Raw genomic sequence first — 72,089 nt, 5'->3', positions numbered from 1 at the left:
AAGAGGAAGAAGAAGAAGAAAAAAACAGAGATTCATGATTTCAGATTCAATCTCAGATTTCCAGGTTCCATCTGTGCCGGCTTTCCCAAACCAAGACACATCTCGGTCAATCTGCCGCCTCCATGGCCACTGATAAACCTCTGTCGGGTGTTGCCATGGTAACCTTTTTGGGGAAGTTAAGCCGGCCTGCCGCTGTGTCTGCCATGAGAGAGATAGAGAAGCGCCGCAGATAGCAGACAACAAAATGGCGGCAAGATTAAACAGCCGATTCTCGGCTAAGCTACATTTATCAGGCCAGACAACAAAGGACACTGGGAATGCTCCAAGAGTTGCACCGCTTTTCTCACATGCACATGTGCATGGATGCACACACACTCACACACACTCGGAGCCGCTAATCCCATCCAGTAACCAGAAAGAAGTGGTTCACGGTCAGTAATCTGCAAAAATCCCAGTTTTAGAAACTGTGTGGCATCCACCGAGAAAGTAGAACAAACTGGGTAGCAGCCGTGCGCCCAACATCTGAAAAAGTCAAATCAGTGCGCTCCCCACCCCCATTACACAGCCTCTTAATTGATGGCTTTAATTATCGGAGGAGATGGAATCAATCATTCACTCACAGCCTTGAAATAAGTTCTTTTGGGAAAGTGGCACACAGATAATACATAAATATAGTTTGTATGTTTTAGATGGTTTTTAAATGATTAAAATAACCACTAAGATAACCATTGGGGGGGCATCATGGTGGCCAAGCGGTTAGTCCTCTTGTTTTAACAGTGGGAGGGTCCTGGTTCGAACCCACCCTTGCTCATTCTCCATGAAATGTGGAGTTGTGTCTGGAAGGGCATCCGGCAAAAACTTTGTGCCAAATCACATGCAGATTTGCTGTAGTGACCCAGAGTTTAAAAAAAGGGAGAAACCGCTGGATTGACAAACAAGTGGTTATGTAGGGAGTCTCCGATGAGGAGGATCACTTGAATTGTTAGACAGCATCAGATTCAACATTTTGGCTGAGAAGGTGAAGAACACACCCACATTTCACCCAGCTGCAACAGATAGATGGCTGTGTTAGAGATGTGGGGATGGACCGGTTGTCCACCAGGGTGGTTCCCATCCAGGAACCATTGCAGTTTCATTGCGTCATGATTGCACTGAAGCACAGCACCAGCACCTGCATACAGACTGCACTTTGTGTCCCATGATGCTAAAATGTCATGTTTGGCTCATTTGCTTCTGGAGAGCTTTCTGCAAGTCTTCAGATGATGTAGGCATCTTGTTGCAAAACAAGAAATGTAAAATAATGCCAACAGTTTTTCCAGGATGTCAGATTTAAGCCTTTAAACTCTAGTTGATGATGAAAACATTAAAACTGGTTTGAAGTTTAACTTGAATATGTGCATATTTAAATGAAGTGTTTTCATCTCACACAGCTGCCTGCAGTCTCTGTGTCTTTGTCACTTTCAGTTTGGAGTGCAGTTAACCTTTTAGGAATGCACAAATGAACCTCTTTGACCTTGCACTCGGTGACGACTTCAGTCCATCAAAACCACCTGAACCGAGGAGGTGTTCAGTGTCCTTTTACATCAAAAAGCTCATATTTCCTCAGTAAATAAATGCTGACATTCATCTCATAGCCTCTCCCTCCACCAAAGACCAGTGATCCCCCCCCACCGGCACACCAAATCATTCAGTCTACCCCTGCACTAGTTGCTATGGCAACATAGTGGATGTTTGAATGTGTGAGCGCGGCACTGTTGGAGGATTGGTTGCTGGGGGCGAGATTTCTTTCCAATCAAACCCGTTACTGTGGTGTGGACCCCCCCCCCCCCCCTGTAAAAACACAGAGAGAGTGGAGGAGGTCTCTGCTGCCTGTTGGGGGTCGTTTGTGATGTCCATGTGGTGGTGATGTTTGGACAGCTTGGTGCACCGTATGAGAGCAAATAACCACATCACACAACCAAACAATGACCGACAACAATCAATCAGAAAAACATGCAAACTGATTGATGAGTCCTGGGCTGCAAGAAAGAGTTCATCACATAAAATTAACTTAAGACAGTCCAGCAAATTCAGGTAGTAACAGTTTTGGCATTGTGCCACAAAATGGGAGAACCGTGGGTGAGTGTTAGCCCATTCCAGCCACCTTTGTAGAAGCAAAAACTATAAATGTTTGTATCTTGTCTGTCACCAAATTAAAAGTGCACATAATAAGGATGAAGTGATCAGACTGTAATTAACTTTAATGCACCAGATCTGCGAAAAAAGCAACTTTGTTTTACTGATGTAACATCCCCAAGACAAGTCTGCCACCTGCTGGATGGAGCTGATGCACAGAATGAAGTTTGTTGATCCAGTTTATAAAACAAACTGGGTACATCCTGTGGTCATCAATGTGCTCCACCCACTGTGCCTTTGCCTTCTCATCAGTGTCAGGCAAAGAAGGATTTAATCTCTCAACCACAAGAAGAAACACGATGTTGCGTAACGGGCAAAAACAACAAAGTATACAACAGTTGATTCAAACCAGAATTAAAGAAAAGACAGAACGGACAGCGGAGGATACCTCCAAATTTTGTCTGTACTGCAAATTACACTAATAATAATAATAATCCTGGATCTGAGTTTTGATCCAGGGTGGATGCAAAACCAGACAGTCCTCGCTGAGCTTCTCAAATGCTGCAACCAGGACATCCGGTGATTCCACAGAGATCACAACATCATTTGTAAAGTCAAAGTCAGTGAACCTTTCCTCACCAACAAAAGCACCAACATCCAGACCACGCAAACACTGAACACACAGCGTGGGCCAGAACACATCACCGACAACCTCCACAATTCACCATCAGCACCTACTGTACGTATTCACCGGCAGTGATGTCCACCAACTTCCTGCGCATCAGGTTGATGGTTGACTTCTTGAGGGTGAAAGCAGCCACTGTTATCAGCGTGAGCAGCCAGCAGTGGGCTCCGAATCCTAAATGACCTTTGCAGCTCCTCCACACAGACCACACTGTAAGACCACTGGTTATTCCAGTCCAAGTGGTCACCTTCACCTCTCCACAGAGTGCAACAAGTCCAGAGTGGAATAATAACAGAAATCAAAATCCATCAGGTGGATGAACTCGAATGTTTGTCTCCTCTGAGTGTGTGTGTGGACTTTTTAAACTGAGTTTACGTTTATGTTGAAACAAAGTCCTGCATGAGGTCTGTGGCTTTCTGGGCAGGATGTCTTTTCCTAATACTAACCATGCTGAACCATTCCAGGATCCGGTATCTTCCTTAAGTATACAAGGACACACAAACCAGGAACATTCAGGAATCTGATCCCTGGCCTTCTGGTAAAAGTCCAATATGTTGATAAATTATCTCCTACACATCTGAGGAACTGTACAGTGAAAACGTTGCTGTGCTTTTGGTTGCTTTTTCTTCATGGGCTGTCATTTATATTTTATCATAGTGGTCTTTTTTTGAATTCTTATTTGGAAACAGACAAATGTCAAACAAACGCACACGCGCGTTGTTTCACTGGCACTGTACAGTACAACTCTGACTGCTTCATCTCCCTCGATGATGGTGATGCTGGTCTTGAACAGATGTGCGCTAGCTCCTCTGGGATGCAGCCGAGAACCTGCTCTCCAGCAGCTCCTGTTCTCCAGCTGTCAGAGTCACGCAGAGCGACGCCACGGTGCCTGGAATTTTCAGCGGGACTTTGTGTTTCACGGACCGGCGGGAGGAGAACCAGAGTGAGCTGCTCCACACTTTACCAGATGAGGCATGATGCTTTTCCAGTGAGGCTACAGGTTTCAAAACCAAATCTGCTGAAAAAAACCTGAAAGTCACCAACACCAACCCAGCAGGTACGTCAGATTCAGCCAAACATCCAGATCATCCCTATGTTCACTTCCTGTTACAGAACGGCAGCTGCTGAAGGTAGGAGGCAGCACCAGACCCAGACTTTAAAGACTCAATACCACAAAACAAGGCACTCAGCCAGAAAAGATTTCCACTTAATATTCTGGGCTATAAAATCTTTGCTGTCTGTTTTACAAGAGCCATGATGATCTTGGAAAAACAAATAAATAAATAAACATTCTCATGCTGGCAACTTTTAACATTTTAGTACTCTGAGCATGTTCGGGAATGGACAGGAAATGTTGCCATCTGTGAGCATCTGAAATCAGAATTTGGTTTGCTTTTTGAGGAAAAAAACCTCAAGCAGACCAGACTCAGACAGGTGACCACCTGCTTTGTCTAAGCTGACAATAACAATAACTCAAAAAAAGGACAACAAAGAATTTTTCCTAACGGAGGCACCCAGAATGCATTGTGTCTTGTTTTTATAGGTCAATGCAATTCCGGTAGCACTGATGATTTTCATTTTGTAGCGCCTGTCTAATATGGTTTATTTTGTAATTAGTTAGAATTTTAATGTTTCTTTACTGTTACTTTCACATGCATTATCTACAAGTCTGTCGTCATGGAGGAGTATGAAAATGTCAGGAATATGTCAGTCCCACAGCTGGAAAAAAGTAAAAAAAAAGTCTCGCTGTAAGGGGTGTTCCATGCAGCGGAAAACTACGCCAGGAGCTGGTGAGTTTCACAGAGAAAATCACACGTTTATCAGATTTTGGAGAAGTGTGACCGCAAAGAGTGATGACGGTGGATGGCTGTGTTCATCTCAACTGGAGAGCTGTGATATGGACACGGGACTTGAAATGACTGTGTGTGAACACAGGAGAAGTAAAATCAGCGGGATGCAGTCGTGTATTTATTGCTACTTTATTTGTGGTTATCCAAATTTTTTAGATCTATTTCATGTTTTTTTTGGAGGGGGGGGGGGGGTCCCCCTGAATACACAGCAGGATAGAAAAGACCCAGAACTGCGTTGGTTGGCTAACCTCGGAAAACTCCGACAAAAACAAATAGTGCGCCCCCTATGGCAGTATGCAAGTACCTACAGTATATGTGGAAAGGAGAATTATCCAACATGCAAAATAGAGATGATGGAGCTAAGCATCTGGGTAATTAGCGTCCAGCAGGCATCGTGACCCACAGTCCATCACAATGATAAAGGTTACTGACCTTTGGACTTGGGTCCTTATAGACGACCAGCAATGCTTTCACGTGTCCACTGCATGGATTATTACCAGCATGGATGTCATTCTTGGAATTGTCTGATATACATTTCTTACACACATGGACTTAACAATAGCACAGGTAACAGCAAAATCCCAAAACAATGCAGTGAAACAAAGAAGACATCAGTGCAAAAACTGGAATCTTCAATAATCAAATAAGTAGAAAAATCAAAGCTTGAGAAACGGCAAATAATTGCCAACTGTGACTTTTGTTGTCCACCACATGATACAGCTGCCAAAACATCCTTGTTTTCACGAATACAAACTGATGGGGCGATCAAGGGTGGGTGAGAGAGAGAGAGAGAGAGACTGAACAAATCCAACTGAAGTGAAAGATGAGGACGACCTGGTCTGGTCCAGAGAGGATGAACCAGCGAGACTGAGTGAAAGAGAGTGAGTACTCTGAGGGGGAGAATGGCTTTGTTTACAAAAAATAAAGTGGGCGTGTCTTTTACTTAACCTAGTGCCCGTCTGATAGTACCCTATAAATCAGGGTTCTTCAGCCCTGATCCTGGAGGTCACCTGTCCTGCATGTTCTCCATGTCTGCCTGCTGAACTTACTTACAGCTGATAAGTCAAGTTCACTGATTCCTCACTCTTGATTGGCTGAGCACACCCAAGTTAGTCAATTAGCAGTGGGCGGAGCAGGTAGAGTTGGAAAACATGCAGGACAGGTCATCTCCAGGAGCATGATCAGTGACTCTTAATGAACCTGTCACAATGAGCTGCTAGTGTCTTGCTCAAAGACACTTCTAATCAGGGGAAGGTTTATTGGAAGCTTGTTTCAGGACAAACAGCATTCCAGCGACTCCTGATCATATTTTGTAGTCTTTATACTTCCAAAGTACTGATGACAAAATTAACCTGGTGGTGATGCACATGGTGTCCAAACATCTGAAGGACCCTCAAGGAGAATGCAGTATTATGTTGTCTGACTAACAGAGTCTTTAAGATGGAGAGGAATCGAGTGGCTATGGTGTAGCCTCGTCCCCGGTGGCCAATAACAGCTACATTTATCGATGTGTGTGTCCTGTGCCGTCTTTGTGTCCCTCTTTCTTCTTTATCTGATCCACTCCTGCTTACTATACAGGAACTTCTCCTGCCATCAATCTCCCTCCATCTCTGTTACTGTCTTTGTCTTTCACTCTCTGCTTGCTCTCTCATCTCTTTTCTTTGTCTCTCAGGCCTTCAAACGCCGTATCGTCTCTTAATCTATCGCTGAATTACAGCGTGGCCACACTCCCACAGGAGCGCTTTAGATTGTTCTGCAGAGCAGAATGGGATAAAGCGAGAGAATGAGACTCAGAGAGAGAAGCGAAACCAGAGACATCTTAATGAGATGATTTATGTCATACACAAAGTACGAAAATGGCTCAATTGTTCTTCATAGCAAAAAGAGAAATATGCCTGTTATTATGAAAGAGTATGAGAGAGACACAAGCAGATGACTCGAGAGTGATAGATTTGGGAAGAAAATGGGAAGTTTGTCAAGGCAGAACACCCAACCTACATAATATTTCTATTTATTAGAAAACCAGACTTATTAAGAAAAGCACACACACACACACACACAGGCCAGGCATCAGATCACTTCACACGTCCTTCTCCTCTGTGCACTTAAAGTGCGAAATGACACTAAATATCACGACACTAGCCAACACCTCAAAACATCCCCTTTGACAGTATGGTCACTGGGCCATCACACCCTGTTTAATGTAAACTTGGGTCCATAAGTATTTGGACATCACCTTGTCTCACTCTGCTTATTAGGTGAAAGCTTTCCAAGCAACCAATGCTTTGTCTTTGATTAAAGTTATCAGTAGCATCAAAGACAGAAATGAGTCACATTAAAGCCATCTTTCATGCATCCATTTACTCGAACCTCAGTCTATATAGCAGGATAACCGGAGGGCCGTGGGGTCAATCCTCAATCGCAACTAAATGTCAAAATGTTCTTCAGCAAGACATGACCCTGACACCACTCAGCCTTGTAGCATATTATTTACCTTTGACTCCCCTCAAAAGTGGGATAAAACAGGGAAAAAAAATCAAGTTGCAAGTTTTGATAAAGGAACTGGTTAGTGGGGTGTGCAGTGGCGTAGTGGGCCTCCCTAATCCAGATCTGTACTTAACTTCACGTATTTTCTTCCACCGACAAACAAGAGGACAACAACAAAATGGAAAATGCATCACAAAGTTGAGAAAATTTGACCAGTAATTGACCAGTTTTGAGAGTTGTCCCGCTCTGGAAACAGGATGACATCAGAAGTAAACAGTTTGTGGAAGATTTTCCAAAACGGCTCCACAGTGGTCATCAGAACACAGAACAAACTACAACGGTAAGTTCATCTTGACTGCTCTGTATGGTGATAAACTTCACTGTTCACTGTCCCCTCAAATGTCTTTTTTTTTAAAGTGATGGCCACAGTTGCAAACCAGCACATCAACTTATCTGCACCCTTGGATGTAAGACAAGAGCCGGTTCACATCCAGTCCTTTCAGTAAGGTCCAAACTTGTCTGTCCTAAATGTTTGGACAGCTTCATTTTGTGAGCGCTGGAGCTGATTGCCAGTAAAAACAAGCGTGAAGCCAGAGCAAAGCTCCTGCACATCGCTATCATTTCCCCCTCAGACTCAGGTCAGAGGTCAAATGTCTGTTCAATACGCGAGAGAGAAGCAAAGCTAAACCGGAGACGATACTTTTCACAATAGCACATGCACACAAACAACGGTGGACGCAGGATTCAGCTATGAGAATGTGGCAACAATAAGCATCACTGGGAGGTGACGTATTGATGAGCATCAATCAAAGTGACAGGCAGAGAAAGTGGTGACTCAGATGTAAAAATGCCGCTCCTGCTTTTCAAACTGATGTTTTTCCATCACTCAAGTTGTTGTGAGGCCACTAAAGCAACTCTGCGTGTGAGTCCACATGCTGTGATTCATTCCTGGCTCCAAGCCGTCCAGCTGCGGCTGTGCCATATGGCGCTCCGTTCTGATCCACCAAGTCAACCAACACCAATTTAATTCCATGCACTGGAGGATTAAATCACCACCCCCCACCCCCAATCACACAAAACCAGGGGTCTCCAAACCTTTGTTGAGTTTAGAAAAGTGATGCTGCTACTGAAGGGACGGAAATGAGCTCCGCTGAATGTCAGATTTTGCTTTAGGATGGACTCACACTGTGCACTCTGGACCACACCCGAGCACCCCAATCATGTCTGGCTGCAGGAGGCACCTTGCACACTCATGCTCTCCCACAATGGGAAATATCACCATGGAATCACATCCCGATTGCCTAAGTAGCGTTCAGGTTAGTTACAAGCCAATTCCTTGAAAAAGCTCTGTGGCAGAGTGAGCTCATTACGCCCCCAAAGTCCAGGTTGTTTGATGAGTGATGAGTGATGTGCTAATCTCCGGAGTTCCATAGTGTCAAGTGGACAAGAGTCCGTGATTCCCCCTGGACGGGACACCAATCAGTCCTCAAGAACTGAGTGACCATGCAAGAAGGAGACAAGTGAGGGAAGCCACCAAACACCCAAATAATTCTGCAGGAGTTACAGGCTTCTTTTAAGTGTGACTGGGGAGCGAGATCATCCATTCTATAGCTTGAATGTGGAATGACACAGATTTATTTAAAATGTGAAATGTCAGCTCATTTGCTCACAGGGGGTCGTTCTGACCGTTGGGGTTTTTCCGTAATTATTGTATGGCCTTGCCTCACAATATAAAGTGCCTTGGGGCAACTGTTTGTTGTGATTTGGTGCTATATAAATAAAATTGATTTGATTTGATTTGCCAGAAGGCACATGGGAGAGTCACAGCTAGATTTGATCCCTTTTCTTATAACAAAGACTTTCTCTGTTCCACTCTGCACATCAGCTCAACAGGTTTTGGCATGATGCATAGAAATGTAACTTTACTGATTTACAGCTTGTAATTAATGTGTTGTGGGGCTTTGACAAATCTGTCACTTTGAATTTAAGGCTACTGAGTGTCGGCTTTTGCCACATAAAAATCTTTTGGCTTAATGGAAGCAGGACTCACAGGATCCAAGTACAGAAACAAAGTCAAAGCAAACACAGAGCGATTTGAAAAACAGAACAGTAGAAGACGGAGCACAAAGTGAGCAGACAAGCAAGATCAGGTGACCAGAAAAAAACATCCACAGGACAGGTGTATAAAAAGCAGGTTCTTGGTTTTAGGGAGCCCTGACTTGGCAGTCATGCAAAGCAAACCATGCCCCTGATTATTCATAACGTCATAGCTTAAATAAAAAAATGATGTGTTATCTAATAATAATAATAATAACTACCCATCATACTGTTGTCACAAAGAGGGAAACTAGCTAAGAATGCCAAAACCATTCCCCTACCCCCCTTGTAAATTTGGCCATTTTAATATAGGCATCTATGGGTAGTAACTCACTTTTGGAGCTAGCCTCAAGTGGCCATTCAAGGAACTGCAAGATTTGACACTTCCCAGTTGACTGTATTTTAACAACCGGAAGTTGAGGCTTGGTCATACTTGTCTGAAAATAAAATTATCATGGATATCTCCACAACAACTAGGGCTAGAGACACGAAGCAAAGCTAATATCGATCAGCTAATCATTTGTCATTACGTGGTAAAAGTGATGTCAAGATGATGTCACTAAAATCTTGTGAAATGACATTATTATTGTCTAAAAAGCACATTTTCTGTACATCTTCAAAAAACACGGCTTGATTCACGTTAACACTCTTTCCTGTAACTCAAAGTTACAATTACAGCTCTGTATTATTGCACGCAGGATGTGAATCATCTGACGGCAGATTTGCGCCGCCTTCCACAAAAAATACAATTAGAACATTACTACGAGGAACTAAAGAGGTAAGTTGTTGTTGTGTCAGACTGAGTGATGAGGTCGTCATCAGAGGGTTGATTTATCGATGTCGTTGCAACAGAACACCTCCAGGCATTAACATGCAAAACAAACGGGGCCTGCACGGCTGATACTCCAGAACCTGTTAGACCGCTCCCCATATCACACAACTTTACCCTCAAGCACAAACAAGCCATCTACAAACAAGGCAGAGTGCAAACGGGAGGGTCCGAATTGTTCAGGGTCTGAGTGCTGTCAGAGCAACACAATGACAACACATTAAATTCTGGTTCTTACCAGTTCCTTGATGTTTCACCGATGGTGGCAGCAGGTGTCGGGCTTTTAATTCAAAACCACACAAGGCCGTTTGAAATCAACAAAGTACATATCTGCTTAGATAAGAGTTTCTGAAAAGGGATCAGTTTATTTGGTCTGTCGTACTTCATATCTACAGTCCGACGGAGAATAACAGCTCAAGCGTTGTATCTGTCTTCATATACAAGGTTAGTAAGAGGTTTCCGGAGCTAATCTCCGCTGTTCCTTTACAACCTTAAAAGGTATTAGGGTTTAAAATTTGCCTGATTAGACGTACAGCTTTTTTGAGTCTCATTTTGCTAAGATGTTGTGTGTTGTGTGCTGCTATGTTATTTACTGCCATTTATCATAGTGTTTCCTTGTCCACACATCAGAGCCACTCCAGAATCCTGGGCCCTATATTGACGGATATTATCATCGTCTAACGCGCACAGCGCAAATTATTCGAGGTGTGTCCACCTCTGCTTTTTCACTTACGCAGAACGTAATCTGAGTGCAAAGTAAGGCACAAGGTGCAAAGGGGTTTATTTAGTCTATTAATTAATCACGGGTGTGTTTTGGGCTTTACATGAATGAAACTAATCAGAATGTCTCTGCTGTCATTATCTGTCAGACTCAGGTGCACTGTAACCGTGCTGCTCTTTAGATGGTGAGTCAGGTCAGAGGTTATCTAGTGAGCAAACAGATCTGTGAGCAAGTGTCAAATCTTGCAAGTACATCATTTAAAGCGGTGATTCCCAACCAGGGATTCATGGGAACAGCCACCCAAGTTCCCTGAGGTGAAGCAGCTGGGAGAAATTTTGTATCTCTATCAGCTCTGGTGGCCATGGCGACGGCGCTCCATGACAGGCTTGTGGACATTAGACCTTGGATTTGCAGCCTGTGTCCTATGTGGCAGCCAGAGCAGAGGGCGCTCTGCAGAAGGTGCAGATGGTGTTTCTTCTCCCTTGGCAGACACCACAGGCCAGAAATGTAATAAGGAGCTCTCAGAGAACTGGCCCCGAGCACGCCCACCAGCCAATCAGTGTAATCCAAGCCAGTGAACAGCGATAATCAACTTGTTTTTCAGTGCAGGGTGTAATTACTCCTCACTTCCTCAAACACTTTGGAGAGTGGGGTCGAGGCAGCTGCGGACGGGGAGGAACCGACAGATTCATATGTGATGAGGTTTAGGGGAGCGTTGGTGAGAGGCCAGTGTTTGGAGATTTGGGACGGTGAAGGATGAGAGATGTCGGGTTGATCTGTGGAGGGGAGTCTTCCTGTGTGGATTACTCACCACTCGAGTCCCTCCTGGCGTCTCTGCGGAGCGTCCCACCCACTCATCTCAACCAGCAGCGGGCCGAGGAGCACTGAGCCTTTGAGAATACAGTCAGTGTGAGATGTGTCTGTGTTCTACTGAACTATTTGAAAAAAGAGAATAAAGTCCTATAATGTGTACAGTACAACTTATTTTGTGTGCATTTGTTTGTTTCCTCTCTGCTGCCGCCTTCCAAACTCAGGCAATGTGTTTTTTCATTTGGGATCATCCTTGAACAGTTTGCTCTTCCTATTTTAATTTTTTCAAGGTGTATTTCACTTTGCAGCGTCTTTCCTGGTCACAGTGCTGTGCAGAGTTTCCAAAGAAAGCAGCTCTTACACTTTGCTGAGTTTGGCACAGAATTTTTCTGAGTAGCACCTCACGATGGTTCGTGTGCACCTCACATGACAGCTACCGGTTCAAAATTTTCTGGAGCTTTGTGGGACTCCTGGCTGCCTCACATTCAGTTCGGCACAGGCTCACCTCATGTTGGTTTCGAATTTTCACACATAGCACAGAAAGAATCCCTCGGAAATAACAGGGTTCCTGGGAAATTTACTGAGCTCCAGAAAAGAAAAAGACTTTGCAACTTTTTACCAATGGTGTGGGGAAAAAGTACGACTTGGTGGCGTACGTGTAATCTGCTGCTCTGAGGCAATCACAGGAGGTGTGCCGAGTTGTAGCTCCGCCCGTTACAGCACACAATGGAGCCCAGCTTGGCCAGGTGAAAGAGCAGCTTTACTCTGCATCCATCAGGTTGAGCACTAAAATAAACAGTACAAGCTGTTGGATTGATCATTTTCACTGAGGTCCAGAGACAGACGAGGTGGGTTTCCAGCAGCCTCCAAATTATTATTTTTATTACAGCAATTTCAAATGGCAAAAATTAACCTAATAGAAACGTACATTTAGAAGAAGAAGAAGAAGAAAAAAAAAACACTCAAATATCCCAGAAAGGTTTTCATGCTCACACGATATGGTTTTTCAGGCAATTTGAAAAAGCCCTCTTTCATAAAACTGTAATGGAAAGACCTTTTCTGCTATTAAAGGTCACAGGATGTGCAGAAAGAGTCACATGACACTAAAATACATGGTGTGGACATATAAGAGATAATGTTAAGGCAATTTTGTATTAACTAAAAATAAATCAATAAAATAAAACAAAATGGCACTATTTAGCGACACTTACCGTTCCATCACCATGACTCCTGGAATGACAGTTACCATGAGAGACAAAACCCAGTGGTCACATTCCACCAATGATCACGCTGTCATTTGGCAAGTGTTTTTTTCCCCCACAAATGCAACGGAAACTAGCGACATAGAGATCAGAGCAAGTGAAAGAACAGAAAATAACCACGTGCAGAGAAACACAAAAGAAATACATAAAGACAAAAATAAATAAAGTGTGACCAGACGGCGAGCCTCATCCCACATACCTACATAATAAAAACAATAAACATGAATAAATGCATGAATAAATTCATGAGATAACAGTTTCTGTGGTGTCAAGACCTGGAAATATGTAATTTTTGTGTCATTTTAAACTGATGTAAAAGTAAACATGCTCCTCAGTTTGTTCCTCAAAAGGGACAGAACTTTTCAAAAGTGTCAGAGATTTCCGTACCATCAGCTGAAACTGCAGGTGTTGACTTGAGCGACATCTCAGACCTCTGTGCCTCATGACCGTCACTGTACGATTAACAGTCGCCATCGTTTTAAACCTCCATACGTGTTCAATGCAAACAGCAAGCCAAGTGGAGATTTGCAGCAGGACGCTTGCAGAGACGAGTCTGTCCCGAGAGATGAAGCCATAGCGAGGAGACAACAAACACAAAAAGACAAGGTGCGCTTTTGTAAGAACTACATGACACCTTTTGGGCATTTTGTCAGTTTAGTAAAACTCTAAAAGCCAGAGTACTTTCAGGACATTGACTACGTCCAGAAGACATCATACTGCATGTTGATGGAAGTTGCACAATTCAAGATATATCACCTCAGTGATGAGGTCATGGAGATTCCCGATGAAGAATGCCATGTTTAGTCAAGACTGAGAAGACACAGGGTGAATGCACTCGAGCTGCAGAGACACATTCACAGTGAAGAAAACTAGAAACATGCACTTGCACAGCAGCTGGCTAATGTAACTGCAGCAGATCTGCCAAAGTGGCTGCAGGCCTGGACTCCTCGGAAACCAGAGGATTTTATGTCCGCTATGGAAAGATAGCGCAGATAAGTCCAGTATCACTTCTCACACCCCATTAAATACAGCAGAGACCGTTTTCCTTCAGACACCAGGACGCAGGTGGAGATCACAGCAGAACTCCTCCCTCTGTCATCTGTGGCTGTGAGGAGTGACTGATACACAGAGAAAGGCAGATACATTCCTCAGGTATGTCATCACTTGGTCATGGATGAACACATGCAGGTGAAAGTGGAAATGGGAAGACAGGAATCGAGGGTTTTAATGCTGAACACATGTAAGTGGAGGGATACGGTCAGGGGGGACCTTCATGGTTCCAAGCCCATCATTCCATCATCTCAGGGTGTAAAAAGAGTCTCAGCCTGTTCCACGTTGGGACCTGTAGCCTCGAGTGGACCCCAAACTTCTCCATGTAAACACTTCCATATGTATGTAGAGTGTGTTAACAAGTGGACCAGAGAAATAATGTAACAGCAACCACAACTCTCTGGTGTGTGTGGACATCCAGCAAAACATCTGCAATGATTCATAATCCCGCTGTCTTTAAGCAAGCAGCTCGGCACACATGGGGACGGATAGTTTCTAAATGAGAAAGACAGAAAGAGAGGTGCAGGGAAGGGGGGAAAGTGCTGGAATGAAAAGTGTCTTGTCGACAAAAGCTAAATATCTGAGGCTTGGCCAAGAACCAGATTTCAGGGTTGGGAAGTTTGTTGTGATTTCCTGCTCTGGAGCGCGTTCCTCCGGAGTGTGAAGTGGTCAGGAATGTGGGGCTCCAGCGGCTAATGATTATGCGGACGAGAGTTTCTCAATTCGATAGTTTTGTCAGACTGGACATTTTTTGGAGCGGAGTGGATAGTGCGGTTTTGATGTTGTGATGCAAATTTACCCACATTCCACCTCTGATGGGGGAAAAAAGTCACAGCCTAGTGATTCTGACGATGTGCGAGCAGTCATAAGGACCTGTGGGAGGGTGTAGTCGTCTGTTACTCAAAGAGCCTTTCCACAACTGTACTTAAATTCATAATCACCATCAATTAAAATTTCACCTCAATTCTGGTACTTTTGTTGGTAATGTTGCACAGACCTGTCCTGAAAGATAGATAGATCAGCGGTGTGTCCAAGATGTACCTCGCCTTCTCAGGAAATGAAGGAACTCTAACTGCGCCAAATCATTTTAGTCCTTCTCCATGCACTCCCTGCTTCACCCAAGTTGTGAAGCAATAATAGCTGAACTTGTGGTCCATCTGGTCTCTGAATTCTTGTCAGCTCACTTTGGAGTGAAACAGACTTTAACCTGAATGCCCTCGTTTGTCTGCCTGACAGTATCCTTCATTGATGGTGTCCAGGCTGTTTTCAGCAGAGGTAAACTAATAACATCAACTGAGGACATTGAACAGTGAAAAGAACACTTTCAATCATTAATTAAATCATATTTCAAGCATGAGAATGAGACATTCTGAAAATTCATGGAAGTCAGCCAGGGGTCTGGGATCGCTGAGCTCCTGAGTTTTAGGCAAAATTAGAGCCATTTTAAGCTTCAGTTTAGCAGACAGTTGGGGAAAAAAAAAGTCAGGAATACCTCGCCCAGATTGTCCTAAAAATTCCAAAATTCAGGAAAAATCCTGAACATTCTCATCCCTGATTGTTGCATCCCTTTGGCATGTTATTTTTTTTTTGAGGAAAAAACATCCACATCCAAAACCTGGACAGGCCTAACACACTCTTAAACAGTGAGAGTCACTTTTCTGCTTCATTTTATACATATCGATGTGAATTAACAGCTTGTCAAACACACAAATTAAAAGTTCATCAATCATCTTGCAGGCGTGTACACCTCAAAAATGTGAAAGTTGGCATATTTTGTGATTGATTGCTTGTGTTTTTGTGTAGCTGACCGTGAGTGTGTGTGTGTGAGTGTGGTGATTTTGTTAGTGAGTGTGTGGAGGAGCGTTCACACGCCCCTGGCTCACATCACTCTTATTCTTTCCAACTTTATCTGAATCCAATGAAATCTCATCAGTTTGAGAAGACCGAGGACAGATTCCAGCCTTGTCAGTGAAATACAGCGCAGAGATACAGCCATTAACATGTACATCTGGGGCACATTCCACTCCCCCGACTACACCTAACTTATGACTGCTCACCCCATCTGGGATGTAATGTGGTTTCACTTAGAGGACAAGCCTCCCACCAACTTTCAGATCCCCTTCTCCCTCTGTGGTCTCCACCCTACAAAAGCAAAGACTCATCTGAGCATAAAACAAAACATACCACAAAACCTGTATTTGTTTTGGGCGCCATCCTTCCTGCCATGGTGGAAACGTGACACTGACACCAAATCAAACTTCAGGGGGCTGAAAGGGGGAAGAGAATGACAGGAAAATGCAAAAAGAAAGGTCACGTTTCATGGTGTCATCCATCATCTGTGGCATTCAGGTCACACGTTTTGGTGTTCTGCATGTTTTGGCCGAGTGGTGTAGGTGGCGTGTCGCAGTGTGCATTCTTAAGATAAACTGGCCTGATGAAAGCAGAGCTCACGGCCTTGCAGAGATCCCAGTCGTCCATCTGATGTGATGTCACCAGCGAGCGTGTGCGTCTGTGTGCTTCTACATATGCCTGCATGTTGAATTTCAGTCTGTTAAATGAGGCCCAAAGTTAAAACGGTGGATATGAGCCGTCAGGTGAAATGATGATGGCGCTCAGCCTTCCTCACCTCCTAAAGAGAGTGTGTGAACGGACGCTTTCACGTGCACGTCGAGAGAAAGACAGCATTGTTGGTTTAGGACCGACCTCGCCCACGGTCAGTTGGAACTTTAAACCTCTCAGATGAGGTAGGAGGAAAGGAAGAGAAAATAAGAAAAATGTGGAGGAGCCGTTCAGGGGCCTGGGGTGCCAGAGGTATCATTACCTTTCCATTTCACTTAATGAAACCCATTTGCCGGGTTTAGTTTCACACTCTCAGTGGAGCGCCGAGGTGAGTGCAGACTCCAATCAGGATTAGTTGGCGGCACACAAACAACGGTAACAACAGCGATTTCTGCAGCCTAATGAAGGCGGGGCTTCCCGCTTGGCAGGTGACAGACGTTTATGTATGTGAGAGCGTGTTAATGAACAAAAGTGTGTCTGCGCAGAGCCAGCCAAACTGCCAGTCTGAATGAGAGTGAAGGACGATGATTGGACCTGCCAAATTAAAAGGGATATTAAATCTAGGAAGCAAAACCACTTTCTAATGAGTTTTTGTAATATGGCGAGCGCGGTGTACGACTGCATTTGGATGAATTTTGATGCGTGTTAATGTTTGTGTTCACACCTGTGTGTGCCGTCTTCTTTTGCTCCTAATTATCTGCAGCATAAATCAAACGGTGGTTGCGTTGCCATGGCAGCCAGCAGTAGGCCGGTTTCTGGTTATGGTAGCGGGAGGGCGCCAGAGCTATTTCATTAACCTTTAAAGGACTTGGTATTTATTTTAGTAGCAGCTCTATGAATATAAATTTGTCATTTTGAAAATGGAAATGACCAGGTAATAAAATGTCTGAACCCCTGCTTAGAACCCCCCCCACCTGTGTGTGTGTGTTTGTGTGTGTTACAGTTACTTTACGAATATGCGGTATATGAATGTATGCACTGAGACACTGAGACGTGGCTCGAGATGAGTCACATCGTTCAGCTTTTTCAGAGCCTGTTGCTGATGCTACGTGCACGTGGAAGACATCCTGCCATTATGATTTGGGCTTTCCTGTCAGCAGAAATACTTGCTGAACATTAGCGAGTGCAACCTCCAGCCTGCTAAACGAAGTAGCAAGTATTGCAGTTTTTGGATTGGCCACTTGAGGCTGGCTCCAAATGTGAGTCACTCCCTCCAGACCCTCCTGTTAAAATCCCAAACGTTAGAGCAGAGATAAACATGTTTACACACTGATTACAAAAAAGGTTTCTATGTTTCTGTAGCTAGTTTACCCCTTCATGACAACCGTACTCAAGCTGTGCCCAGAGCCGCGGTAGCACAGACTGCTAGCTGCTGTGGACTCAACCATGTCTGTCCTTAGCATATTAGTACAAATATCTGGAATAACATAACTGCCCATTTAAGCAGCCTGAGCTCCAGTGATTCTCTTAAGTGAAATCTTCATGTCACCCAATTTGTATGTTGGCATCGTTATCACCATGTTAACAGGTACCGGTAGCTTGGTGATGGTACTTCACAGTTACTCTTTTAGAGTCTAAATGAGTCCACCCTCTCTAGATTGTCAACATGACAAAACAATAAATGCTATAATCTAGAAACTCACTAAATTAAAAGAGCATATAATCAAATCAAGCCTTGTCATATCTGATGGAATGCACCACATCCATTAAAAAAGAAGACAACTTTGATTTGCCAATATAATATCGCATACACATTTTCCACCTGTTGGATGGTTAGTTGATGGATTAGAAGCAGATGTGGTTGTGAGAGGCAGACTGTTTCTGCACAGAAATCAACATCTTCACGTAAGTTCGATACACACTGAATGGGGTCTGTGAGGGAGAGAGAGAGACTGTTTCCCACAGAAATGTACAAAATCAGAGAACTAATGAGTTACTTTGACTGCACTGCAGAGGTTACACTCTAAAACTCAAGCAACAGTCAAACGTCTGCACAAAGCTGTGGAAAGGATTTTGTATTAACGTAGCCAAACCAGACACTTCTTCCTTCTCTCTTGGTCTCTCTCAACATGGGTGTAAATGGACTGCATTTATAAAGCGCTTTTCCATCTGCATTAGACGCTCAAAGCGCTTTACACATCAATGCCTCACATTCACCACGGTGTGAGGGTGCTGCCATACAAGCGCTCACTACACACCTGTAGCAACTAGGGGATTAAGGACCTTGCCCCAGGGCCCTTAGTGATTTTCTGGTCAGGCTTGGATTTGAACAGAAGATCCTCTGGTCCCAACGTTTTAACCACTAGACCATCACCTCCCCTGTGTAGTTTTGAAGTTTGCTTGAAATAAGCTTGTTCATTTCTTTCGTTTCCTAAGTCGAGGTATGTCAGTGTGTCTTTGCTCCAAGGCCCATCCAAGCCAACAAGAGTACTGATCGCAGCACACTGCCCCAAAGGAGACTGAATGATACTGGGACATCTGCTTGGATAAGACAGGAAGTCCGAAGTTGCCACTTTATCTTTTGAGAAAACTTGAGATTCATATTTTGGCATGTTCAGACTTTTTAATGATGTCCTGATCACATGAATGATAAGATACACCTACAGGGATTAGTTCATTGAGTCTTTACTGATGTGATCTTAGATAGACTCAAACGTGTATCGGTAGTCTTTACATTTGATTTCTTTAGTCCAACATCTGCAATGTTATGGTTAAACACCAAACAAGTATGAACCTCAAAGTGTGGAAGTCATCATATTTGTGGCATACTGTGTCTCTGATTGACAGAATTCTTTCAAGCTGGACTGGATCCTGTGTGAATATAGTAACCAGAAACAGACAAAATTCCAGCATTTGCAGTACAGCGGAGAAAGGAGAAAGGTCTCAGTGTGCTGTAATAATGGACATTCTGGCATTCTGAACAATTTCCAGATGCCTCAGCAGTAAGCAGAGTCTTTGTCATGCCGCTAATTCAATTGTCCCACATGATTTCTTGGTGAGTGATTCACAAATAGGCGCTCAGGAAAAACAGCTTGGCATCCAGACCGAGTGACCCTGGAGGTATCAGGAACGAGTGGAGGGTGAGCAGAGGACATGGAGTGGGCAAATGTAATGGAGCGGAGAAGAAACAAAGAAACATAGCATAGAGTTGGACAACTGGGGAAAAAGTATATATAACATGATTAAAGGAGTGAGAATGAAAGAAAGAAAATTTTTGTTGTGCATTCTGGCAGAATGGATGGGGCTGGAAACTTGGCGACTTCTCAAGGTCCAGGCTGGTGATCACAACAAACTGGTCGCTTTACAAAATTGGTTCTTTACGATCTGTTCCCTTAAAAGACTCATTCATTTGGCTCTTCATTTATTCTCTGAACAGCATGGGGCTTAAAAAGGAAAAGGAAAAGCAGGTTTGTCCATTCCAGCCAGTCCCGTGGAAAATAACTAAAAAAAAAAAAAAAAAAGAAGAATGTGATCTTGTAATTCACCTAAATAAATAAAAACACAGAACGAGGACAATTAGGTGGTGGTTAACTTTAATGCACCTGGTGGATGCCAAAAGTAACTGTTTTGCCTGTCTAATATCTCATAGACGTGTCCGCCACCTGCTGAAAGGTTCATGGATACTGTCCGCCTTTATGTGAGCATCCGCTAACAAGTTAGCAACCACAGGAAGAACAACGTCTGCTATGCAAAAAAAAAAAAAAAAAACATACTTCCTTGATTCACTGCGAGTGGTACCTTAAAATCCTAAAGCCTGAGTTATGCTTCTACAACTCTAACATCGTCGTCACGCAATGACGTTGACATGAGCATGACCCTTTTGAAGTTCTCCGTCATGTCGGTGGGTGTCGTGATGCAATTTACTGCAGGAACAGTGGCTTTTTCTGGACCAATCTGTCCCTCAACAAGCTCCACTTCCTTACACAATCATCAACCTCCAAACCAACATCAGGGTACGTGCAATTTCCCTCTATGAATTGGGGGGTCATTTTAGTGTCTTCGTAGTTTTTCCAACTCCGTGTTGTAAAGTTGGTCATATTTGTGGACTTTTCTGCCAAACGTTCCTCTATTGGATTCATCATCGAAATGTAATCGGCATGCCGATGGTTTTATCCCGATTCTTATCATAATACGGTCCCTTATAAACTACAAAATCAAGCTATTTCTCAGATTAAATTTATTCAAAATCACGGTGAAAAATAGGCCTGGATTCTGAAGGACTTCTCTCTTGCAGGAAATCCATTCGTTCAGAACCCCAAACAAAAGGACTGAAACAGTTTTTATAAAAACACAATATGGCGTGACAAAAGGCGGGCCTTATTTCGCAAATCCTTTCCTTATTGGTCCCCCGTGGGCATCGAGGGAGGTCCAAAACCCCGTCCAAGACCTGCACAATAATGGGACATATTTAATTTATTTTGTAACTTGAATCGCTTTGTTCTAAGTAGTAAAACTGTTTCAAACCAGTTCCTTGTGCACATTTGTCGAGATAAGAAACAAAAAATATAACCATTTAAGTAATTATATAATATCAAAATAAATAGCATGCACACTGCAAAAACCTTTAACATATAATTGGAGAGGAAGGAGTGAAACCGGAAAAGTGACCAATCACAACAACTTGCAGTCTGCGTCATTTGGCAGGTGCACGTCAGGCTCCGGAGAGGTTTCACACTGACGCCGAGGGCTCTGATCTAAAGCGGCCGTCTTTGGTTCGCCACACGCACTAATATGTGTGAAACCTGCAGGGCTGGGGATGATAACAAAACTTTTTGTCTGTATTTTTATAATCATGATCCAAGGTTTTCAAAACCTTAATCCGGAGTTCATAGCAAGCAAGTTGTCATATGTTTTGGTAAAAGGGGCTGCACATCCGCAGAAATATTTCAGTTGATTTGCGCCCTCTGGTGTTGAACAAGTGACAAAAACAGCATCACAGTGTGACATCGTCGTTCACATGTCCACGTTAATTAAGCGCTATTCATGTCAGCCTGTGTACGGCTACTGTCTGATGGAATGAAAACATAGCAGCTCATTTGGCTCACTTTTTTTCTTATTTTAAGAGTTCCTCAACAAAAACCCAACCAAACCAAATACTGCATTCAGTCTACATGCATTCAGTGAAGTTGGAAGATGGAACTTCAAATTCCGTCTTTTTGGAGCTCCACACATTCAATGTACAATGTGTGGAAAAACCAAAAAAATTCTTTGGGTTTTTTTTTGTTGTTATTGGTTAGCTTTTATAAGACTAAACTGGAAAACTGAAGTACCAACATGGCAGCAAAGACGTTTATTTTTATGGCAGCTTCCACATCTTCCAGTCAGTTCACGAAACACTTCCCAGATAACTAAAAAACATAAAACAAATTAAAGCCATGCACACAGATGCTCCGAGTGTTATGGCTGTGTGGAGCAGGATTCTTTCAGACCAGCTGAAGAAAAACCTTTCTGAGGCAGCCAAGAGACAACACCCCCTCCCTGCAGGACACATTCAGAGCCCGATGAGGACTCTCATTCATACGACACACAGAAGACGTCCCAGGATGTGAGAAACACAAACGGCTCCACCAGTCCCATGCAAAATGGTTGATTCGTCCTTCACAGGTGCTGCTGTGGACGGCAAATCATTTTTTTCCCAGCTTATCCGAAAAGCCCACTTCACCGGGCCATCGTGAATGAAGGAGCGACAGAAGTTATGAGCCGTCATAATAACTGTGCCAAATATTTTGTCATTTCAAAGCAATCGCTCCAGGGATGACGGCAAAATTCAACAAGGTGGGTGTTTGCTAATTTCGACCCGCTCTTACATGAAAATGTGCAATTCCAAATGGCCGAGAGGAGAGAAGGAAAGTCAGTTTCCATAGTAACCATTTTCAGACTAAGTGGTTGTCTTCACCGGTTCTGGTTTCTGTTGATTTTCTCTTTCGCAAGTTTGTTTCCAGTTACCTTTTTTCCCCGAACAACAAACGGAGTACGAAATGCTTTAAAAATTAAAGCGGTACCAGGAAATAGATGCAAACATATACATCTAATTACTAACAAAGAGGAAAACGATGCAGAAGACAGAGGAGCATCATGACGGCTGCATCTACACCAAACTATTTGTGCCCTATATTTCATATTTAATCTGCTGTGCTGCAGTATTTCTTGGCCTGGTGCACTGGGTAATCTTGTCTCAGGACAGATGGCTCTCTCACAGTCAATCAGATCCCGTGTTTGGGACTGTGGAGGAAGCGGGTTCTCCAGAGGTTACCGGCCGATGTGCCAGGATCAGCAGGTCTGGCTCGCCAGCATAGAAGCAGACAGAAGATTTTCCGTGCTAAGCCCAGATCCAGAAATAACTTCTCCAGAGGGCTGGTGTTGGATACAAGTCCAGAGGAGCACAGAACCTCATGTAACAAGTGTATTTTTTTTGTCACCTCCATCTTACAAAACAAATACACACAAATCAAAGAACCTCCTGTTCTTTTGTTGCATTTACACATCTTTAATTGCATAAAGCATCGAGGAACAAATGCAGTTTCCACCACCACCAGAACAGCAGCAGATATATGGATGACCACCTGCCAGCCTTTATGCACTAACATTACAAGTTTAGGTACAAAAACCTAAACCTGTTACCGTACACCTGGCACAAATGAGATCCACTCATTCCATAGCTCACCGCATGATTCACATCGGTAATGCTTTTTTAAAATCAACTCTAATCATTAAACTATTGTCACGAGTTAAGACTGCATGCTGTATGAACCTTTGTCACCTGCTTTGTTTGCAGGAAATCCTCATTTAAAATTAAATGAATGAGAGTGGATAGGCTAACGTGTACGAGATACAAAAACCTACTATACATATTTGCAATGAAATATCAGCAACCTGTTCCACAATTGTTGGCCAGTCTCAAGTGTACCCTCTGGAATTTACATATAGCTCAGACTCAATCACTATATGTTATAATGACAACAGCTCGTTATACAAGTGTTCCACCGAGAATTTTTTTCAGGTCCAGACCCAGTGGTACTCAACAAAACGAGATCACCCTAAGAACCACTACATAACATTCACAAATAAAATAGAAAAACTATATTTTTAGGAGTTCTTGTGCTCCTGTTCTCCTCCTGTGACTGCTACATTGTGACTATTTTTTTTTACATGTGCATAAAGCAACTCCTGTTGTTTCACCCAAAAATCTATTTCAACAATGCAGCCATGTTATTTTCTCTGCCCAGACTGCATCAAGAGGGATTTACAAAGAGAGCAGCAGAATCACACCACGTTACACAATGCGCTTCCATCTACCTCCTTTCTCCTCTTCAAATCAGACTGCACGACACGGGCTGCCGATTAACACACATTACAACACCTTGTTATGTTTGTTTCTGGCCATCAAAAACAGCAACAAAAAAAAAAGAAGCTATTTTAAAATCTCCATAGAATATGTTGATGATCTTACATCAGCAAGCAAAACGTTACACCTAACATGATGAAGTGAGTAAATAAGTGAGTGATGACCAGTCTGCAGCATGTATGACACTACTGTAATCTTATCTGCCCCCCGCAATGTGTTTTTATAGGCATCATTCTCAAATAAAAGCAGTTTCTTTTTTCTACAAATATGTCTTGAAAAACGTCTTGAAGGAGTGGCCGTGTTGTATCGAGGACTGAATTATATGTGGGCCGGCATGGTATATGGACCATATGTGGTTAAAGGCTTTCTTAACTTCTTGGAATGCAGGTAAGTACGCCAATAATGCCGCACCCGTACCCTCGATCAGTGTATTAAAACTTTTGAAAATTGGAAACAGACAGAACATATGTATCAAATTTAACTGTATTCGTATGAAATCAAACGTATATAGTTTTCTTCATTCACTGTTAGTTTGGGGAAAATCTACAAAAGAAAAATGTTTATTATAAATGTTTTATATAAAGGGAGCAGTCCGAGGAAGGTGGTTTACCAGAAACACTGACAAAACAAAGATCACAAACGCTTCAGTCCTAACAAAGGCAAACACATGCCTCCCGATCGAGGCCTGCATGTGCATTCCATCGATGCGTGTTTATCGTTGTGCACAGTGTGCAGAGGATTCCCCACAAAGATTGCTTTTTTCATTGTCTCGCTGGGGTATTTCCCATGGAATTCCTTGTAATGACGTAGGCAGGAAGTTCCTCTTTGACCTCGTTTTTGTCCGGTTCAATTCTGCCGTTTCTTTCATGTACGAGTACTTCGTTTGTGGTGAAAATTTTGCTCAACTTTACCAAGCGTAAAAACCACGATCGCCTTTACACCACTCATTCAAAGGTAAGTAGCCCTAAAATATAATATTTTGTCGACATAATGATGAAGTTTCATGTCAATCCGATATTGAAGACGTGGTTTATGAGAATGCGAAAATGACCGTGCCGATAGGAAAAAATATATGGATTTTTGTAGACTAAAATTACCATAACCTCCTTATTTCTTAACCAATCATGGTGTCAATTTCTTAGTTTTCATGGTCTATCAATTGCAACTGTAAAAAGAATAATTTATGGACTTTCATTTTTTTTTGTCTTATCCCTAACATGAATGACAGCACGAATGTTTTACTTAATGTGTGGCTTTGGAGAGCTTCTTAATTCATCTATATTACATTATTTTCAACCCTAATACTAAGAGAACTTGAACATGTGATCAGGCAACAAACCGCATTCAGCATAACGTGTCAAACGCACCTCTGGTCACTGGGAAGGGGGGCGGAGCTTCATAAGGTTAGGTGGACAACAGCTGGAGAGAAACAATTTGGATACTTTAGTAAAAATGTCTAGTTTAGTGATTTTATTTTTTATGGCATAAGTGGTCTGGTCAGTATCCAGAGTATGAAAAACACACAGAAATGTAAATATTAAATTACTACTAGGAAGTTGCTTGTACTTATCTACAAAATTCATTTGTTTTTAAATTGGCACCAATAAAAAATTTTTAAACAAAAATAACAATAATTCAACCTGCTAACAGCATTTAGCTGCTCACCAATTATCTTTGAATTTGTAGCCAGTTTTTCTTCCTGTTAAACTTCTACAGCTGCTTCACCATCACCAGCTGACGAGCCTGTTTTAATCACTTTCTACAATTAAGCAAAAGAGTAAAAAAAAAAAAAAAAAGTGTCGAAAAAAATCAACAATCTGCTTTAAACAGGCCGCCAACTCAAACTACTTTTTAAAAAAACAAAACAAAAAAAAAACTCTACTTCACGCTGTGAAAGTTACGTTAGTGTGTGTTAGTGCGCCTCTAGTGGCCTGGGTTTTAATTACAGTTTTAACACAAAAAACAGTGATAAGAATGATCCTAAAGAGAGGACTACACGACCATACAGGAGTTCATTTATAGTTATATTAAAATGTACATTAATATTAATTAATATAATAATTATTTTATTAATATAAATATTTTATTAATATTTATATTAAAAGTGAGGGTAATTACACACCTGTTAGTCAAATGGAAGACAGGTGCAGATTCCATTTCATTTTCACATATATTTGCAAATATGAAATTACAGTTCAGGGAAGAATGCAGGCTGCCAGGTGGTTTGTGTACATGCTTTCAAAACAGAAAGTTGCAGGTTCAAGATGGTTTGTTCCCATTCACCATGTAATGTGGAGTTGCACCAGGACGGGGGATCCAGTGAAACCTGTGCCAAAGCCCCATGTGGATCTGTGCTGGATTCTCTGTAGTGACTCTGAGAAACATGGAGCAGCCAAAACTACAGCAACATCTTCCTTTAAAGTGTTAATGTGTTTGACTGGCGGGTTGTCTTACCTGTAACTCTTAACTGGACAGAAAATGACTGGATTGATCTTCCTTTAATTGTGCAGCAGATAATAGAATATCTACAGAGGAATCCTGCAAATGGTGATAGAAGCACCAAATTTGGCACAAATACACCTTAGACATTACTCTTTTGAAAAATACAATGGGCCATTTGAATTTTCAGTAAGCAGCCAGGTAGGGGTCAATTTGAAAAATTACACGGGTCAAAATTAAAAGACACTCCAATCATATTGAAAACTATACCACATTATTTGTCTGATCACAAAGATTCCAAAAAGGTATAGTTTGGACAGTCTGTGACTGAATGTTATGGAGTTATGGAGTAAAAACAGCAAGAATGGTGAAAAAGGTCAATTTCAGTTTGTACAGAGGTCAGAAGTTAAAGTTACTCAAATTTTGGTAAAACGTGATGCAAATTATTGGTTGAGTTAATAGGGTTTTATAAAGGAATAGTTAGTTGTCATATTATAGGGTAACATGTCACGTCATAGAATCCAGTGGACGTTGACATTGTTTGACCTTAACCTTGCAGACCAAACATTTAACACAGTCAAAACTATTCCATTTATTAATCCTATTAGCTCAACCAATAATTTGCACCATGTTTTACCAAAATTGGAGCAACTTTAACTTTCAACCCCTGTACAAACTGAAATTGACCTTTGTCGCCATTTTTTGCTGTTTTTAACCACATAACTCTATAACATTCAATCACAAATAGTCCAAACTATACCTATTTGGAATGTTTATGCTCAGACAAATAATGTGGTGTACTTTTCAGTACTATTGGAGCATCTTTTAATTTTGACCCCTGTAATTCTTCATTTGTCCCCTACCTGCCTATTGAAAATTCAAATGGACAATTGTTTTGTTTTGTTTTTTCAAAAGAATGATGTCTAAGGAGTATTTGTCCTGAATCTGTTGCTTCTATCACTATTTGCAGGATTGTTTCAGTTATCTGCTGCACTATAAGGACCACCGACAACAATGATGTGCATGTAACACACACACACACACACACACACACACACACACACACACACACACACACACACACACACACACACACACACACACACACACACACACACACACACACACACACACACACACACAGCAGAAGGTTTTTGTTCTAATTTACATCAAACTTTACCATCATTTCTCATCAATCTACCACAGATAAGAACACAAATACAGATGTGGGTATGTCAAGAAATAAGAAGTCCGTTGTGTTTGCATCAACTGCAGTATTTTCAGTTGACTGTAAATGAAATAAGACAGTCAACGTGGAGTCATTAGTTTCCAAATGAGTATAAAACAACCTGTTGCATTGATCACTTAGTTTATCCATCTATCATTAAAAAATAATAAATGTCTGACTTAACAAATCTCAGTGTGGTACTAAACCACTTATTAATCATCTACAAATGAATTGTGGCTCATCAACTGCAGGTTTATGAATGACTTTAGTGTTAATGCAGTGTAATATTTTGTATTGGGTGAGTGACGAGTGTTCGCCTGTGTGCAGAATGACGCTGCTGAGGTTTTGACAGCTTAATTTGCACGGCTGCCACCCAATCTCACCTTCAGTGCAGACAGACGAGCCCTCCGATTCAACCCACAGGAACACATCTGCTGGTGTCCGTGAAAGGACCAGAGTCAGAATAAATGAATGAAAGAGTGAAAGGGGCAGTAATGAAAAGAGGAGGGAAGGCAACAGGGACATTCAGAGGAGGAGCTGAAACCATCAGAAAAAAAATCCACTAAACTAATAATAACGAAGTATAAAACACACTAAGCTGTTAACAGAAAATTAAAGCTGTGTCTGTTATTTGTTAAAGCAACGAAACCTCATGATGCTCAAAACATGATACGATTGAAAAAGTTTAATCAGGCCTGACTGCAGATTCATGAAATAATGTTCAGATTTGTCCATATGGGAGCTGAAAATCAGATTTGAATGGTAAAACTGTGTCGTGTACAGTTTTAACTGAGAGACATAGTTCATGCTAATTCTACATGCATGAACCGTGAATTTTTTGGGGAAAAAATGTGACCTTTTTTGTGACTTCCTTGCTATTCCATCATGACCCCACTTATATCAATCAATCAATCACTGATATTTTGCTGATCTATATAATCTTCAGATAGTCCCTCTAGCCCTTATGGTTGTGGAGATCTGGCAGAAAGTATATTTCGCACCATGTTTTTGGTGACCTTGACCTTTGTCTGATCCTCTTCAAAAGTCAATCATTTCAAAATATCCACTTAAGTAATATTCCTACCAATTTTGGTAAAAATCCCTCCACCTATTTTTGATTAATCTTGTTCGTAAGACAGAAACACACACAAGACCAGTTACAAAACCCCGCGTCGCTGCTTCATCAGCGCGCAGGATAAAAAAAGAATTTCCTCTCAATAATAAAAAGAAAAGAAAAACATACATGCAATGACCTCCACAGGAAGCACTTGAAATGTGTGACGTCCCGACTCCCGCCAAGGTGCTGAGGTCAGCTGATGAATGACGTGGAACGTGTTTCCTGTTGGATAACTGACAATCAGCAAATACAAAGCACCGTCTAAACCACAAGTTACCCGTAAAATGGGCATGATTTTTGCACCACTGAGCAACGTCGACATCTAACCAGAACTGCTAAATTAAGCTACCCTCACAATGTCATAGCAACAGGCGTGTTGCACTGAGTGCTCTTCATGAAGTACCACATGCTGGGAGTAAGAACTTCCCACTGTGGAGATATACGTAGTCAGAACAGAAAGCAGTCATCTCACAGCAATGTGTGTTGTGTGTTGGGGGGTGTGGCTGGATGTTTTGGTGTTCTTTTCTTTTCTTTGCTCTTCAGGTGGCATGGAAACTGATTCTTCTGTGGAGAAGGTGCTGGCTGAAGAGTCCTCACCCTCATCAACATCATGTGAAGCACCTGTGACTGGTGCTCACATGCAACCTTAAAGACTTTCAGCTGAAGCAGATAATTGGATGGCGTTCTGCATTTAAGGCATGTGTGATTCAAGCAGAATTGCCGGGAACTCGACCTTGTGATGTTCGTTTGTGAGACGCTGAGGACCGCGCCTGGGTTTGACACATCGAGCCCGTGAAGCAAGGAAGGGTGAGGGACACATGCTGTCAGCACACATCAAAGGTGATTAAGTGTTTGACTAATTGTTGATAGTAACTTGGTGTTTTGTTACACAGTGTACTTGAATTGTGATGAGAATTGTGCAGCTGGCTTCTCACTGCTGTGGCATGCGGATAAGTGATCCTCCACCTGTTGTGAGAAGCTGCTCATTTGCATAAAGTTAAAAAGATACAGACCTGCATGTGTTGCTGATAGCGTGTGTCTTTTGAAAGTTATAGTTGTAACTGCTGACTTACCTCACCTCTTCTTTGCTTCACAGAGAGTCAGTTTGTCGTGTCCACCTGGGGGGTGTTTGGTGGTGGTAGTGGGTCCAGGAGCGCCGGGCTTTGATCCTTGCGGGCGCTGGAGAGCGTACCAACAGTCACTCCACCAGAAGGACGCTATTTTTGTTTTTACACCTTTTAAGCACAGCGGGTGAAATAAATATATTGTTTTTGGAACCACTTTTCTGGTTATTTGTAGCGCTGGGTTCCGTCTGACGCAGGTCCGCTCCTCAACCCGCGTCGACACATAACAAATGTGGCTCTGATCCCGTCAGATCTTAGAACTGAAGTGGAGACCTCATTTTGGCTGGAAAACCTCTTGAGGAAAGCGGGAGCACTGAACAGGTTTCTCCAAATGGAGCTGGACTTACATCCAGAAGGACAATGATGTAAATTGGCCAAATCTGAGCGCAGATCTGTGGTGACCGTGAGAAACCGGTGGCAACCAAAAGAAAATATCATAGCAACAGTCGTGTTGCACCGCATTCTCCACGAGGTGCCACATGCTGGGAATAAGAACTTTCTGCTGCTAGCAAATACTAAAAAACAAACCTGTCCTCATTAGTAAGAAAATGAGTGAAAACTGTCTTGTTGAACCATCTATTCCACATGAGGTATCGATGGTTTAAATATGGACTTGCCATTGCTAAGTGTTGGTTAGCTGGAGTTAAAGACCCTGCATTTGTGTGAAAGTCTGTGTAAATGGAAACATGCTGCAGCATCTACTTAGCACCCGTAGGGGAAATATGAACACTCCACTGACAGAGCCAGAACCAAAACATTATGTCACTGTCTGCACCACATGAGGTACTAACGATGTGAATATGAGCTTCCTGCAACTACGCACTGGTGAGATATAACCATAATTCCACAATTAGGCTTCCCTTTGCAGTTTGGCTTAAGTACAGATACCACAGTAACACTTAACCTCCATCTGGTACGACTACATTCACACGGGTTCACAAAGGACTGTTTCCCCTCATTAGGATTGATACATATGCACTTAAATTTCCAGTGTTGTAGTCGAGTCCACCTCCCTCAAGGCCAAGGCGGAGTCCGAGTCACAACAACTCGAGGACAAGGTCACAGCATCCAAAGCCACGTCCTGGGTCTCCGAGGCCGAGGCAAAGACTGAGTCACAACATCAAGAGGCCAAGGCTCAGGGCGAGGCCACAGGATCCGAGGCCGAGGCGAAGGCGGAGTATTACACAAGGTCCATTATAGTTGCCACAGACTTGTGTAATTTCAAGCCACAGCCAACTGAATCGGACGTGGCCTTATATCATCTTTAGCGTACTTTCATGTTGCAATATCTCAAGATCAAAGACTTCAGTGTCACCTGAACAAAGGAATATGATGATACTTGGGTAGTGAGAAGGCTGTTTCAGAAGATTTTTACTTTACTACTTGTAGATGTAGTGTTGTATGCACATGTGTAGTATTCTGGTGACTAGAAAACAATCCATTCAAACATTGCGCTTGCAGACCAGCATATGCAAAAAGTGAGTGTGAGTGTGTGTTTTTGTTTGGTGGGAAGTAAACAATGCAAAACGTAGTTAAAATCAAGCTGCCTCAAACCGGCCTCGGTTTATTTTTCGACGCTGGATAATGCTGAGGCCAACTCCAACATGGAGTCATTACTTCGCGAGGACAAGGCATCAAACGACCTTGCGGATTCCCGTGTTATAAATATTAAGTGTGCAACATGTATCAATATAAACGTTATGTTCAAAAGAATGTACTGTAACTACACACAGATACACAAACACAGCAACACAAGGCTGCCACGTGCACGGTGACCTGAGAGTGTGTTCTGACGGGTTTGAATCCTGCTTTAAATAATGTGACTATGACCTCAGTTAACCTGTATCAGTGATGCTCCTGTACACATGAAAAACAAAAGCAAGTTTTTCTAAAAGTTTCATGTGAACACTGCTGCTCAGACTAGCGATGAACCAACGGACGGATGAGCAGAAACTCCACTTTGGCAGACGGGGAGGCAAAGGGCGGAGCTTTAATACTCCTTTGACATGCGTACAGTGGAGCTCGTCCATCCTGACCATAAAGCTGAATGGAGGGGGAGTTACCCCCCCACCCCCGACATTCCTAACAAACAACGGTCGGTTCCCACCATTCTGCATTGGGAAAGCTGATGGTTTGTAATGGAAAAATCCAAAGGCATCTCAAGAGTCCTTAAGAACTTTCTCTTCTTTCCCCCAAAAGACCCAGTGATGATCAAGATTCAACCTGAAAGATTCTCTCTGAACAACAGGGAGGAAACACACAACTACCAGTTACACCCATCACTGCAACAGGAGATTAGAACTACAGTTCATCCGGAAAGTTCAGTTCATCACTTTTTCCACATTTTGTAATGTTGCAGCCTTATTCCAAAATAATAATAATCCTTAAAATTCTACACACAATACCCCATAATGACTATGTTAAAAAATTAGATTTTTTTTTTGCAAATGTATTAAAAATAATAATAATAAAAAAACAACTAAGAAATCACATGTGCATAAGTATTCACAGTCTATGCCATGAAGCTCAAAACTGAGCTCAGGTGCCTCCTGTTTCCACAGATCATGCTTGAAATGCCTCATCCTGTCAGATCAACTGTAGACACACACCTGTCTACAGTTGGCAGTGCATGTCAGAGCACAAATCAAGCATGAAGTCAAAGGAGTTGTCTGTAGACCTCCGAGACAGGATTGTCTCAAGGCAGAAATCTGGGGAAGGGTACAGAAACATTTCTGTTGCTTTGAAGGTCCCAATGAGCACAGTGGCTTCCATCATCTGTAAATAGAAGAAGTTCAGATCCACCAGGACTCTTCCTGGAGCTGGCCGCCGTCTAAACTGAGCAATCAGGGGAGAAGGACCTTAATCAGGGAACAGAATAGAATAGAACCTTTTTGTCATTGTATATACATACATACAATGAAATGTGCCCTCTGGATTTAATCCATCCTAATTACAGTTAGACAAAATCCAACCACTAGGAGCAGTGGGCAGCCACAGTCCTGTGCCCGGGGACCAACTCTGCATGTACAGAGTCAGCCTTGGTCAGAGGCAGAGAAAGGAGCAGACCCTACATAAGCCTGTTTTTGATTGTGGGAGGAAACTGGACTGCCCATGGAAACCCACATAGACATGGGGAGAACATGCAAATTCCACACAGAAAGGCTGGAAAGTGATCCCATGACCTTCTTGCTGTGAGGCACCAGTGCTAACCACTAAGCCACTGCGCCCCCCCAGGTTCTTGGGAGGTGACCAAGAACCCGATGGTCATTCTGTCAGAACTCCAGCATTCCTCTGTGGAGAGAGGAGAACCTTCCAGAATAAAAGCTTCAGCACAGAAACACATCTTTAAAAAGTTTAAACACGGAGCGGCCGTGTGAATTCAGAGGTCAGGTCACTGCAGAAACCCCGGAAGCACGTTCCACAGAAATGTGTCTCCTCCCTCATAGATGGTCTTTTGTGTGAGTTGAAAAGCAGCAGGGTTACATGGTTTCTCCCTTTAGGCTATCCAGAATAAAAGATCACAACCTCATCCAGACGCTGAGTGAGATTCTGCATCTGCAACAGTATGGATCTGTCACTGTCCTGACTTGAAATGATGTGAACACCTTTTTGAGGAGCAACACCAGGGCACCAAGGAGTGGCACCAAGGAGCAACACTGGGTACCAGGGAGAAACACCAGGGCGGTAGGGAGTAGCACCAGCGGGCAGAGGGAGCGGCACCAGGCAGCTGGGGAGCGGCAGTCTTTCTGCTGACTAAGATTTCTGAGTGGGAAGACCATAAGAAGGAATGTAATGTATACTGTGTCTTTGTATTTGGGGTTCAGAAAGAACCACATGTGCACAAACCATTAACAGGCAAGTACTGTTGGGAAGGTGTCGTGACACGGACCCACAACAGGGGGCGTTAATGAACGGACAATGGATAAGCCAAAGAGTAACAATTTAATGTTGTGAAGCGCACAACGAAGTACAGACAATAACAATATTGCGGAATGTCAATCATACTCAAGGTGACGTGTGGCAGGCTCGAAGATAGAAGACGTCTGGAGATAGAAGAGCCGGATCCCACACGGCTTCCACCACCAACGGATCTGAAGAACACCGGAGCCGCCAAGCCCTGCGCCCCAGGTGGCCACTGTCTTCAGCAGTCAGACCCGGTACTGCTGGCAGAGAACAGAAACAGTTTTGATGAGTGTGAGTACGCACACTCAGTAATCCCACAGTCTGTGTTCTGTAAGGGAGGGAGCACCTCCACCTCCAGTCACACACTCGTGCAGCTCCTGTCTAACCACTTATCTGGTTGGGGTGTGAAGCGAAGCCGTCGCTGATCACACCAAACGCCAATCCCACAGATAAGGCAACACCCACAGGAAAACGGCTGCAAAGAAGTTCAGACTATTAGTCAGTTTAGATTCAGCAGAGAAATTACCTGTATGGTAGCTGATTTCTCGGCGGGGAGGTGGAGTTGCAGTCCGGCTTTTATGGAGGTTGACGTAGATGAGTGACAGCTGGTGGTGATGATGTGACAGCTGTCACTCCACTGGTTTCAGCCCTCATGCTTGAAGCCCGCACTCCAAGCAGGGCGCCATCTGGTGGTGGTGGGCCAGCAGTACCTCCTCTTCAGCGGCCCACACAACAAGTACAGAACATTCAGAATAAAGCTGTGGGAAGGTGATTCAAGAAGCAGCTCACCTCATTTAATCTGCAGCAGCTCAGATGTGGATGTCCGTCCCACGTTTTGATAGGTCCTCTGCACCGACAGACGAGTGGACAACTTCACATTGCACAACGGTTCAACCTTGGCTGAAGTATGAAGTGTATAAGTGCCCTTCTAGTTACAGAACCTTTGATGAAAGTCGTACATGAAAATTATCAGCATATATGACAAGATGACTGAGAAGATCACCTTTAACCAGTATGGGAGGAAGGTTTTGTGTCCTGAGCGTCATGCTTCAAGAGCACCAGCTCACTGCAGTCTCTGTTATCATCACCATGTGAGAAGAATTTGGACTGAAATGCCTCATCCTGTCAGATCAACAAGTAACATCACAATAAGGTGTCAGACCTTGGCGGGATGGACTGATAGGGACTAAGCACCAGTCAGGACCACGCCCAACAGCCTGTGGTGCACCTGTGCAGAGGATCCATTTTTACACACAGCATCCATGTTGCAGAGGCTGAGGCTGATCACATGTGACCTACATTATCCTGCTGATGCCACTGCAGACACTTCAGCAGCAGCAGCCTGCAGGTCCTCCTGAGGACAACCATCAGAGGAACCACCAGGGGAACCATATGGAGCAGCGCTGCGTCAGCAGTCTAACTGCAGAAAAAGACATTTTCATAAAATCGCAACATGTCTGAGATGGATGCTGCACAAAGAAAAGGAGTGGCAGCTCGGCTCTGACTGCCGCGGCTCAAATGGAGCAACAGCACCATCAGGTGACTCATTCTCTGTGCTGCAGCCAAAACTACAAGCAGAATTTTTTTCCCCACAAAGTTCGTCATTTGCTGTACCGCAGCAATTTCCTTCACTCATATGGCAATAAAACTTTTCTGATTCTGAAACAGACTTTCTGTTCAGTACCATGTTTGTTAATGGCAGATGGAAATTAAGTCCAAGAAATATCCTGTTTTGATAAACTCCTTGAATTAAAGCTGTCTACGCTACATGGACATTGCAGCAACAAAACAAGCTCTCTGTGTGTTGGGGGGAGTAGGACTAGGTAGGACTTTCTGATGATTGAGGAAAACAGAAAACATTGTAAATATTTAATTCTTTTTACCACATACACTCATTGTCTCATTGTTCCTCTCAGCAGTTTGATCAGTTCCTAAATCTACAGGGACTAAAACTTTACATACGTTGAGTTCTAACGGGATCAAACTGCAGTCAGACCTGAAGCTTTGTGTCAAATCATCTCCCAAACTTGTGTCCTCTTACAGAAAACCAAGTTTAAGTTCCAGAAATACCACTGCAATCAAATCCAATGCTGCTGAATGAGCTGCTGTAAAGTCCCCGCCCACATGCTGCTTTCGCCCTATCAGGGCACACGCATGCAATGACTCACCATAACATAACATGAAGCCTTTTCCTGTCTTCTGAGAATTTTAAAATGCTTTATGTGTCAGATAATGAGTCTGATTTTAAAACAGAACCTTTTCAATTAAAACACACAACAGTCCGATATGATTTTTTTAATGCCAACAATCATTTGAAAAATATTGTGAAAGACCCGATTGAAAAGAAAACTGAACAACTTTGATTTGCTCTGAGGAAATTCGTACTCACGACATATTTGCGAATTACAGACATGCAGCACAGAAAATGCGTTTCTCCAGAAAACAAACAAAAAAATCTGCGTGTTTTGCATAATGTTATTTGTACACACATGCAATCCAAAGCAGATATGAAAACAAAGCCTTAGTTTTTGTATAAATATTATGTTTTGTTTGTATTCAGTTAGATAAGAGATGACGCGCACATGTTGCTCCTCAGCACATTTGGCAAACTCAGCAGAACTTACTGCAAGCAAAGCTGAACAGAAAACTTCAGGGGCCCTATCTTGACGATCATTGGTTCACGGTCTAAAGCAGACAGCGCGAGAGTGCATTTGGGACGCGTTCAACTCCACCGCCCTATTCTGAAGGTGTGTAATCAGAGCACACAGTAAGGCGGTAATTAGGTGGTAATTGTTCATGGGTGTGTTTTGGGGCATAACCACTCAGAATGTTGTTTGTTACTAATTTAAAAGCCGGGGTGCACTGCTATGTAGAAAGAGGAGTGATGTGAGAAGTTTTCTTGACGGACGTGTACACAAAGAGAGAGCCACGTGTACCAAAGCTCCCTGAGGTGACACAGTGAAGCAGTAAGGTGCAGTTTCAAATTTTTACGTTAGTGTTACTTTTATTTTATGTCATGCTTTCCAGTTAAGGTTTTATGCATAATCACTTCCTAATGTGTCACAAAAAAAAAAAAAACAACACTGCACCTCACCACACCCCAATTTAAGACCAACATGACCTTGTGCACTTGCGATGTACAGAATGTGTGCATGAGGCAAGAAAATGAACTACATCAGCTGGAAACTAGCAGTGACACCTGCGGCTCACTGTGTGGAAGACAGGGCCCAAAATGTGACAGATGTTTTTTAACTTTCCTAAATTAAACCAGACTGTGCTCCTTTTGTGACACCCGGACCTGATTAGGTTCCCCACATTAGATCATCAGAGTATCGACAATTAATTAACTGCCAAACAAATAAACAAGATAAATTATAAAACAGAAGGCAACACATCACCTGAAATAAGCTCATATAGAACCGATATAAGGGGAGAAAAACTAAAGAATGTTTGCCGGCTGGGTTTGGATCCAGAAGGCAAAGTGCTTTAAATGAAAGCCAAATTCTGAAGGTTGACTTGCATAATAAAGAAAAAGCAGGAATTAAATTAATAACCATGTAAAGTATTTCCTCTCAGAACGGTGGAAAAAGCAGCATTTCGGTTTGGCGATTCTGCAGCCTTTAGTCGCGGCACAACCTGAAGAAAAAAAAAAAAAAAAAAAAAAAAAAAAAAAAACATGCTACAACATACAAGGCGCATTGAATGGCGTAAGGAAACAGCTCCCCCTGCTGGCCGGCGTTGAAACCTTCAACATTCTGACTCGTCGCTTTAGGTCAGAATGGTTACAACTTCAGTTTAGTATCTAATAAACTCCAAGAACTAGTCAAGACCTGACTTGTTAACATCGCTAGCACTAAGCTAACAGCCGGCGCAGCAGTCCAAGTCTCAGGGCCTTGGTCTTCCTGTCGCTCTGCTCAAAGGTTAAAGGTTTAAACCAATATGGTCTAAACCTGTAGATAGCATCCTACTGGCAATCATGACGTGGTGACAGCGTTGACAAAGAGTTAAAACACGTTAAGCGAGGCTCATCTGCAGAAAACGGGCTTCTAACGGTGGAACGGCCCTCAGTCCCAGTTCTCCCAGTCTTCATCCAGCTAGTAAAACCAGAAAACACACAGACAGTTTATTAAAGTGTGTATCAAATTCAGTCAAAGCATACAAACAATCAAACACTAACCTCTCCAGAAGCTTCTATCTTAGAGAGAGCCAGCTGAACCTCTTCTTCTGTCATGTCCAAGTCAAAGTCTTTCTCCCAGTCCTCGCTCACATCGGTGCTGGACCCTGGACATAAGAGGAGACAACAGTAAATTTGTCTGTAGGTCTGCTGCTCCTTTAAGGGTTACTGAACATGATCTAGTTTTGATTTCAGCTCCAGTACTGAAGGAATCACGACAAGCACCTGGTACTCTGTGCAGGAAGTACTCAGTGTGTTTCCCCTACAGGATCATAATGCTGGACCAGGCCAGAATTTACTTTTAAATACAATCCCAATCATGAATGAATTTGGACGTCTGCAGCACTTTGATTGTGGCGTTCCCTGATACTTTGATCATAAGAATAAGTGATGAAGATGACTGAAAGACTGATCTAAATATGTTCTGAGACTTTTTCACATGAGGAGCTTGGCGTACCCTTCTTGCCATTGTTGGAGGGCGTGGACTTCCCGCTGTCAGAGTTGAGCTCAAACACTCGCAGGTCTTGAGGCCCCTCCTCCTTTGTGGCCTCGAGTTTGGTTGCAGGGACTGAAGTCTGCACTGTCAGACACCCTGCAGTGACCTCCAGTTGAGTTTCACCTCCTTCTGGAGCCTCAGGAGTGACGTCACTCCTTCCAGATATCTGGTCCTCCTGCTTCTTATCTGCAGTATCTTCTAAGCTGATGTCTGTCAGCTTTGTGCTCACCGCTGTGGCAGCAGGCTCGGGCCGCACTTCCAGCTGCGTCGGCAGGCTGGTGCTGTCGCTGCTCACCGACAGCACGGTGTCGCGCTCATCGCTCGCAGACAACACGGGGCTGAGAAGAGCAGCTCCTGTGGACGCTGCCGAGGTCGTGGACAGCTGGGTGGGACTAGTGTCCAACGCAGGTGTGAAGTTGAGTTGAGGCAAAGACTTTGCACCGAGGAAGTCGTCTGACAGCAACAGAAGAGCAGAGAGCCGCTTGAGACGTCAAAGTGAAGCTGGTTATTCAGAACGTAACATTGTTGAGGACCTACCCTCCTCCTCCTCCTCCCAGCCCAGCGTCTCTGTGTGCGCATTCTGCTCGGCCCGCTGCTTCAGAGCCACACGTCTGGCCTCCTCCTACAAAACATAACAAACCTTCATGACTGGACGATGTGGAAGAGGTTTTACTGTTTATTGACTGAGGAGCATGTTCTTCTTCATATGTCACTAATCCTCATCATTACACTTTCCTTCAATTTTTTTTTAAATCCATCAAGAAGAAAAGTATGAATCTGTTTTTATAGCACAGAAAGCTAAACGCTTCCATGACAGGCCTTTAGATTTTGGGTGAAGTTTGAGTCACATCAGTAAGTAAAAGCATTTGTACCCTAAAACACCACCAATACACACATTAAAAAAACTAAACTAAACCAAGCTGACAACAACAAAGAAACATAATTAAAAAATTACAAAGTTGAATATATGTGGGAGTGTGCTGCAGAATTATCTCTTGACATAAGCTCACGGTCATAGAAATAAATGTCACATTTCACCATAAAGCCTTGATGACAGTGAAATGCACATGATGGGAGACACAGATCTGAGGTAGAATGACATACAAAAATGATCCAAATTTAATATAATGGGACAGTCGTGTGTGTGTGTGTGTGTGTGCCAATCTGACATCACAGCAACATGGTGGCACACAGGGTGAGTGGCATACAAAATGATATTTTTCGTGACAGGTTTTATGAAATGTATCTTTTGGGTGCTGACTTGAGGTTTGGATCTTGTTGAAGGACAGCAGCAAGTCACAACCCTGCAGTGGTCTCGTCTCCCAAGATTGCAGATAAAAATACAGCGGAAAGAAGCTGGACGTCCCCAAGCCTACAAACATGTTTTCTGCAGGCACTGGAACGCATTCAAACAGGAAACTCTAAATTATCGACATCTGATTTGCAACAGAATGTCCCAAAAGGTTCAGCTTTGCCTGATCTGACAAACACAAAACAAAAAACCCTGGAGTCGAACAGGACGTCTCTCTGTCAACCAGCAGCCACAGCATTGATTCCACTGAGCTACCAGGAGAAAGTAATTACAACCCTTTGAAGGAGCTGCAGGTACACAGAGGAACACATCAGCAGGTTACCTGGTCCAGCTGGAAGACTTTGTAGAAATACCTCTGCCAGAACTCTGAATGTGATACAGCTGCTGGAACCTGCATGAAACCACAAAAACAAAGACAGAAAATAATTATTTTTTATTACATGTGCTTATCTGGATTATGAGTTCAAAACAAATAGCCTCCATTACACACCATTTTGGAGTAAAGGGATCGTATTGAAGGGCTGTTGACCAAAAGTTCGGAGATTTCGCCTTTCTTCTCGTCCAAACTGAAGGTGGACAGCCAGCTGTCAAACTGCTCTGGAGGACCTTAACAAAAAGAACTTCAGATTAAAGGCTCCTTAGAAAGGGCTCATTTTTGCACCACCTCCATTTCATTATTGAACCAGGTTTAAAAACCACACTGAGTAAGAATTAAAATCTCATTTGCAAGTGAGCAGAGTGACCCTGAGACAGACTGGTGACCTGCTCAGGGTGAACCTGCCTCTCGTGCAATGTAGGCTCCAGTTTCCCCATGACCCTTAACTGGAATAAGGTGGTATAGAAGTGAATGAATGAATTTGCAAGCAATACCAGGCAGAGATGGCAGCACCACCACAGACAATACTTACAAAAAAAGCAATAAAGTCACAATTGACAACATAGAACAGTCAAATAAAACTCCCTCACACAAAGCTGGATAATAATTTGGTATCATCATTTGAATCACTCATTCATCACCCCCAAACTGAATCATTTCTTAAGGCCCTGTCGTCACACCTTGACGATTAACCAGCGTATGCCGACAGCCCCGTTTCCACAGAGTGGTTCGGGTCGGTACTGCACAGTGTGGTGCAGGTCAGAAACACAGTAATTTAACTTTTTTTTTATCTTAGTGGACCATTTTCATTGTGTACAGAATGTTGATGAGTCGAGTGGCTGTGGTAAATGCTGCCGTGAATGAACTGAGTGTTGTGATTCTAAACTTTTAAAGAGCAGGTTGCTTTCTGACCTGATCAGGTCATCACAGACCTGAATAATGAAATCCTGTGATGATTTAAACTTTTAAAGCACCAGTCGACCACAATCAGGTATGTTCAGACCTGAATGAAGTGCTGTGTGATCTGGTGATCACACCAACAGCGCTTTAAAAGTTTAAAGAGTTACAGCGTTTTATTTGATCACACCTGATCGCAGCTGACTGGTGGTTTAAAAAAAGTTTAAATCATCACAGTGCTTCTCTGTGAGCAGAGATTCTATGGCCATTTAAATTTAACATTGGAAACCCCATTTAATGTGTATTTTACATTATATTTTAATCAAACGTGCCCCAATCACTCTCATATTTGAAAGTGAGGTGCAGACTGGTACTCAGTATCACCTCATAAATTTTGATCCAGTTTGTGGATTTTGTGGACATTTGTATTTGTACTTTGACCTTGAAAATTTTTCCCAAGGTAAAAATGTGTGGAATTGGAAACTAGTGTTGGAGGAGGTTTGCGCTCTATGAGCACGGTGCTCTAGTTTGTCTGTGTGACCATCTTTGACAAACTAATGAACAGTTGCTGAGCTCCTCATTAGCTGACAAATAATTTTGAACAGCCTCATGCCACATTTAAACTTCGTCTGCAGAACATCATGAATGAATTGTTCTATCTTACCATCGGGCTCGTTACAGTATGTGGCAGGATCAGCCTGAAGACTGTAGAGACGCGCCTGCAGGGGAAACAAAAACTGTGGTTTCTCTGTTCTGACATCATCTGATCATTTTTTACACTTTGTGAATCAAACAATGGCACCATTTTCACACATGGCCCTGTTTCCATTCACTCATCACACAGAGGACCAGAAGAGAGGCAGATTTTAAAATCTACGCACTCCAGAAACTTCAAAATCTGCTCCTCCTCATTCAGAATTTGACCACTTTGGAAGATTTTGCATGTCAAATTTCTGCAACTGGTAGGCTCGTCTCTCACTGGCTCCAGCACTGGAACACAACTGTGAAGTCCAAATACCAGCTCCTATTAAGAGGAGAACTAACGCCCACCTTAGAACTGTCATAGACCTCCGTAGTTCCTGCCGGTGTTGCCACCAGTGTGATGACATCACAGTCAATGGTTTTATCAGGGGGTGGCGCAAGTGTGTCTGTTATCGACCCTAAGAAGCTGGAAAGACTCTTCTTCACCTTTTCTGTCGTCTCTGAGGAGCCTTCCACCTGAAAAGAGGGTAAATGTTTCATCACGTTTGGTAATGAGTCTTGTGATACTGTTCTTCTGTTAGAGGGTCATTCCGGCTTCAGTTCTACTGGAAGTTTGAAATCAGTGACTCGAGTGAAAGTGAAACTTACAGCGAGTTTGTTTTTAACAGCTGTGGCTGTAGCAACAATAGAGCAGGTTGTGTCATGTTGCACCACGGTAGAGAATTCTGTCAGGTCTCGTTTCAGGAACTCAAGGGCCTCAGATGACTGCAAAGAAAGAACATGAATAAATATAAGACAATTACCATAAAACTGACAACAGTCCTTTAAAAGAAACTCTCATTCACATTTGCTGCATTTGAAAATATAAGTACTGATGGGCAGGAAATAAAGTGCATGACTTCACTCTCTGTGTTACCTTCTCTTTGATGGCCTGGAAGCTCTGCTGCAGCCAGCCTCCCCACCAGCCTTCTCTGCAACCAGACATTTGTACAGGGTAACTTTTTTTTTTTTAAGACAACAGAGGAAAAAAGAAACAATAAGTCAATGCAATTTCTCAAAAGCCCACAGTAACAACATTAAAATATCCAGTTGTTCTGTGAACAGTCCAACACCCAAAGATACTCAATTGATCAAAAACAGATTTTTTATTAAGAATTTAGTCATTAAATCTATTTTACCCTCCACCCTAAATTTATGTTTCTACTGGTGGAGTTGGACTCTGGCTCTGGATAATGTTTGTCAAATGTAGGACGATGTTGCCACGATCACATTAGCATCCTGTCATTCTGCTCTCGTGGCAGCGTTGCTGAGTTGTTCATTCTGGCTGATTGATTTCTGCTTTGTTCTCTGGCCGAGGTTCTGCTGATGAAGAAGCTGATGACCAACACCACTGACAACCCAGGCGATATAATACTTTTCTTTCAACATTAAAACTTCTGAATGCCTTATATTCACTTTATTAGAAAATTGATATGCACAATCATATACTGCTTTTCCTCATCCTATAAACTTCAGGATTGCTTCAGCCACTTAAAACACTGTGGACTCTGTACAATGTATCATGTCAAGTCTATGACATAGGTTAAAACAATAAATTTTCATCTGGCTGAAATTTTTTCCTGGCAAAAATCAATGCCAGCAATTCCCTAAAATGTGGCGTAGTGGGGGCACACACTCTTTTTCCTCAATAAATACAATAAACACATTATACACTATACAAATCTATTCTAAACAGCCTCTAAGAGAGATAAAGCATAAAAAGAATGCAAAACCCAAACATAAAGGTACATAAAAGGGTGGTGGTGGGGTGTAGTCTTGAGTCTGGGGGGTCTCCCCCAGAACATTTTTAAAAGAGTAAGTCAAATTTTGTATATTCTGGTGAATTTTAATGGGTATGAAGCCCTGTGAAACAAAGAAACTCACTTCAAACTGTCATATAAAAATTCTTTGTCTTCTGTAGTATTTTGATCGGTTCTAATCCGGTAAATGCGCCAAAAGGGTGCTGTGTCACTGGCTGACAGTCAATAAAATATAAAATTAGGGCCTAAAGCAAGTGACAACATTGCTCTGCTGCTGCACAAAGTAACACTGTCACCTGTTTTGAAAACGCATGTGCACTCAGAAACACAAAACTGGCTTATTCACATTTAATCGGTAAAATGCTCTCACTCGTAAAACAAATTAGGGCTGCAACTAACGATTCAAGTTCATCGTTTATTCGCCTCATCATATATACAGATACATACAATGTGGAAATCATTTTAGTCCTAGGCGCTCTCTTAAAAAAACAAACAAAAAAAAAAACATAAATACATTCACCACATTATTATTATTTTATTATTAATTATTATAATTAATTATAATTATATTAATTATCGAGCTCAGAACCTCCATGACCAGTGAAAGATCAAGGACCGAGACGTCGCCCGGTATGGTGGAGCCGGGGTCCCACCCTGGAGCCAGGCCTGGGGTTGGGGCTCGTGCGCGAGCGCCTGGTGGTCGGGCCTTAGCCCATGGGGCCCGGCCGGGCTCAGCCCGAAGGAGCAACGTGGGCCCGCCCTCCTGTGGGTTCACCACCTGCAGAGGGGGCCATGGGGGTCCGGTGCAGAGAGGATTGGGTGGCGGTCGAGGGCGGGAGGCCCAGCGGCCCGGTCCATGCTCACAGCCCCTGGCTGTTGGGACGTGGAATGTCACCTCGCTGGGGGGCAAGGAGCCTGAGCTTGTGCGGGAGGTTGAGAGATACCAACTAGAGATAGTCGGGCTCACCTCCACGCACAGCATGGGCTCTGGTACCCAACTCCTGGAGAGGCGTTGGACGCTTCATTTTTCTGGCGTTGCCCACAGGAGAGGCGGAGAGCTGGGGTCGCATTGCTTATTGCTCCCCAGCTCAGTCGCCATGTGTTGGAGTTCACGCCGGTGAACGAGAGGGTCGCGTCCCTACGCCTTCGAGTCGGGGACAGGCCTCTCACCGTTGTCTCAGCCTACGGGCCGAACAGCAGTGCAGAGTACCTGACCTTCCTGGAGTCCCTGGGAGGGGTACTAGATAGCGCTCCGACTGGGGACTCCATTGTTCTCCTGGGGGATTTCAACGCCCACGTGGGCAGCGACAGTGAGACCTGGTGGGTGGTGATCGGGAAGCACGGCCTCCCCGTTCTGAACCCGAGTGGTGTTCAGTTATTGGACTTCTGTGCTAGTCACAGTTTGTCCATCACGAACACCATGTTCGAGCACAAGGGTGTCCATAAGTGCACGTGGCACCAGGACACCCTGAGCCGGAGGTCAATGATCGACTTTGTAGTCGTATCATCTGACCTTCGGCCACGTGTCTCGGACACTCGAGTAAAGAGAGGGGCAGAGCTGTTGACCGATCACCACCTGCTGGTGAGGTGGATCCGCTGGGAGGGGAGGAAGCCGGTCAGACCTGGCAGGCCCAAACGTATCGTGAGGGTCTGCTGGGAACGACTGGCGGAACCCTCTGTCAGGGAGGTCTTCAACTCCCACCTCCAGGAGAGCTTCTCCCGGATCCCGGGGGAGGTTGGAGACATGGAGTCTGAGTGGACCATGTTCTCCACCTCCATTGTTGATGCGGCAGCTCGTAGCTGTGGTCGCAAGGTCTCTGGTGCCTGTCGCGGCGGCAATCCCCGAACCCGGTGGTGGACACCGGAAGTAAGGGATGCCGTCAAGCTGAAGAAGGAGTCCTACTTATCTTTGTTGGTAGGTGGGACCCCAGAGGCAGCTGACAGGTACCGGCAGGCCAAGCGTGCCGCAGCCTGTGCGGTCACAGAGGCAAAAACTCGGGTCTGGGAGGAGTTCGGGGAGGCTATGGAGGAGGACTATCGGTCGGCCTCGAAGAGATTCTGGCAAACCGTCCGACGCCTCAGGAGGCAGAAGCAGCTCTCCACCGGCACTGTTTACGGTGTGGGTGGGGAGCTGTTGACTCTGACTGGGGATGTTGTTGGGCGGTGGAAGGAGTATTTGAGGATCTCCTCAATCCCATCGTCACGTCTTCCGAAGAGGAGGCAGAGACTGGGGACCCAGAGGCGGACTCATCCATTACCCAGGCAGAAGTCACCAAGGTGGTTAGAAAGCTCCTCGGTGGCAAGGCTCCTGGGGTGGATGAAATCCTTCCTGAGTACCTTAAGTCTCTGGATGTTGTGGGACTGTCTTGGCTGACACGCCTCTGCAACATCGCATGGCGATCGGGGACAGTGCCTCTGGATTGGCAGACCGAGGTGGTGGTCCCTCTGTTTAAGAAGGGGGACTGGAGGGTGTGTTCCAACTATAGGGGGATCACACTCCTCAGCCTCCCCGGTAAGGTCTATTCCAGAGTACTGGAGAGGAGAATTCGACCGATGGTCGAACCTCGGATTCAGGAGGAGCAGTGTGGTTTTCATCCTGGTCGCAGCACACTGGACCAGCTCTACACGCTCCATCGGGTGCTCGAGGGTTCATGGGAGTTCGCCCAACCAGTCCACATGTGTTTTGTGGATCTGGAGAAGGCGTTCGACCGTGTCCCTCGGGGCACCCTGTGGGGAGTGCGGGGTCCGGGGTCCTTTGCTAAGGGCTATCCGGTCCCTGTACGACCGCAGCAGGAGCTTGGTTCGCATTGCCGGTAGTAAGTCAAACCTGTTTCCAGTGCACGTTGGCCTCTGCCAGGGCTGCCCTTTGTCACCGGTTCTGTTCATTATTTTTATGGACAGAATTTCTAGGCGCAGCCAGGGTGTAGAGGGGGTCTGGTTTGGGAACCACAGAATCTCGTCTCTGCTGTTTGCGGACGATGTGGTTCTGTTGGCTTCGTCAAATCAGGACCTTCAGCGTGCACTGGGGCGGTTTGCAGCCGAGTGTGAGGCGTCCGGGATGAAAATCAGCACCTCCAAATCCGAGGCCATGGTTCTTGACCGGAAAAAGGTGCTTTGCTCTCATCAGGTCGGTGGAGTGTCCTTGCCTCAAGTGGAGGAGTTTAAGTATCTCGGGGTCTTGTTCACGAGTGAGGGATGGATGGTAAATGGATGCTCTTGATTTACCGATCGATCTACGTTCCGATCCCCACCTATGGTCATGAGATTTGGCTCATGACCGGGTACAAGCCGCCGAGATGAGTTTCCTCCGCAGGGTGGCTGGGCGCTCCCTTAGAGATAGGGTGAGGAGCTCGGTCACTCGGGAGGAGCTCGGAGTCGAGCCGCTGCTCCTCCACGTCGAAAGGAGTCAGTTGAGGTGGCTCGGGCATCTTTTCCGGATGCCCCTGGACGCCTCGCTGGAGAGGTGTTCGGGGCACGTCCCAATGGGAGGAGGCCCCGGGGAAGACCCAGGACGCGCTGGAAGGATTACATCTCTCGGCTGGCTTGGGAATGCCTTGGGGTTCCCCCGGAGGAGCTGGGGGAGGTATGTGTGGATCGGGAGGTCTGGGCGGCTTTGCTTGAGCTGCTGCCCCCGCGACCCGACTCCGGATAAAGCGGAAGAAAATGGATGGATGGATGGATGGATATATTAATTATTATTATTAATCGATTATTTTAGTAATCGATTAATCGGTCGATTATTTTTTTGATTAATCGTTTTTTGCTTACATGTGAGTTTTGCCATTATTTCTTTAAGTGACTTATTATTCTTGTGTAAAAACACAGCTTAGATGTGGTTTGACCAAAACAAATTGTCATTAAACTTAAATAAAACAGGGATGATGTGGAGGTGTAAGAGTCACTAGGTGTTCACAGGAAACTGTTATTTATTTCTATATTCATTTATTTATGTTCATTGTTAGTTGGATTTATCTTTTCTGTTGTTTTGTTTTATCAGGTTCTTTTTGACTGTTTCTCTAAAACTATATTGTAGCATTATTAGTTATTATTATTACTGTTGTTGTTGTTGCTATTATTATTATATTAATAAAAAATTACAATTTGTAATACATTTGACTCTTTTACGACGCTGAGCAATTAATTATTATACAGAAAACAAATGCACACAAACGTGCTGAGATGCAAACAGCTTAATGCTAACTTTAACATTGAAAACCCCATAGACATGCTAACGCGTTAGCATCGGTTCTGTTTTTAAGTTATAAAATACATTTATCAACTGTTTCAGAAGACCATAACAGGTCGTTTAACATAAAAAGGTAAATATTAGTCATAGACATATGCTCTTATGCTGACATTGCTGCTGCTTCGATTAGCGCAGAATGGGATGTTGCTTTGACAGTGAAGACTATCATATTTCGGCCCCAAAACACGCATGACACCACGTGTGCGTGCGTATGTGTGGTTAAATTTTCCAAATGATGACAATCCGTCATGGTGACGGAGAACTTTAACCCATGGTCTAGGAGCATATGCTGGTGCAACAACCATGACGCCATGCAGTAACCTAGATTACAACCAACCACTCTGCTGCAGCCACGTGAAACATGGACGTGTCCTTGAGCTTCTCCAGCAACAGGGGTCCTCAACACTCAGTGTCCAGATAAATGCACCACATGGTCAAAATGCTAAAGCTGGCACTCCCGCACGTAATATCGTTGAAAAATGCTGATAATGATAACCTTTGTCCAACTGATTCCAAAATTTAGATGCATATTCATATACTAGGTTTCCCCACTTGGCAGTTCTAAGCCATATAGTATTGAGATCCATCTCTGCATGAATGCCCCTCTCGTTTCCTGGATTATGAGTGTGGTTACTACCAGTAAGGGATGCTCGACCACAAAATGTCTTGTCGATTTAGTTGTGCGGGGTATTTTCCTCCACACATACTTGGCATGAATGAACATTAGAATGAAAATGATGATTTATCCAGTTACTTCTGGCATAGTGTATCACCAACACGGTTATGACAGGCCAACAAAGCAGCTATTTCATCAATTCAATTCCACAAAGCAATGTCTTTGGCGGGAGGGGGGAATCATGTCTGGTCACAGCTTCTCAAATTTAAACAATTGTTCCTATGTTCAACAAACAAAACAAGTAATTTTAAGATCTCGTTTCATTCTGGTATTTATATACTCAGCAATTATATAAAAAGCCTATCTAGTCTAAAATGGAATGATCATTAGTTGTAGCTTTGTGGTTAAAGTGACAAATCTTCACAGTGAAGCAGTTCTACTTTGGACTTTAATGACTAAAATTGATTTTACAGTTCATCTGGAAAGTATTCACAGTACTTTTTCCACATTTTATGTCACAACCTTATTCCAAAATGGAGGAAATTCACTGTTTTCCCTTCAAAATTCTACTCAACACAATGACAACTTGAAAAAAAGCTTTTTTGAAATTTTCGCAAATTTATTAAAGATAAAAAACTAAGAAATCAGGCGTACATAAGTATTCACAGCCCTTTGCTCAATACTTCGTTGATACACCTTTGGCAGCATTACAGCCTAAATTCTTCTTGAATATGATGCCACAAGCTTGGTGCACCCATCTTTGGGCAGTTTGGTCCATTCCTCTTTGCAGCATCTCTTAAGCTCCATCAGGTTGGATGGGGAGCGTCGGTACACAGCCATTTTCAGATCTCTCCAGAGATGTTGGCTGGGCCACTCAAGGACATTCATAGAGCTGTTCTGTAGTCACTCATTTGATATCTTGGCTGAGTGTTTAGGGTCATTGTCCTGCAGAGTGATGAACCATCACCCCAGTCTGAGGTCAAGAGCACTCTGGAGAAGGTTTTCATCCAGGATGTCTCTGTACATTGCTGCATTCATCTTTCCCTCCATCCTGACTAGCCTCCCAGTTCCTGCTGCTGAAAAACATCCCCACAGCATGATACTGCCACCACCATGTTTCACTGTAGGGATGGTGCCTGGTATCCTCCAAACATGACGCCTGGAATTCACAACAAAGAGTTCAATTTTTGTCTCATCAGACCAGAGAATTTTGGTTCTCCTGGTCTAAGAGTCCTTCAGGTGCCTTTTAGCAAACACCAGGCGGGCTGCCACATGCCATCAGGTTCTTGATCACCATCCTGACTAAGGCCCTTCTCCCCTGAATGCTCAGTTTAGACGGGTGGCCAGCTCTAGGAAGAGTCCTGGTGGACCCCAACTTCTTCCATTCACAGATGATGGAGACCACTGTGCTCATTAAGACCTTCAAAGCAGCAGAAATGTTTCTGTACTCTTACCCAGATTTGTGCCTCAAGACAATCCTGTGTCAGAGGTCTACAGACAAGTCCTTTGACTTCATGCTTGGTTTGTGCTCTGACATGCACTGTCAACTGCCTTTCCAATTCATGTCCAATCAATTGAATTTGCACCGGGTGCACTCCAATTAAGATGCAGAAACATCTCAAGGATGATCAATGGAAACAGGATCCACCTGAGATCAATTTTGAGCTCCATGGAAAGGCTGTGAATACTTATGTACATGTGATTAATTTAAATTTGCAAAAAATCTTAAAAAAAAGCCTTTTTTCCACATTCTCATTACGGGGTATTTTGTGTAGAATTTTAAGGGGAAAAAAATGAATTTTATCATTTTGTAATAAGGCTGTAAGGCCAACAACCCCCCCCCCCCACACACACACACACACACACTAATCATCCCCGCCTGCATGCCAAAATCACCCGCATAATTTTTTTTTTATTTGTTCATTTAAATTTTGGCCAATTTCACTGACTGTGGTACAGCTGGTGACGAGTATGCTTTGGCCGAAGACTGAGCCGGACCGGAACTTGTGGCTTGTTGTCATTGACAACCACACATTCAGTAGAGTATGCATGCTTATCACGCTACTAGCGTGCAGTACAGTGACTATATTCAATATGGAAACAAAATTTATTTTAAAAATAGCTGATATATTCAGTTCCTCACGGGTACACGGATGCTGCTATGTGTACTTTTTCAGGTGTGAAAGAACATTTATGTATCTGTTTCTAAGGGTGATAAACTTTTTTTTTTAATGGGGCCGAAGATAACAAAATTGGGGGAAAAAAAAGTGAAGCGCTGTGAATACTTTCTGGATGCACTCTATACTCAGTGTTAGCTCAAAGTGGCTAAATGAGATCAAAAAATATATTTTATTATTTCATGTTATGTTGATGTCACTGTGGCGTTAGCTCACAGTGGCTAAATTAGTTAAATAAATACACTTACTATACCGTTATTTTATAAGTCATGTTAATGTCACTGTAGTGTTTGCTCACAACGGGTAAATTAGTTAAATAAATATATTTATTATATTGTTATTTTATAAGTTATGTTAGCTCACACTGGCTAAAGTCTGCTATCATTGCGACTTACGATAATCTGTCAAAAAAGAAAACAGAATGCGAAGTTGCGCTTGTTACTGGACTCTGAACAGCGACTAGGCGTCAAAAATAAAGCATTTACGCAGCAGGTTGCTGGTGAACAGACGATTTAAGATGATGAAATTAAAGCTAATCAAGCTATTTTAGTGCTAGCTCGACTGTTTGGGTAAACAAACGCACTTCCGGGAGAGATGACAATCAAACAGAGCAAAAACACACCATAAAAAATTTAACCAAACACGCGTCACTGTGAAGCACACATATGCGTGGGATATACGCGGAGTTTTCCGCATTAAAGTGAAAAATTCAAAGTATTTTGCGAGTTTTTCTCACCCTTCAGCCATCTTCAGACGATGACATCATCAATATTTACTCAACTCTGACCCCGGAAACAAAAATAACTGTCACGTGGTCTGTGCAGACGAGTAAATACGTTATTATTTTTGTTTGTTTTCTAGCAATAAACATTTCGGAGATTTTCACGTTTGCGTCACACCGGGCGGCTGCAGCACGTTAAAGACTTAGAGTTTATATGGTAAATTTTAGTGTGTAACAAATAGTGTTTTTTTTTTTAACTTAATAAATATATTATTAATATATTTGTCTACAGTAATTATTTTATGTAGGAATTTTAGTATATTTGATGTTTTACTCTATATTGTGTGTAGTTACATCAATTATTTTATTTTTAGGATGGAAATAAGTTTGTTACACACTTAGTTCTGTATGAACAAAGTGCAGGATTAATGTAATGATAAATTCAATTTTATTTATTCGTTTATGTCATGTCAGAATCCTCCACATAAGTCCACACCACCTCACCCACCCCACGAGCAAGCACAGTGGCAACAACGGTAACGAAAACTGTTATTTCTTATTTAACAGGAAGAGACCTTCAGCAGACCAAACTTAGTGGGGGTCCATCTGACATACAATCAAGACAGAAGGTACAAAATAAGACTGTCAGAACATGGAGCAACATACAAGTAGAGGCAACTGAGACAACCAAATTCAGCCCACTGGCTGTGTCCCCAATCAGGGGCTGCATCCTTTAAGGCTGCATCCTGTGAAAATCTGGCCTTCACAGACAGCAGACACCGGAACAAACAGTTCTGGATCGAGACGATCTAGCTCACAGAGCATTTTGCTGTTAACACACTAGGTTTTGCTGCCCCTACCCCCTGTTGCCAGAGCAACCTTGACAGCTACACATGCTATAGTGAGGGGCATAACCTTGGATAACTAATCATTTTTAATTCTTATTTATACTTTGTTATAAACACTACTTGTTTATAATTTTACACATGAGCCCGAAATGGTTCTTTTTTTTAAACCAACCATTTTGTCTTAAAAAAAAAAAAAGCACAATGACTCTTGGGATTGTTTGGCCCGCGATGGGTGACCCAGACTGAACGGTCCCCCCTAAAAATCAGCCTGCCCTGCCTTCACTGCGCATGTGTCATTTTTGAGTGTCACCAGCATTTCACAGATTATCACCTCGTTTCTGCTTAAAACTGCACTCTGGTCATCATCTATCTCAGCGACAGATATCTGAAGCTTTTGTACAACAATCATTTCCACATAAATTCAGCATTAATTCATAATGAAAGACGGTGAAGCGATCAGAGTGCCTCAGCAGCTGCTGCAGCGTCTACCTCATTTCATAGAGTCATTTGCGACTCCGCAATTATCGCCTTGTTTTCTGCTTAAAATGGCCTCGCTTCTGCTTCAATCTGACTTTAGAATGATTTAAGAGGTTTTACCTTGTCATGTGATGGTTAATAATCCCATTAATCCATTTGATTGCTTTGGGTGTAAAGAGTCAGTCTCAAACGTGCTGCTGTGCTCCCAAATGATGCATGCGCAGTGAAGGCAGGGTGGACCGTTCATCTGCGACATGGGTACACCTGTTGAATCCTTCATTTTCAAATCAAAATCAAATCAATTTTATTTATATAGCACCAAATCACAACAAACAGTTGCCCCAAGGCGCTTTATATTGTAAGGCAAAAGCCATACAATAATTACAGAAAAACCCCAATGGTCAAAACGACCCCCTATGAGCAAGCACTTGGCGACAGTGGGAAGGAAAAACTCCTTTTAACAGGAAGAAACCTCCAGGGCAGTCTTGTGCTGGGACTGGTTGGGGCTGAGGGGAGAGAATCAGGAAAAAGACATGCTGTGGAAGAGAGAGATCAATCACCAATGATTAAATGTAGAGTGGTGCATACAGAGCAAAAAGAGGTGAATAAAAAGGAAACACTGGGTGCATCATGGGAAACCCCCCAGCAGTCTAAGTCTATAGCAGCATAACTAAGGGATGGTTCAGGGTCACCTGATCCAGCCCTAACTATAAGCTTTAGCAAAAAGGAAAGGTTTAAGCTTAATCTTAAAAGTAGAGAGGGTGTCTGTCTCCCTGATCCAAATTGGGAGCTGGTTCCACAGGAGAGGAGCCTGAAAGCTGAAGGCTTTGCCTCCCATTCTACTCTTACAAACCCTAGGAACTACAAGTAAGCCTGCAGTCTGAGAGTGAAGCGCTCTATTGGGGTGATATGGTACTATGAGGTCCCTAAGATAAGATGGGACCTGATTATTCAAAACCTTATAAGTAAGAAGAAGAATTTTAAAGTCTATTCTGGAATTAACAGGGAGCCAATGAAGAGAAGCCAGTATGGGTGAAATATGCTCTCTCCTTCTACTCTCCGTCAGTACTCTAGCTGCAGCATTTTGAATTAACTGAAGGCTTTTCAGGGAACTTTTAAGACAACCTGATAATAATGAATTAGAATAGTCCAGCCTAGAAGAAATAAATGCATGAATTAGCTTTTCAGCATCACTCTGAGACAAGACCTTTCTAATTTTAGAGATACTACGCAAATGCAAAAAAGCAGTCCTACATATTTGCTTAATATGCGCATTGAAGGACATATCCTGATCAAAAAGGATGCAGCCTTTTTTTTTTCAGGAAAAAATAGGCTGCGTTCATTGGCCACATTCCAAGAAACTTTGGAAATGAGACAGCCTAGTAGCACTGTAATGATGTATACAGCTTTAGGAGGATGCAGCCCACAAATTGGGGACACAGCATCGTTGGTTACAACGATGCAAGTGTGGAGAGGATTTTGATGGAGATGGCCAAAGAGTTGCAGAGAGCCGATCCACCAGGCAACGGCAATAAGAAAGGAATATACCACTTATCATCAATTTAAAATTTATTTAACTTCTTCACCTGCAGGAGAGTCCAAAATTCAACGAACACGATCCAAAGATAGAGTTTGATAAGACTGAATCATCTTCCCATGGGTCATGTGACTAATAGGTTAATGATGCAAAAGAGACCAGATTTGTCTTCAGTCTGGATTAAAGGGGCTCGTATTATGATTTGTAAGTTTGGAACACAGTGTAATACCACATCCTGAGAACATGGGCATGGGAGGGTACATAAAGCTTCATAAAATCTACCAGATAAGAGGGCACGTGGCTTTCAGAAATATTATATATGACAAAAAGAACCTTTAAAACATGGCCTTTCATGAGGACACCTTAATGCGTAAGTCAAATGACAATGTGTATCAACAATCACCCCAAGAGTTTTTGCTTTATCTATATGATGAATATGTATCCATTCATAATGTTAAGTGATGATATCGGTGTCTGTCTTGAAGGCCCAATGAGTATCACCTTAGCCTTCCCTGAATTTAGAAGTAAGAAATTACATGACATCCAGTCTTTCAGTGAAGTCAGACAATCCTCTAAAATCAGAATTTGAGAGATTATTTGCATGTAAACAAGTGTCATCTACATAACAGTGGAAATAATTCCTAAATTTGCAGTATTGCAGAATCAGTACAAGAGATGCTTTGTAAAGAGAAAATATCAGAGCACTTAATACAGAACCCTGAGGTACTCAGCTTTCACTGCAGAGAATTTGGACGAAATGTTACTGGACACATTGCTCTATGAATAAATTGTCCACCAAGAAAGAACCTATGCTGGAAATGCAAAAGTAGTTTTTAAGTCTACCAATATACAACGATCAATAGTATGAAAGATCTAACAGCAGGGCAGCAGCCATGAAGTGGTCCCTGAATCACTCACAAGCAAAAGATTATTTACAACATCAGTGAATCCAGTGACAGGTCCTAAAAAGGAGAAGAGAAATTGTTTTAATGAATTTAAGATAATAGTCATTTAGTTAATCATTTTTATTGGGTATTAATTAAAATTTATAATAAATTCCATTTGTATGATCTAATTAGAGGTTATATATTTTTTAATTCAAATTCATTAAACCCCCAATACTGACAGGAATTTAGGATTATCAAATAACAAATCAAAAAAATTATTGAATTTTGTACATTTTTGAAGTTTACTTTCAATTAATTTAACATTCATTTATCATTTGGAGGGCAGTATTAGCTCCAGAACAATAGACAAAACACACACACACGCACTGTAATACTTACATTGTTATTTGTCATTAAATACCCCAAAATTACAGCTGACAGTCTTATAGACCACATCATATATATTTATTCTGATTTTAAGTATAATATTGGTCAGTGGATGTCTAAAATACCAAACACCTCTTCATATCTAATGGACTTAACAGTACATGTGTGTATAGATGCATGTCAGAGGACTTATTTTTGTTTCTGCCTCTAAATTAAGACTCTGTCCGGTTTGTTGGTCTGGACTTTTCTTTGCTTGTGAGAGGATGTAAATCCTCACTTCTATATGTGGGATCAACAAAATACTTGTAAAACTGCACCTAATTCCACAAACAAGCTGCACATGAACCCAAACCCAGGTAAATCCAGATCAAACCATCTTCTGCTGATTAATCATTGCTCACGAACTTCACTGTGAAGTGCACGAGTGCGTATGCTCTAATGTGGGTTGACCTCCAGCAGCTGTGCCGTCTCCTCATCACCATTCTGGGTGAAAAGGGGGCTTGGCTTTATTGAGCATAAAATGTAAAAGAACAAGCAACAAGCCCTGAGAAGTGTGTTCTCTCTTAATTGAACTTCCCTTTTATCCAGACGGTGCACAAAGTGTGCGTATTCCCCGCAATATGTCTGCACCCTCCCGTCCTTCAGTCCTCCTAATTGGGCCTTTCAGTCATCTAATTATCTCGGGCAACGCGGGTTGAGCTGAGCCAAGTTGTGCAAGCGGCCTTCTATTGATGAGAAGCAGTTAACTTATCCATCTGTCTGTACGTTTGCACGACACCGTGCACAACAGGAGCATACGAAGTGCAATCGCCGGCTTCTTTGACGTGTGCAGTTTATGCATTTTATCAGTTATCAGATCAGCATGGAGCCCATGATATAGATTTAGGCCATCAGTGCCTCAGTAAGAGGCTTCAGGCTGTTAAAATCACCCATTCTGCACCACATTTCATTTTCACAGTCAATCGTGCACAACATTATGTGCCACTGCTGGTTAGCGTATGCTAAAGAGCACGCCATGACAGTGGCGGCTGACCATAATAGCACACAGAGGACATGCCCATATTGTATGATTTAAGAAGCATATCCATTACACATCACGCCCTCCAGCCTACTGAAGCCACACGGCGGCTTCACACCATCTGCTGCCCATCAGAAAACACCAGCTTTGCACAAGTCAGTGTCTCTAATTATCCACCTTGGACCAAAGGAAAGCAGATCCCTGCTAATCTCCACAATGTGTTCTGCTTCCCATTCCCACCTGTGCCCAAATAAAAGGGGGGCCGTGTGGGAGGACCCCCGGTCCCTGTGTCAGGGGACTGGGGACCAGGTGACGCTGCGCCGCCGGTCCCCACGACAGAAGCTCTGTGGCTTGGTTTGGCTGGCAGCTGCCTCCCCCTACTGGGACATCCCACAGCTGACGGCCCCCCAGTATTGACAGAGGCTCTTTACAGTGTCAATGGCCTCATATATTAGAGCTAACCGCCTTTGTGGCGAGTGAAGGTGTCAGGCCTTTTGGCCCGACGGCGCTTGTTACCATGATGAAATGTAGATTGAGCAGAGGGGGTCCGTGTCCCAGGCACGAGAGCTCGGACCCCCCCCGGTCATTGTGTCCCACGCATGGCTATTGTTCCAGCCTATTCAGGGCTCCTAGGAGGAAGAGGAGGAGGAGGAGGGTACGAGGGTGACGGGTGAGAATGAGTTACATCTCTCCATGTCTCCCCTGATCTCCAGCTCATCTGTCAGCCACGAGAGGAGAAGCGTGTGTTTTACACGCTTGATTTGTTGCTAAGTGAAGACAAGTCATTGTTTGTTTGTTTGAATAAATGATGTCCGCAGCAATCAGTGCATATTATAATAATTATGTTTTCAGTTTAATCATTCTGATTAATCAGGTGCTTATTGATTTCAAACACTTTATTGCAAATATGTGATGAAATTACTTGGGAAAAAAAAAAAATCAAACAACAGCTTCATGAAGGGTCTCAATGTGGCCGTCGTGCAGATCCACCCAGGTCCTTATTAGACAATGACAAACTTTCTGGCCTGGAGCTAAGGACACAGCTACGTCCCTTGCTGGACTTAGACAAAAGTGGCGCGCCTTCCTGGCGCCTCTGTCGTCCTTTCATTTGGTACACCCTGTTGAGGTGAAGATGGATGGTCCCCCGGCTCACGAACACAGCCTTCAGGCTGGCGTGTTGTCTGGACCTTCTGTCCCTCTTTCTTTAGCTGTTTTAGAGGACACATGTCCCATCACTGGTTAGCGACCAATGACATCCTTTATTAAACATCAGATTTTGCACTGCTGAGCTTTTATTACCAACAACAAAAAAAGAACCCCACATTCTGCAGTTCGGTGTGGAATAAAATTTCTGCTTGACAGAAATTTTAATTTCAGACTTACATATTAAATATAATTTTTAGTTGTCTGTTTCCAAAATAAAATGTGCTTTTTATGATGGATTTTTTTTTTTTTTCTGAATTCAAATATCACAGTACAAATGGCTGATTGGCCACAGTTCCCAAGATATTTAAGTTTTTTTTGTTTGTTTGTTTGTTTGTTTGTTTTTTACATTTAACATCTACATAATTTTCTTGTGTTGGTGGTAGAGTTTTCATGAAAAATCATAAACATAGATCTTGTCTGTATTTCTCTGATTGTTTGTGTAAAATCAGCCAGGCTGCGGCAGATAGACGGTTATTTCAGAGATGTGGGAATGGACTGGTTGTGTGCCTGGGTGGTTGCCGTCCAGGACCCAAGTTGGTTCCATGGCGCTGTGGATGTGACAAAGCGCAGCACCAGCAGTTGCTCCAAGACTTGACTTGACTTAAAAAAAAAAAAAAAATCAGCAAAAGGTTTATAAATTAATGCTTAGTAGAATAATAGTAACATATCTTAAAAGCGAGAGAAACTCAAAAGACTGTTGACCAGTAAAAGCGATCATAATTCATATTTATATATTCACAGAAAGAAGGCAAGTAAGGTTTGTGGTAACAAAACTTTAATTTAGGAAAATAGACATCCTGCACAGTAGCAAACAGCAGTTCCATTTTGTCAGTGCATCAGATAAATTACCGCTTGTTATCCGCTGTGCATTTACATCATTTGTGTATGAACAATACAGAAGAAACAGTTCATAAAAAGTAGCAGCTGTTCACAAGGAAGTTGTGTATAAACACTATGTACAGAGTCTGTTCCCGGCCGTCAGTTCGGTTTGGCACAGTGCGTTTGTGTTGGTCCAGCCTGATCAGGTTTATGTTTCCTGCTCATTTATTCATGGACAGACTGTGCAACGTTGCGGTCGCAGCAGGTAACGGCTGACAGAGTGAACACGGACACGGCATTCCAGGAAAGTGCCTGTAGGAGCTGCTTAGGTGCAGCGGGTCCTTCAGAAGGCCTTGAACCGGAGCATGAAAGCCCAGGAAGCTGGCTGAAGGTGGAGAGCGTGGCGCCGGCGCTCCAGCTGGAGTGTGCTGGTGATGCTGCAGACCAGAGGTCGTGGTGCCCACCAGGGAGTGCAGGGACGACGCCAGAGGATGCAGCGGGAGGTGAGCGCTTGCCGCTGCAGAGGAAATGCTGTGGTGAGCAGTGGAGCAGTTTTGCACGGCTCCATTCCCTCCGTATACATCCCCAACCAACTTCTTCATCTCCTCCAAGGAGCTGGACAGCATCAGGATGTAGTTGCGAGCCAGCAGCAAGGTGGAGATCTTTGACAGTTTGCGCACAGATGGGCCATGAGCGTAGGGCATGACCTCTCTAAGACCGTCCATCGCCTGGTTTAGATCGTGCATCCGCTTCCTCTCCCGACTGTTGACTTTCAGTCTCAGGTCCTGCATCTCCTCCTTGCTGAGGTCAGATCTGCTTTTGGTCTTTCCGCCCCCGCTGCAGCGCTCTGTCCTGTCCTGGCCGAGTTCACCGCTCGCTCGATTTTCGTGGCAGTACGTCTGGAACATCTTGTTGGAGAAAAAGCTCCCAGCAGAGTCATCCACAACCAGGTCTGGGGATGAGGAGCGGCTACAGGTGGAGCCAGCGTCAGAATCCATTCTGCACAGAGCAAAGTGCAGCTCAGACTGAAAAACTGTCCAAAACGGCTCCTCTCAGTTGGTTAAGTTTGAGCCGAGGACTTAAATTCTGAAGTGGAACTGACAGTCGCTGTGTTGGGAAGCTGTCCCAGTTTGCGGTCGTGCAGACACCGTGTGGTTTGTGCAATTGGATCTGATGAGCGGTCTGAACTGTCGCCCTCAGGGCCCACTGGGGTGTATTTATACGGCCAACGCAACAAAGGAACAATAAACCGCATAATGAGACACTTAGAGCCGCAGCCAATTGCAGAAGGGACACACTTTCACCCCCACACCTCCCATGTGCCGCCCCTGCCTCGCCTTCACTCTCCCACATTCTGACCCCCCCTCAGTGACACCCCTACACATTAACCAGAACAGGAACATGTTCACGCGCGGTGTTAACGTGTCCTCCAGGAGTTAACCAGCAGTCAGAACTTTGTGGATAAACAGCATGTGAGTTGGCTCAAAAATGTAAATACAACACAAAACTCATCAGTGCTGAACATTTGGATTCGATCGTGGGTTCAGACCTGGATTCTAAGGACCCGGATTCTATTTCTTCACCAGGGCCAGTTTTGGCATGTTGGTTAAATATAAACTGAGGAGAATTCAGACTTTCACACTTAAGAGTCTAAACTCAACAGTTTTCTGAAGGATTCTTTACCCGGAGGTGATGCAGTCATATCTGACATTTTCAGCACTCATATCGGACTCGCAGTGCACCCGGGTGAAGCCCAGCTGTCAGGTTTCATTGATATTTGTGATTGCTTTGCCTCTGACAGTGCAGGTTTGCAGATTTGAGGAACCCTGAATTTATATCCTTACAGAGACGATGGTCTCTACTTTTGCATGACATGAATGCCCCCTGGTGGTGATTGCATGAATTAGTGTACATAATCAAGATACCCCACATGTTCCAGATGATAAACTAATATTTTTTAAAGGGGGAAGTTAATGTATATGTTACCTATAACCTAAGTGGGGTATCCAGTGCTTCCATAGAGCCAGATGATATAAGAAGCTACTTGACACCAAAACCTAATAAACAACACAAAGATTCTGAAACTTTGTGAAACCCCATGACTAGAATGATGTATATTGCTTCTCCTTAAAATAACCCTTGGTGGCAAATGGTTGAACTAATTTACATACATTAATTCATGCAGTGGCCACCAGGGGGCACTGATGTCATGCAAAAGTGGAGCCCATCGTCTCCGTAAGTATATGAAACCAGTGTTTTTATTTAATTATTCTCAACTAATTTACATAATGAAGGTCTTACGCTCATTGCAGATGATAAAATAAATGTTACGATGCCCCCTTCTGTTGGATGGTGTCAAAGTTTTCACAGACACGCCTACATCGGTTGCTGCATCCAGCTGCCTTTTATATATCAGATTTAAATTACGTGAAAATAATGAAGAAGGTGAGTTTTCAGGGTTCTTCAAAGATCAACTGGATCTCAAGCTGAATTTAAATTATTAAAATACTTCAAGTTACTTTTGAACATTGAGTGATGGGGTCAACCTGGATTGACAAATCCTATGTAGAACCTGAGGTCCATTGGTGCTGGTGCTCATCCATGGATTCTGTAGCGTGTTGAGAGTCTATGACACCCGCTGGATGGTATGCCACTCCAACACAGGTTACTTCCTCAACAAAGGATCTAGACAGGTTCCACTGAATGGGAACTGAACCCACATATTACCTACATATTGGCTGTTCAAATCCTGATCCCAATGATGTACCATAATCTACATGAAATCATCCAGATAGAGTGAATCACTGGTTTTGGCTGTCGAGAGTCAAAGAAGTCAAAGCGGCGCTTCTCTGTTCAAAACATCTCCTTAGTTAATAATCAGAAAACTTTGCTGAGAGGCTGCAGACATGTTTAATCAATCAAACTGATATCAATCAAATAATAGAACCAGGCACCACCCACCTATGTGAAGTACAAAGAGAAAATGTAAACATTTTCTTCTGATTTTGCTGAAGCCTGGAGCAGTTCCTTCAGACAATCCTGTTCCACGATGCCGTGGGTTTGATGCCTGGTGGGTCTCATTTACATACAGTATCCATGAGATACTTTGGAGAAAAGTATGAAGCCCCGTATGTGGTACTTCATCGTATAAAGAGCAGCGTTAATGGCAGACTAGGTACAATTTAGCCTGGAGCGCCAGACAAAAGGGTCAAATAAATTTGACTCGGCTTCCCAAACAGTGTGTGAAACTGCGTCACTGTCACCGGGGGTGTGGTAGTTAAAGAGATACTAAAGAGTGGGCAGCCCATTGTCCTCTCCTAATTTAACCACGGAGCTGCTTTCCGAGGTCTGCACACTGCTGCTTTGGTTTAGAATTTATAAGGTGCTTCTGTTTCTTTTCTTTTCACCCCCACCAAGATGGTCATGTTTATTTATCTGTTAGCAAGATGACTGAAAAAGTAGTAAACAGATTTCAAAGACATTTGGTGAACAGATGGATAATGTTCTGGGAAGTAAGTGATTCAGTTTTATAGGTGATCTGGAATATATTCTGGAACTTAGTTCCAGAAGACTGTTTGACACGTAGCAACATTTACCTCAGAAAGTTGCAAGAGGATGTTGTTGAAATGTGTTGGTGAGCAGATGAAGCTCTGAAACATATTCTGGATCTGGAATCCAGAAAAATGTTAGAGATATAGCAACACTAAACTCAAAGTTATGGATGGATCTTGGTCATGGACGGAGCTTGGTCATGTATGGATATTGTTTATAGATGGATCTTGGTCATGGATGGATCTTGTTTATGGATGGCTCTTGTTTATAGATGGATATTGTTTATAGATGGATCTTGGTCATGGATGGATCTTGTTTATGGATGGCTCTTGTTTATAGATGGATCTTGTTTATAGATGGCTCTTGGTTATGAACGGATCTTGGTCATGGATGGATCTTCTTTATAGATGGCTCTTGTTTATAGATGGATCTTGGTTATGGACGGATCTTGGTCATGGATGGATCTTCTTTATAGATGGCTCTTGTTTATAGATGGAGCTTGGTTATGGACGGATCTTGGTCATGGATGGATCTTCTTTATAGATGGCTCTTGGTTCTGAATGGATCTTGGTTGTGGATGGATCTTCCCATTGATGACCACTGCTGATGGCCAACATGTTGATCTGATCTTGGCTCAGAGTCACTCACGTTCTCATTCTGTGGTGTTTGGATGAATTTCACTGTTTATCTGAGAAATGTGATGAAGATGTTTTAGGTCTGAAGTCGATGCATTACTTAAAAATAATGCAGATGAAAGAGAATCACGTCAGCTGTGCAGGAGGAACACAATTCAGGAACAGCTGTGCTCTTCTGACAAGGTGACGGTGCTAAAGATAGTTTAATTAAAAACAAGTAAAAAAAAAAAAAAGAAAGAAAAGAAAAAACCTACACCAAAACTGAGCACAAATATCAAAGCAGGGAGGTCTTACCAGATGCGCTGCCAAGTCCGTCTGCAGAAACACAAAGAAACAGGAAGCTCTGAGGTCAGGAGACATCAAGGAAACACCATGAGAACTTCACTTTGCAATCAGAAGACATCCAGAACCAGAACTCATCAGAACTCAGTGCAACTCTGCTAGACCCACCTTCAGTTTGGAGACATCCATTCAGTGATGGTCTCCATGGAAATGATGTAGAAGCAAAGGTAAACAGCTCACCTGTGTACAAACCTGCAAGACCCACCAGCTTTTTGGTCTAAATGGCCAAAGACGCCTCCAGGGACGAACGTGTGCAGTGAAGAAAGGGGGAGTTCTGCAAATGAAGTTTAGGATTCAGTCAGAGTTAATAGTTTCCTCAGTGCTGAGGAATACAGACAGATACTTAAACTACACCATGTAAAACCACCAAGGAGGCGTCTGATTGGGTGTAAATTCAGTGTAGTATAATAAGCAGGCCGTCATAAATAATGACACCATGTCTGAGTTCTGGGGGTTCTGATTCACAATCATCACAGAAGCACTGAAAAAAGAAGCAGACCGTTTGTAACGGGTGTCCAGAGTTACTCAGAGGCCTCGTTAGGGGGGCGTCCGGTGTTCCACAGCTCAGCCAACACTCCCTGATTTTATAATTGGGATACGTGAGTCATTTGGACCATATGGATTTTCCCATCGTTAGGCTCAGAGCCAACACTCTGCTGGACTCTCCTTTACTAATTGGTCAGGTCGTAATGAACTATGTTGGCCGATGATCTTGATTTTATTCCTTTGATTTTTTTTTCTGTTTTTTTTTAGCAGCTGTTTTTCAACATGTTTTACCTGCTGTTCAAAGGGAGAAGTCCCAGTATTCCGCTTTTACTGACCTCAGGCACGGCTGTGACTACGTATGACCCACGTAGTCCATAACTTGTCTCAAAGATATTCAAGTGATACAGAACAGTCAGATAAAGCAGAAAACCCTCATTTGAGAAGCTTTAAACAACAGTGGATTTGGATTTTCAGAATCTATAAATGTCATCTGATAATTTGAGAAAAATTTGGTTTGGGGCATTTGTTTGTTCCTCTGAAGGTGCTTTTGCCAATTTCCACCAAATTTGCTGTGTGCTTGTAGTTTGACCCCCATAACTGTCCCTAAGAGGTTTGTTTTGAGGTTTGATTCTTCACCGTCACTATTCATTGTAGCAGTTCTACCACCAATGTTTCACTCTGTTTACATTAAAAATGTTTTTTTTTTTTTAATTATATTAAAGTGATTGTTGGCTTATTTCCTGAGGATACCTTAGGATGATTCTGGGAGTAGGCGGTTTTCCGCCATTTTTTCCCCGAGATCTTCAGTAGATCTTCCTACTGTATGTAGACCTAACAGGCATCAATGGGTGTTGTTTGCTCGACTCCCAGTTTAATTTCTTTGGAGGGTTAATCCAGTATTTTTCCAGTCTAGTTTTGAACATATTTACGCTCCCAGCTGATACATCATCCTCAGGTAGACGACTCCATGTTTAATGACTATTTGTGAAAGATTATAAGCAGGCGTTCAGACAACGTTGTTCTTTAATGGCCTCCAGTCCGGGGAGGGATTAGTTTCTACTGATATTTTATTTGTTTTGGCATTTTAATGGTTTTCCAATTGTTTCGAGAGTTCTTATACGGAAGGTGATGTACATAAAAAGTAGAGCCCGACCGATATATCGGCCGGCCGATATTATCAGCCGATATAAGCCCTTTTCAAAGTACTCACTATCGGCCAAAATTTTGCCAATAGAACGCCGATAATTTCTCAGAAACAGAACAATTACTGAAATAATGTTTGTGTCGGCAATGTAAAATGTTGTCCATTTGTCCAGTAGATGGAGCTCTGATTCCATTCAACTGAGAGCTGCTTACACCCCTGCTTAAATGTGTTCATCACCGGCCCCCGTAGTTCGCCGTCACACTGCACTGATTGGCTGACAAAAGCATATAAGTAAGTTTATAAGGATCTATATCCTTATCCTGAACCAATATCTAAGTTGCAGCAACAAGAGGTACAAGATCAGATGTATTTGCTAATTTCACAAAGGTTTAATTCTTGATTGCATTTTTTGAACTTGAAAATTCTTCTCTGTTATAAAGTTAATCAATATGAGGACAAAGCTTCAGCTTTTAGCTCATACCTTTTTTGTTAAGGGTCCAAAAAAGAACATTTTATTCATTTAAAAAATGATAATATCGGCTGATGTTTCGGCTATCGGCAAATCAGCCGATTTATTGATTATCAGCATTTTTTTTCATCCAAATATTGTTATCGGCATCAGCCTCAAAAAATCCATATCGGTCGGGCTCTAATAAAAAGTGTTATTATTGTTAAGTTGTCATCACCATCAGGGGTATGCGAGTGGATGCATCATGAGTCCAGTTGTATCTGTGGTTGATTTTCACATATGGGCCTCTGTTGGAGGCACTCTGAGGAAAAGCAGCCTAATCCGTCTCTTAGTCCATCAGATGGTGTATGAGGCCGATAAATCCCGTTCTCATTCTTATTCATGTGTTTGCAGAGGCAATGGGCCACACACACACACACACACCAGGACCTCACCCAGCTCTGCATCTTACAAATGAAAGCGTAGCCACCCTCCATGTTTCTACATAATCCTTCAGTTTTTAACCCTGTTTGACTTTCTTCTTTCTGCTGCTCCTCTCAGGACCCGTCATTCAGTTGGGGGGGGCGCTCTGGAAGACCTTCTTAGGTTTTAGGGACCCCCTTTGTGCCGCCACATGGGATGTAGCCCAGTGAAAGTGCTCAGGTGAGCAGAAAATGAGGGCATTATCACGGACATACGCTTGTAGCGAGAGAGGATCAGGACAGATCAGGCTCCATCGTGGCTCAATAAAACACTAATCTGAAAAGCAAATGTGTGCTGTGCACCACAAGGCCTCCTTCACTCTCTGCTGCTCGCTGCTCAACAGGATCAGCGGTTAGATCTTCGGTACATGCATGCCAAGCTTTAATCGGGGCATGTGGCTGAGATCAGATCCCAGAGGAGGAGCAGCAGCTTTTGTTTACCGCTTTTATTTCCTCAAAGTCGATGGGATCAAAGGAGGAGAAAGAAGAAAAAAAGATCAGGAGGAGCAGATATAGGAACTGTTTTTATTTACTTCATCTGTGGGCTTAAACATTTTCCTGAGAGAGTCTGGGGACGGAGATATGAAATTTCTTTTTTGCTCAGAGATTTATTCATTTACACTGCCTGAGACAATGGCATTATCTCAGTGTCACAAAAAGACACAAAGGTGCTGTGAAAATCCCCGGGATGTTTATGACTCACTGAAGAGTCCAATAACTTTCCCCTTCATCTTTAAGCAGCCGTGGAAGAGCTCAAGCCGAGGAGGGCTGGAGGGCACGAGGAGTCAGGAGGGGGTTCGAGGCCCAGAGAGCCATGGTGTTTATGGGGAGAATAAAAGGAGTCCAGGCCGTCTCCTCCAGAGCTGAATAGGGTGTGGTCAGCAGAAGAGCTCCATGCTAACAGAACTTCATAAATTAGCCCACATTTACCCCCAAGGCAGGACAGAGCAGCCAGAGGGGGCGAGAGTGAAAGGCTGTCATCGGGAGGGGTGAGGTTCTGGTCCACATGTTGGCTTTCAGGTCCACAGGAGCCAAACGGTCCCACCTCCTTTAAACGGTCACTTCTCCTAATTGGGGAAAACTCACTTTCTATGAGCTGGAGCTATAAAGTTCAGAAAAGATCAACGAGTCTAGAGATGGTTCAGCACCAAGGTCCCGGTTCAGATCCAGCTCAGACGTGTCATTGTGGGTTTCTTCCAGACATCAGTGTGGATTTAGTGGAACACAGAGGAAAAACAGACCAGGGTCAGATTCTAGCTCCAAAACCAAAAAGTGGAAGATTCCATCAGATTAGACTTTTTTGTGTTTTTTCTCTTGGTCTCCAAGGTTGAGCACTTTTGGGGTTCAGTGCTTTGCTGTAGTTAGGCTTCAAACACACTGATTCATGATTTGTGGGAACCTGCTCTACCAACCAAACAGTGCCAGTCAAATGTGTGTGTGTGTGTGTGTGTGTGTGTGTGTGTGTGTGTGTGTGTGTGTGTGTGTGTGTGTGTGTGTGTGTGTGTGTGTGTGTGTGTGTGTGTGTGTGAAACTGTTGTCATAGTTACTAGGAAAGTGACTTTCATCTGACCAAAAATCAGAACACCAACTTTTATATTCTTGGAAAGATGCATGAATAACAGTTATTACAGCAGTGCTGGAGTTATCTGTGCATTCACTCGTGCTCCTGGAATGAATTTTACAATATTGTTTCCTGCCGGTCACCTGTTATTACCTTGGCAGAGGTATTCTGCTCTCCGAGTGCCCTCCTAGTTCACATGTTGCTCTACTTGCAGCTTTCAAGGAGTTCAAATATAAAAATTTACTACTGAAAGTGGCAATCAGAAGACGAAGACTCAAAATATACTCAACAAAAATATAAACACAACACTTTTGGTTTTGCTCCTATTTTGTATGAGATGAACTCAAAGATCTAAAACTTTTCCACATACACAGTATCACCATTTCCCTCAAACATTGTTCACAAACCAGTCTAAATCTGTGATAGTGAGCACTTCTCCTTTGCTGAGATAATCCATCCCACCTCACAGGTGTGCCATATCAAGATGCTGATTAGACACCATGATTAGTGCACAGCTGTGCCTTAGACTGCCCACAATAAAAGGCCACTCTGAAAGGTGCAGTTTTGTTTTATTGGGGGGGATACCAGGCAGTATCTGGTGTGACCACCATTTGCCTCATGTAGTGCAACACATCTCTTTCGCATAGAGTTGATCAGGTTGTCAATTGTGGCCTGTGAAATGTTGGTTCACTCCTCTTCAATGGCTGTGCGAAGTTGCTGGATAATGGCAGGAACTGGTACACGCTGTCGTATACGCCGGTCCAGAGCATCTCAAACATGCTCAATGGGTGACATGTCCGGTGAGTATGCCGGCCATACAAGAACTGGGACATTTTCAGCTTCCAAGAATTGTGTACAGATCCTTGCAACATGGGGCCGTACATTATCCTGCTGCAACATGAGGTGATGTTCTTGAATGTATGGCACAACAATGGGCCTCAGGATATTGTCACGGTATCTCTGTGCATTCAAAATGCCATCAATAAAATGCACCTGTGTTCTTCGTCCATAACAGACGCCTGCCCATACCATAACCCCACCGCCACCATGGGCCACTCGATCCACAACATTGACATCAGAAAACCGCTCACCCACACGACGCCACACACGCTGTCTGCCATCTGCCCTGGACAGTGTGAACCGGGATTCATCCGTGAAGAGAACACCTCTCCAACGTGCCAAACGCCAGCGAATGTGAGCATTTGCCCACTCAAGTTGGTTATGACGACGAACTGGAGTCAGGTCGAGACCCCGATGAGGACGACGAGCATGCAGATGAGCTTCCCTGAGATGGTTTCTGACAGTTTGTGCAGAAATTCTTTGGTTATGCAAACCGATTGTTTCAGCAGCTGTCCGAGTGGCTGGTCTCAGACGATCTTGGAGGTGAACATGCTGGATGTGGAGGTCCTGAGCTGGTGTGGTTACACGTGGTCTGCGGTTGTAAGGCTGGTTGGATGTACTGCCAAATTCTCTGAAACACCTTTGGAGACGGCTTATGGTAGAGAAATGAACATTCAATACATGAGCAACAGCTCTGGTTGACATTCCTGCTGTCAGCATGCCAATTGCACGCTCCCTCAAATCTTGCAACATCTGTGGCATTGTGCTGTGTGATAAAACTGCACCTTTCAGAGTGGCCTTTATTGTGGGCAGTCTAAGGCACACCTGTGCACTAATCATAGTGTCTAATCAGCATCTTGATATGGCACACCTGTGAGGTGGGATGGATTATCTCAGCAAAGGAGAAGTGCTCACTATCACAGATTTAGACTGGTTTGTGAACAATATTTGAGGGAAATGGTGATATTGTGTATGTGGAAAAAGTTTTAGATCTTTGAGTTCATCTCATACAAAATGGGAGCAAAACCAAAAGTGTTGCATTTATATTTCTGTTGAGTGTACTTCCCCTGAACGTATCAATAAGTTAATTTACAAAGTTCTGGATCAACTCATGTTAAATTTGATAGTATTGGTCCAGACCAGGCTGGAAGTTTACTGCAATTTTTATAAAATTTGGGCTTATTAGTGGAATACAGCCGCTAGATCTTTGACTAAAACCAGGAATGACATCACACCTGTTTTGGCGTCTTTCACAAGCTTCCTGTGAATTTCAGATTGGCGACTTGTTGCCCTTAATGGTCTTGCCCCTCCCTATTGCCCAGAACATTTTTAGAGCCCTATGTGCCTTCTCATGCTCTGTGATGCAGGCTTGCTCCGTGTGTGTGTGTGTGTGTGTGTCCATGGTGAAAAAGAGGTCAGCAGGCTTTCGGGCCTTCGTGCACTGATTGTTGTGGAGTAGTTTCCTGGCAGAGATCAGAAAATCCACCACTGTTGATTTTCAAGGTTTATCTTAAAAAATTAATTTGTTGCTTGAATGTTGACTTTTCTTTCATGGAGACCAATTTAAAATTTTCCAATTGAAAGTAAATCAATTATTGTTATTTTTATTATCGAGCCAAAACACAGCCAGCCATCAGGTGCCTTTGAGGACAAAACCTTGTTACTGAAGATAAAGATGATCCCAGAGCAGGAAGAAATCCCACTGAGGGGCCCGTGACGCAACGTTATGTTGCTCCCACTTTCGAACAGTTGGCTGCTTCCTGGCGTATGAGGCGCTGCTTTGTGTGTCCGCCCGCAGACTTCTGCCACGCTTCGACCCCCTCCCCATATGTTACCCAGTTTGCTGAAGCACGGGACCTGCTCGCACCATAATCTCCCTCCCTGAAGCCCGGACACAACTCCCGCCTTTCATCAGCACCATTGTTTCAGTGCGTTACCTCCGCTTGTGCTCCTTCACCACGGCAACACGTGCCCCCCCACCTCCACACCGGGTGTCCCATCTGTGGACAGGCCCACCATGTGTCTATTCATAAGAGTGCCGGCGGCAGTGCCACTGTATGTAGAAAGTACATGATGGCGGTCCTTTTGTGTCCGTCTCTGTCCTCTGGTACTTGGTGCTGATCCCCGGGTCACCGTGGACAAAAACCTGAGCGTAGGTGGGCGCTGGCTCTTATTGGCTCGTGATTGACAAGTTGATCAATACTTCATGTGCTCACGTGTGTCCTCTTTACACATTCGTACGGACTCAATCGAGTGTCTCCTTTAAAACGCCGTCCTTTTGAAGACATCAGACGAGTTAGTGACACTTAATTGACTTTATTGAGACGCAGTGCAGCTAAATGAGTCTTTATATGGAGAGAAGAATAAGAGGAAAAACCAGCTTCATGAAGCCGGTTTGATCTGATTTTATGTCTCTCTCTCTCTCTCTCTCTCTCTCTCTCTCTCTCTCTCTCTCTCTCTCTCTCTCTCTCTCTCTCTCTCTCTCTCTCTCTCTCTATATATATACACTCAACAAAAATATAAACGCAACACTTTTGGTTTTGCTCCCATTTTGTATGAGATGAACTCAAAGATCTAAAACTTTTTCCACATACACAATATCACCATTTCCCTCAAATATTGTTCACAAACCAGTCGAAATCTGTGATAGTGAGCACTTCTCCTTTGCTGAGATAATCCATCCCACCTCACAGGTGTGCCATATCAAGATGCTGATTAGACACCATGATTAGTGCACAGGTGTGCCTTAGACTGTCCACATCCATCGTGACGCGCGAAGCCTCCGCTCGGCTTTCCATGACAAAATCTCTTGTTAAAAGTGAAATCTGCCGGAAAATGGTTGATGTCCAGCTCTTGTGATAACCAGAGAAATTGCACACGATGGTCACGGATCCAGACAGCCATCCGTTTAGGAATAAAATGGTCGTTCAGCCTGTCGATGGCGGCTTCGGAGCGCGGCGTGCCCCACAGCCGCTGGGGGCCGTCCTTAAAGCGACAGTAATCTCTTTGAAGCCCATAAAATTTTCACCAAAAACCATCTGAATTTCTCGAATGGTGTCCACTTGGATGAAAAAATTTTGATCAAGCAAAACAGCAGTCTCTGAGCCATTCCTAAACAATGAAAAGAAAGACGAGAGGGGTGGACCACTCCTCACTCAAAGCCTGCCCACAGGCGAATGACGCAACCAACAGGCGTGAAAAAAACTCACGCATGCGCACGAAGGTTCAAGCTTGTCTGACGCAATCACACGTGATTCAAATCCATATGGTTTTTGAAAAAAAATAATAAGGTCGGATACTTTCTGACAGACCTCGCATATATTATATATATATATATATATATATATATATATATATATATATATATATATATATATATATAAACAAGCTCTTTCAGCTTGAATAAAGTTTTACTTCCTGAGCAACAAATGAAATTGTGAAAAGAAACATTTAAATTCTATCTGATGATGTCATATAAGGAGTCGACCACTAAAGCACAGTGTTCTGTGGGGGACAGTGTGTGTCTGTGTCCTTTTCTGTGTCTCTGTAAGTTTATGTTTCTCTCTGTCTACCACTGTGCATGTTACAAAATCTCTCTGTGCGCCTCCTTCTGTCACAAAGACAGACAGACACACAGAGACATTAAAAGACAGAGACATTTAGAGAACCACAGACAGATACACGGACACACATAGATGGACAGATAGAAAGACAGACACTTAGATCAATGACAGACAGATACAGACAGACAGACAGACAGACAGGAAGACACAAACTTAGAGATCAATGACAGACAGAGACACGCAGACACACACACAGAAAGACAGACAGAGATCAATGACAGACAGACACATACAGACAGACAGAGACAGAAAGAAAGTTAGAGACCATGGCAGACAGAGACACAGATACACACACAGTAAGACAGAGAGGAAGACAGAAAATTATAGATCAATGACAGACAGAGACACACACACACATACAGACACACACACACACACACACACACACACACACACACAGAGAGAAAGACAGAGAGAAAGACAGAAATTTATAGATCAATGACAGAGAAACACACATACAGACAGAAAAAGAAAGTTAGAGACCAACGACAGACAGAGACACACAGACAAAGACACTTAGAGAGACACAAACAAAGACACTCAGAGACTCACACAGACAGAAATTTAGTGATCAATGACAGAGACACTTAGAGACTCAAAGACAGACAGAGACACACACGAACACAGAAAGACAAGACACTTAGCGACAGACAGACAGAG

The 72,089-nt window shown here is 43.3% G+C and overlaps 2 protein-coding genes across 3 annotated transcripts; both read right to left on the bottom strand.

The window, feature by feature from the left end:
* Positions 1–36,084: 36,084 nt before the first annotated feature.
* On the bottom strand, positions 36,085–51,214 carry bsdc1 (BSD domain containing 1). 2 transcript variants are annotated; one of them, XM_034159325.1, is made up of 11 exons: positions 51,153–51,214; positions 42,495–42,576; positions 42,227–42,343; positions 41,927–42,094; positions 41,541–41,595; positions 40,094–40,209; positions 39,926–39,994; positions 38,829–38,913; positions 38,253–38,744; positions 37,799–37,902; positions 36,085–37,715 (listed from the first exon to the last, which is right to left on the bottom strand). In XM_034159325.1, exons 1-11 carry the CDS (start codon positions 51,161–51,163, stop codon positions 37,686–37,688), a joined length of 1,329 nt encoding a protein of 442 aa, XP_034015216.1. In that variant the 5' UTR covers positions 51,164–51,214; the 3' UTR covers positions 36,085–37,685. The 2 variants fall into 2 exon arrangements, with proteins under 2 accessions (XP_034015216.1, XP_034015217.1); XM_034159326.1 differs by having other exon boundaries at positions 42,495–42,549; positions 51,153–51,206.
* Positions 51,215–58,522: 7,308 nt separating this feature from the next.
* Positions 58,523–59,315, bottom strand: olig4 (oligodendrocyte transcription factor 4). The gene has a single exon (XM_034159327.1). The coding sequence runs from the start codon at positions 59,312–59,314 to the stop codon at positions 58,538–58,540; it is 777 nt and encodes a 258-aa protein (XP_034015218.1). The 5' UTR covers position 59,315; the 3' UTR covers positions 58,523–58,537.
* Positions 59,316–72,089: the final 12,774 nt, after the last annotated feature.

This window comes from Thalassophryne amazonica, chromosome 19 (genome assembly GCF_902500255.1).
Source record: "Thalassophryne amazonica chromosome 19, fThaAma1.1, whole genome shotgun sequence".
NCBI classification, from domain to species: domain Eukaryota; kingdom Metazoa; phylum Chordata; class Actinopteri; order Batrachoidiformes; family Batrachoididae; genus Thalassophryne; species Thalassophryne amazonica.
Note: the sequence above shows the minus strand (reverse complement) of the source record. Positions and strands in the feature narration are given on the sequence as shown.

Coding starts and splice junctions, on each gene's coding strand:
- bsdc1 (XM_034159325.1), bottom strand. Junction 38,745..38,828: donor CTGGGAGGAGGAGGAGGAGG/GTAGGTCCTCAA, acceptor TGTTGCTGTCAG/ACGACTTCCTCGGTGCAAAG. Junction 37,716..37,798: donor AGATAGAAGCTTCTGGAGAG/GTTAGTGTTTGA, acceptor TGGTTTTACTAG/CTGGATGAAGACTGGGAGAA.
- olig4 (XM_034159327.1), bottom strand. CDS start 59,314: ATGGATTCTGACGCTGGCTCCACCTGTAGCCGCTCCTCATCCCCAGAC.